The following is a 72,089-nucleotide window of genomic DNA, read 5'->3' as shown; positions in this document are numbered from 1 at the left end:
CGTATAAGTGTTGTGAACAGTAAAATAAAGTGTGTACTCTCTGTCTTGGGGGTTGACGTGACGCCAGGCGTCCACAAACCACCTGTCTCAGCTACAGCAGCAATGGCACGGGCTGCAGCAGAGGGCCTGCACGGAGGGCCTTGTGACCTGTCTATATCAGGCGATAGCATGCAGTTGAAGGAGCCTCCCCATAACTTCGGTGTGTGACTCAATGTGTTTATTTTGCTGTGCAACGCTTGATAAAACTGCAGGTCGTCATAGTTAAGGCTGTACACTCCTATCAGTGGTGGCTCAAAGCTACCCTGCCTGCAGTGGTTGATCACAAATCTGGCCATCTGTGTCTGAGTGTACCATTTTAAGTGTGATATCAGAGTTACGTCCTGCCCACAATATTACTTTGCACGCATGCGGAGTAAACCCTGCTGCCAGACATTCCTCCTTAATTCTATGCTGTGGTATGAGACTGGTGTGAGGGGCCATATGAGTTTCCTGCAGCATTGCCACATCAATATTATGTCTTTAGAGATATGCTACTATTTTGCGTATCTTGCAGTGGTCAGTTAGGCTTCACACGTTCCATGTAAGGAACTTTAGGGTATTTCCACGCTTCTGTGCTGGGCCAGTAGTGCCAGGTCTATCACCCATCTGAGCTGTGTCTGCCTTGCATAATAAAGTACTCATCCCATCTTATGTCTCAATTTTGCAAACAACTACTGAACAGCAACTTAAAAGCCCAGTACCTAACACACCACATCCACCCACACCGTGTCTCTATACATGAGACTTAGCTTACCAACCTCCCCCCGAATCAACCCCCTTAGAATAAGTAAGAGAAAAAAGTAAGTGAAAAAAGAAAGAAAGAAAAGACAAATGTTAAACATTCCAACAAAACTATCAGTGTGGTAACACTCGTGATGAGTACATGCCCCAGCTAGGCCCGCAAAATACAAGGGTTCGCTCTCCTGTAACAAAAGCTAGAAGAAAGTTGGCACGGAAGCTGCAAATACAAAGACAGAGTTTATTAACCCTTAAGGGTGGTCCTACATCCCACACAACACTCTTCAGTATTGCATAGAGTAGCACAAAGAACTTGCCGAAAAATATGCACAAGGGCGCTGCTTGTCGCCGTGCATCTGCACTAAAACTGATAATGCACATCCATCTTTCTCATGTACATATAACGTAAAGGGCTTCGTATAATCAGGGGTCCCTAGCACTGGTGCTGAGCAAAGGGCTTGTCGCAATTGCTGAAAGGCAATTTCACACTCATTTGACCAGGGAAGAGGAATTGGGGTATCTTTTGTCAAAAGTGCTAACAATGGCTTAGCTATGTGTGAAAACCCCAATATCCATTGCCTACAGATAGAAGCAAGACCCAAAAATGCACGCACATCCTTCTGTGTGGAAGGTACTGGCGTGTCGAAAATTGCTTGAATACGATCTGGTGTGAGTGCACGCCCCTCCTTAGACAAAAGGTGACCCAAATAAGTCACCTTTGGTCTACAGAATTGCAATTTCTTCCTTGACACTTTGTGATTGTGAGATGCCAAAAAGGAAAGCAAGGATAACGTACACTTCTCACACAGCTCAGGAGTGTCGGCCGCCAACAAGATGTCGTCGACATATTGTATAAGGGCGACGCCATCAGGCAGAACAAAGGAATCCAATTGTCTTTTCAATGCTTGACTGTAAATACTAGGACTCTCTGTATAACCCTGAGGGACTCTACAAAATCTATAGGACCTATTATTCAAAGTGAAGCCGAAGAGGTACCGGCTATCAGGATGAATAGGAATCAAGAAGAAAGCATTTTTCAAATCGATAACTGAAAATGTGGTCGCCGTTGGCGGGACCAGAGTAAGTAACGTCGTGATATCAGAAACCACTGGATACTGAGGTATCACTATCTTATTCACCTCCCGTAAGTCAATAATAAAACGATAAACCCTAGTATCGGTATCTTTCTTCAAAATGGGTAAAATAGGACTGTTGCAGACGTTGTATGGAACTTCCTCCACTACTCCCACCTTAATCAAATCCTGCACAATCTGTATGAGTGCCTCCTCCCCCTCCTGGGAAATACGATACTGAGGGAGGCGCGGTAACACCGCACCCTCCTGGACACTAATGTGGACAGGCGGAATCACCATCTGTCCCACATCAGTATCCTAAGTGACCCACAAAGTACGAGGGAGAGAAGCTAATACAGTATCCTCTGCAACCACACACACCCATTCTGTCATAGGGGGATTATCGTTCAATATCACACGTACTCCAGTAGGGGAGCAGCGGATCGTAGCTCGGAAGTGCTTAAGCATATCAAGAAACATAATGTTGTCAGGCGTGTTCGGAGCAAGCAAAAACGGACAAGGTGCAGAAAGATGTTCAACACGAAATGCAAGGGGTCGGGATAGAGGGCTTCGAGAGAGTGTACCATCAAACCCTACCGATGTAACCATTAAGCCAGATGGGGGAGCCCTCGGAACCAATTGTTTGGACAGCGCACTGCGAGTAGCTCCTGTATCAACTAGGAACTGATCAGTAGAGCCCAGAACATTTGCTGAAACATAAGGACCCCTCTGATCAACCGGCACTTCAACTGATTCCAACCCCCATCCAACGCAATCCTACGCATGCTGCGAATCATGGTACCCAGGACGGTCATTCCCAGACATTTGATACTGATTTGGCCGATCAAACACATTAGGTCTATCTCGTTGCTGCCCGTTAGGCTCAAAACGAACACGATCATTGGAATTCCCTCTGAAATTCGAAAAGCCCCCTCTACCTCTCGACGATCCCTGACCACGTCCCTGACGGGGTGCATAAAGTACCGGACAATCCCTGGCCCAATGACCCAGCTGTTTACAATACGCACATTGATTTCTATTAACATCTGACCGACCCGAAGGGGGACCATAGAATCCTCCTCTACCTCTTTCGACACCCCGACGAGGCGGACCATACACTTGTGCTAGCATCACCTTAGTTTTCAAATCTTTCGATTTCTTCTCCTCATTCCCCTTCGCTTCTTGTTCCTGACGCTCATAATACTGAGCCATAGTCAGGAGGGATGCCGGAGACGAGGTGGACCAAGAACTTTCACTCGCTTTTAATCGAGCTGCTATTCCCGGTAATAAATTCGCCACATATTTATCAACAAAAAGATGTCGACCCGTATCATCCGTAAGTGACTGACCACTGAAATCATGAAATGTTTCCTCAAAGCGCGTAAAGAAGTCTGAAACTGATTCATCAACCTTCTGTTTACACGAAGCTAACATGTTCCAGTCAATCTTTTTGGGGGGAATAATCGTTTTCAACTTAGTCAAGATAGCAGCAGGAAGATCTAAAATAAGCTGGGGCGGTTTTTGCGCGGGTTTCCTCTCCCTATCCTCATCCTCAATCTCAGACCACCTAGCCTTAAAAGCGGCTGGATCATCCACCTTCCGCACAGGTCGCCACATATCCGGTGGTAAAAATGAGCCCAAAGAACAAATCTATATCTGCTAAAGTCATAGTACAAGAATTCAAGGCCCCTTCGACCTCTTCGTAAAAGGCCGCTGGATTCTTGCGGGGGTCAGGCAATGCATTCTTTAATGCCATAACATCAGTCCTATGCCAGGGAGTATAAACCCAATTATACACAAAATATCCCCTAGCATCGGCAGAAGACATATCTGGACTAGTTCCTGCTCCTTTTGGAGGAACATACAAAGGTGCCGCCTCTCGCATCGGTTTAGCATGCACTAGTTCGCTCTTATCTGAATGGGAGGTAGATGATTGTGTCCCGCCGACATGTGAATCCGGTTGCTCCTTCTCCCCTGTCTTTTGGCGTGCTTTCTCTTTAAGTTCAAACGCCGCATCCCGCAATGCAAACAGCCGTCGGACCGCATTGGGTACCTTAGAGGGAGAAAAGACACCGTTACGTAATGCTTTAGAATCTGATACTACATCATCAGGCTCAAAAACATCAGAATATTTCCGAAAGGCAGTAATCACTTCATGAGAAAAAGTTTCAACAAAATACAATTTTTCTCTATCCTGCCAATTGTCCAAAAATTCTAATAATTCAGTAAGAGATAGCTTGCCTTTAAGCGCACGAAAATAAATTTTCCGAAGCTCACCCATACGAGCAGTTGATAACCTGGACCGCGTGTCTACCTTATCCGAAACCGATCCAGAATCCTGTGACCTCGGGGCAGACGCGCCAACATAAGGGGGCGGAGGGCGATCTAATAAATGAAAATCATCTTCGAGATTAGTAAGGACAGGATAAAGTGGCTGGCGGACAGCATATTGACCCGAGACTTGCAACCTACACTCTTTCTCTTGCCTCTCCGCCAGTTCTCTTTCCTCCCGACGCTTCGCTTCCTGTGCTCTCACATGATCATTTTTCCGTTGATCTTTATCAATCAGCGCTTTCTCACGTTTCTCCCGCTCACGCACTTCCTTCACCCATAACCGTACACATTCAAACATGTCTTGCCGAGCACGCCGTTTACTCATACACTGTTCCACATACTCAATCTTACACATATCAAACGATCCATACAAAGGCCATCGTAACTCAGGATCCTTTTTGGTGTATTTCCTCCACACTGTGCTGTACATTATAGAGGAAAGACCATGCTTCACATTCATATCCCTATTAGGAGTCCCCTCTGGGGGGGCTGGAGCAGATTCCTCAAGATTTAACCGGTTTCCAAAGCAGCAGCACCACTTACGGAGTGCGCTAAAAGCAGGCATGCTTCAAAAATAATGCAAAATATGCAGTATTATCAAAAATGGCACTTAAACTTTGCGCCGTTCAGATTTAAACAACTCCGGAGAAATATCTCCACATTACCTGCCTATATGTGTTGCAACGCATATATTCTCACAGTAATCAATACAAAATATGACCGGTCATCAAAAATCAAACTCAAATAGCCAACCCAGGCTTCAAAACTCGGAGCAAGTACCGTACAACGGTTCTTACCAATCAAGAGTGTCCAGATTCCAACTGCCAAGTTCCAAAATTCGCCCAAACGGCTGTCACACGGCAAACCGACAGAAGAGGTCTCAGTCGAGGACCGGCGCCACCCAGATGGTCAGCTCGGAAGGGAAGGAAGAAACCTCGGGATGCCAGGACTAAAAGACGCCGCTGGCAGTGATCACATCCCCGGCCAAATTCCTCACCTTCGTCACGACCAGTCCTTCGAGCATCCGAGTCGCCGATGAGCCCCACGTGACGGGCGCCAATTGATGAGTACAGGCCCCAGCTAGGCCCGCAAAATACAAGGGTTCGCTCTCCTGTAACAAAAGCTAGAAGAAAGTTGGCACGGAAACTGCAAATACAAAGACAGAGTTTATTAACCCTTAAGGGTGGTCCTACATCCCACACAACACTCTTCAGTATTGCATAGAGTAGCACAAAGAACTTGCGTACGTGGTCCCCTTTTATACACAATAGAGGGGCTCATAAGTGGGTGGATACAACATAGAGCAAAATTCATTACCATTTATGGACATTTTTGATACAGAATCAATATGTGGGCGGAGTTAACAGTTTCCTGAGCCCGCGAAAACATGGTTAAACAAGGACTAACTGATAACACATGTGATCAAGTCTGGGCATGCGCCAGACGGACAAAGGAGCTATTTATAGACTGTTACTAGGCAGACTCTTCTCGTGCAAAGCACGTGGAGACATGACAATACAAAATGGAGTCCGGACATTAGTCAACATAAGACAAGAAACACATTTTAACTAGAGAGAATTCATGTCTTTAGTGAATGCTTAATCATATCGCTGTTTTAGTTTTCAACACTCGGAGCGACTAGCGTCATGCAATTTCTGTTGCTTTAATATGAATATATCTAACACTGTTATTGACAATTTATTGTTTCATAGAATAGTTCTATAGTTACCATCTTTTCAGTGGTCAGAGTCACTTTTCCAGCTTCTGCACAACAGTTCAGTTCATCAATTAGCAGTTCTTTGGAAGTCTATCTAGTTGTGCACAACCTTATGAACCACCGAATCATCAGCAGTCCAGTAGCAAGCAGAATGGGCATACTTCTGTACTTACAGAGAATGACGGTTACCAATTCTTATTATAAGTTGTTGTTGGTCCAAGGTGCTAGTCGAAGACGCAGGCCACTGTTACTCATCTTGTTGTGTTGTTCTAGGCCGCTAGTGGTTTCATTCCGTTTCCTTCTGCCATCTACCTTCCTGATCAGTTGCTGAAGACTTTTTACATCTGTGAATATTCTGGGCCTACCCTCTACCACTATTCACATCCACTCCGGGTACAGCATAGGGCAATCCATATTGAGCTCACAAAGCTTTCTTTTTGCTGGGGTAAATTGGCGTCTCACTTCTTGCACTTGGGGGTTAAAGTCTGGGTGCAGCAGGATTTCTGTGATTTCATAGTTACATTTCTCAAGTTCCCTAGCACAGCACAGGGGGGCATCCCTGTCCTGAAAGTTGACCAATCTCGCTATAAAAGGTTGTAGGGGAGACCCCTGCATTTGGCGTGGGGCAAGCGATCGATGAGCATGCTCTACAATAAACATAGCTGAGAAAGTTTTGCGGCCCAGGAGCTCTGTAAGCAGATTCCGTAGTGTAGTTCCTATTTCCCTTATAGGCTCTGCGCATTGCAATAATATACACTATAGTTGTGGCATAGGACTGAGGTCAGTATGCCTCTATCGAGTACATTAAACTTAATTACTTTGTGTGCCAGCTAAGTCAGAGGCCACTAGAACCTCCTTGAATAAACAATAAGGGAGTAGGTTCTGGCAACCGCATAAACATGACAACTTTGTTTCCCTTAGAATCGGAACATGTCTCAGGATCGTGGAAACAACAGATAACAGTTTCACTCAGTCAATCGTGCATGCTTAGTTTCTTCAGAGTTACACAGAAATAGATAGACGGGTGTTCCAATAAAAGGATTTATTGAACAGTCTTATTTCTCATGTAAGAGATATGAGCTGTTACAATCGCAAGACAGTCTGTGAGATATAATACGTACAGTGTAAGCAGTAAGAAGAAATTTTAGATATGACATAAATTCATATACATATACATAAATAACACAGGCTAAAAAGTGGATACTCGTCTGATGCTTCTACCCCAGTGTACCTAACCTAAGTGTAGTACAAGGTAAGAAGTAGGTGCCGTATTCTATAGTATGGTAAGCTATAGTTTTGCATATGCCAAGAGTCCCTCTAGGTTCTAGTCAGCTCCATACCCTAGAATGAGAGAGGTGGGAACATCTTTCCAGGTCTCAAACTCTAACACCCCGCGAAGGGAGTTAGAACACTGGAACCTGTATTCTGTGCGAGCAGGGATGACAGCGTCTGGTCAGTGCGTTAGGCGGGGACTCAAATTCTTCCAAACTTCACGTGGCGAGACATATTGAGCTGTGCAGCCGAGCCATGGTTTGCCATGTTAAGGGAAGGTATATTTATACCTGTAAGGTGCCTAGGAATGTTAGCATTGACGTAAAGTCGGGCAGAGGAAGACGTCATGAATGAACCCCTAAGGAATAGTAGTTCATGCATAATAGATGAATAGATGAGTTCTTGGAGAAATCAACAATCCTAGCCAGGAAAAGTCCCAATGGCTTAAGGGTCTGGTTTCTAAGAACTCGCTGTGATGTGGGGATGGACGCATGCAGGTGACCATGCCTGTATTTGGATAGCATGACTAATGCCTAAATAAGGACTGGGATTCTATGCCTAAATAAGTGCAATGCGAATTATGCCTATATAAGGACATGATTTAGGAAAACCTATATATGGACATCTAAATCGAAACACAACAATTCTCAATGAAGGTCTCCATGTTGCCGGTAGTTGTATACTCTGCCAGGCCAACTATGAGCAGATTGTTGTTCCTTGAGCGCTCTTCAAGGTCTTTGGTCTTACTCTTCAATGCTGCCAACATCATTTAAGCTTTCCTATGGTTCTCTGTGGTATGCACCTGCCAATCCTTAGCATCCGAAACACGCCTTTTGAATGTATCAAGTCTTTCTGAGTGCTTATCAATTCTTTCAGACATGCGGTCCATACAATAGGATAGAGAATCAATTTTTCCATCAATAGTGGCTAGGCTTTGTTGCATGTTTATATTTAGTTGCTTGGTATCAGTGTCTTGTTCACCCACCTTAGCGCCCTCGTCCCAATCCGGGACAAGGACATCCTCTTCTAGCATCCTCGTCGACCTGCATGGATAAAAGCTCAGTTTAGGCTGACTTTTATCAGTTTTCCCCCATTGTGTCAGGCCCGAGACTGCTACAGCTGCCCTGCGGCCCTACACAGTTGCACGCAATCCTGTCTCCTTTTGCAAATTATTTTTGCATGCTTTCATTAAAGAAAATTGTCCTTAATTATTACATGTTGAGACATAGTTGCTTGCTATACATATTACTTACCCAGGTCTCAACTGGGTTAACAGGTAACCTCCTGTTTTTTGATTTCATCACATTTGCCTTTTAGGCACTAGAAAGTGCTTTTATGTAAAAAAAATTATCACTGGTACCCTACATTGGATTTTTTTGTTTCGCATTTTGGTGTCACTTTATTCATACAAATATTACCTATTTTTTATAAGTTGGTGTTTTTTAATGCTTAACACAACTGAGATATTGACTGGGCCTTATATTGAGATTGTGGCTGTATTACTAGTGGTAGGAATCTAACTACACATACTAATAAACCATATTCCAACAATCGGGACATTTGCCGTAGCAGCATTTCATTTCGACCACTAACTAGCATTTGCCTCCAGGGCTTCATGGGCTACCATGGGAACCTGGGTGTGTCTGTGCATTGCTCCTCCTCCTATCATCCTGAGGAAAATTTGATAGTGGAATGAAAGAACTGTGGATTAAAGCAGAACTTAACAGCTAGAGTATTAGGTTCAGGTCGTAGTTAGGCCCATTACCTTTATGGAGTGCGGAGAGCTTTCAACAATCTGCCTAATAATAATGTGCCTAGATGATATTTGGGTGTCCTGACCCCCATGAGGTCCTCTTTGGAGTCCAGATGTACATTCCGGATCTTGATAACCTAGGCACAGTAGAGACACGGAGAAGGCAGATTCAACATACAACATCCATGAAAGTTTCACTGTCTAATGGAAAGTACAGAAACCTACAACAAGCTATATCATGTGGCCAGTCCTACATAGTAGGCCACACGGGCTCCTGGGTAGTTCCCTGACTCATTTCACTACGCTGCAGGAGATCCTTCTACAAGTAGTATCAAAATCGTTTTTCCATGGCTAAGGATTTCAGATGCTGAAATCACTAGTACCTGTTGCTTTAGCTAAAACAGATTACACATCAGATATGGATCTACAGTTTTCCACAGCGAATCCTAACATTTAGGTTGTTTATTAACAACCACCTTTGGAGGTGTCTACCAGTTTTCCTTTACCACGTGGGGGTCGTGCTTTTTGAAAAACTGCCTGTGATTACTTTGGCAACATTGATGATTTTTCTTCAAATCCATTGCATACTGCACTGCATAGTGTATGCGAATTTCTTTTATAGCTGTAACAGACTTATCTGATTCCTTCATGGTCCCATAATTGGATTTCCATTTCACTGCTTTTCCTATTCATTTGGATTGGATTTGTTAACGTTTTTTTTCCTGCTTCTGATTAGACCACACCTTCAAGAATGCTCTGATCTAGAACTGGTAGTTGAGGTGCTGATGCCTCCTTCTTCTTCACATAATGAAGAAACAGACCTGTTCCTTCTGAACAATTCTGCATTTCCTGTCTTTAGTATAAGGTCACATTTGCTATTTTTGGTCCTACAGAATCGAATCTTTTGTAATTCCTTAAGTGTTTAAGGTCACTATGAATGAAATAATTAATTCAGGTTCAATACCTGATAAATGGAATGTAGAGGCTGTTACAAATATATTTTTTTGAATTAGAGTCTAATACAGTATTCATAAATGAAATTCTGTGTTTAAATTCTGCTGATTATAGTGATTTCTTTATTTTATCATCACTGTGCTCATCACTATTGCCATAGAATTTGTACTCCGCATACAGTCTTAAATTACACATAATGGGAACATTGCCTGACACCACTGGTGGGTAGCTCAATAACATATTTGAACAATGTTGCATATATTTCTGGTCACAACTTTTTAGACCCAGTGACTTATTATTATAAGCTGACTTCATTTTGAGCGAAGAAGAATTTGCTCACCAAAACTAAATTCATTTATTCTGGCTCCTTTATTTCACAATTGAGCACATATGGAAAGAATATTGTAAAGGAAACACTGAATGGAAATTAATTTGGATAACCTGACAGTGGCACGTGCAGTGCATCGAATCATTATTTAGAGCTTGTCTGATTTCTATGCAAATTATCTTTTTGAACAAAACAGTCGTACTCCACATACAGTCTGGAGCAGGCTATCAAAGCCAGACCCAATCTCTTTAAAAAGTGTACCATTTCCACACTATTTGATGCATTAAATATTCGGTGAACAAATTCACCAAATTGATGCAACATGTTTGTGTGCAACCATGATTTTACTTCAGAGGAAGAATTTGCAACTTGAGGACAAAGGTTTCTTGAGCAGATGTTAAAGCTAAGTTCTTTTGAAACAATAAGGCTTTTGATCGCTTAATGTAGCCTGTGGGCTGGTTACGACCTCATTTGTTTTTTTGCTCTTAAGACCACTGTGGATCTATTGTCTGTGAAAGTGGGTTCCTTCCTGGACCCCACTGACTCACTGAATAATGAAACATTTTAGGAGCCTCCAGCATTTTTAACTCAGCAACTCATTTTTAAAACAAATTGACTTTTATTCATTCATTATTTACTTGCTTTTAATTGGCATTTTGATGGATTTCATCTGTTTTTGTAATAATCATTTTTCTTGACATTTTAGACTGGCCTTTCTGCTATTAATTTTGAGGCCAAGGGGAGGGTGTAGTTAGATTTCATGTTTTAGCTTGACATCTTTTTGTAATGCTGACTTTTTTCTGGTTTTTACATTAACACAATAATGTACTGAGAAACTACTGAATGTGCAGCTTATTCTTAGTAAACATTACTGCCTTGTTGTCTGTACACTCTGTCGAAGGCTAAGCACATAGAATGTGATTGTCTTGTGTTATGTTGTCTGTTGGAGACAGCTCTAACGCTCCAGATAAACCATTACATCAGCTCTGCACCTTTGACCCAGTGCAACATGAATGGCGCTTTAATTATATAATCATCCTCATTTGGCAGAGGAGCACTTTTGTTGGGATTATCCTGTAACAGGGTGTACTGTGGTTGACATGCAACCCTGCTAACTCTGACCTCTATCCAGCAAAGGATGATAGCCTGTTCTACATCAGACCGGCTTCCTGGCATATCATACTCATGCATGGGGTGTAAGGCTATTCCAATGAATCTGGCAGAGGATTCTCCTACTATGTTCTTGTTTGTGTAGGTGGTAGTAGTGTAGTGTAGTTCCTATTTCCCTTATTCGCTCTGTACATTTACACTATAGTTTTTGCATAGGACTAAGGTCAGTATGCTCCTATCTAGTACATTAAACTTAATTACTTGTCTGTGCTAGCTAATTCAGAGGTCACTAGAAGCTTCTTGAATAAACAAGAAGGGATTAGTTTCTGACAACCGCATAAACATGACAACTTTGTTTCCCATAGAATCGAAACGCGTCTCAGAATCATGGAAACAATAGATAACAGTTTCACTCAGTCAATCATTCATGCTTAGTTTCTACGGAGTTACACAGAAATAGATAGACGGGCGTTTCAATAAAAGGGTATATTGAACAGTCTTGTTTCTCGTGTAAGAGATATGAGCTGTTACAATCATTTGACAGTAAGCAAGATATAATACGCACAGCGTAAGCAGTGGGAAGAAATAATACTGCAATAGCATTGTCTCTTAGCTATGACATATATTCATATATACAAACATAAATAACACAGGCTTAAAAGTGAATACTTGTCTGATGCTTTTAAATAGTTCTACCCCAGTGTACCTAACCTAAGTGTAGTACGAGGTAAGCGTAGGTGCTGTTTTTCTATGGTATGGTATATACTAAGTTTGTATGCCAAGAGTCTCTCTAGGTTCTAGTCAGCTCCATACCTTTAGAATGAGAGAGGTGGGAATCTCTTTCCGGGTCTCAAACTCTAACACCCCGCGAAGAGAGTCAGAATATTGAAAGCTGTATTCTCTGCAAGCAGGGATGACAGCGTCTGGTCAGTGTGTCAGGCCGGGATATGGTCTCTTCCGAATTTGCCGTGGCGAACCGTGCAGTCAAGTCGTGCTGAGCCATGCCGTGCTGTGGTTTGCCATGGTAAGGGAGGGTATATTTATACCTAGAAGGTGCTTAGGAATGCTAGCATTGACGTAAAGTCGGGCAGAGGAAGACGTCATGAATGAATCCCTAAGGAATAGTAGTTCATGCATTTTAGATGAGTTCTTGGAGAAATCAATAATCCTAGCTTGGGAAAGTCCCGATGGCTTAAGGGTCTGGTTTCTAAGAACTCGTTGTGACGTGGGATCGACAGATGTAGGTGACCATGCCTGTATTTGGATAGCATGGCTAATGCCTAAATAAGGACTGGAATTCTATGCTTAAATAAGGGCAATGGGAATTGTGCCTATATAAGGACATGATTCAGGGAAACCTATGTACGGGCATCTAAATCGAAACACAACAGTAGATATGATTGTAACAACACAATTAACTTACGCATTATTGAATTGCTTACATTTTTCACCATTTTCATAATGCTGGTCAGAATGCTTTGCTTTATTTGCCTAATAATCATGATTCATGCTTTCGATCCAAGAATACAATTCTTTCAATAAATGCTTGAAAAAACTGTTTCATATCTTTCTTCTGTTAATGCATGTAGAGTAACAACAAAAGGGTAGCTCTGTTTCCCTAATTTCTTTGGGAATAAGGTTGGGTATATTTGAGGTTGCTAAAAACAAAACAGCAGCTCAAGCTGTTCTTCACCGGGGTGGCCACATGTAAAGATCAAGGGGGCCACAATTGGTTTAAAATGAATGCACATCATTTAATTTAATTTAATGTAAATATTGTCTAACAATTAAATGTAATTTTATAACATGAATATGTAAATATTCTATAGCTACCAATATATATTGATAGTGCTAACATTTAAAAAAAAAGCTTTGATCATGAAATTAATTATAAATTGTTTTTTAAGGTTTCAGGGTTGGGTTTATTGGGTGTCCAAACCAGTCCGAAAATGTAAAGTGCATGTGTTTATAGTACAGGGAATTCAATATTAAAAGCCTTGCAGCAGTTTGTTGTATGAGAAAAGAAGATGACTGACAGATCAAGAAGTACCAACTTAATAAATATTTAAATAATTAAAATTGCAATTAAAATGCAGAGGCTAAACTAAAGAGAGAGTGATCAAAGGTTGTGACCCCTATGGGATTACCTAAAGGTGCAAGTCCTTTGGAGTGCAATAATACAATATTATATGCATAACAATAAAACGATGTAAACACAGTGACCAATTTTTGGTCAAATAGCTCCACCAGAATGTAAATTATAATTGAAATTTGAAAAGCGGAAAATAAGCTGGAAGGTGAGCCCTCATGAGATGAAACCCCTATAGGATTACACAGAAGTGCAAGTGTGTGAGGTAAAATAATATAATGTTACATGCATAATAATGGTACAATGTAAGCACAGCATTCGATTTTCGGCCACATAGCTCCACCAAAATATAACAGCTAAAACCAAGAAGTAAAAACCATGGTACAAATGGTATGGAACCCCAGAAGTACTACGCAGATGGCCCATTGAAATATTCCCCTTGTAGTAGACACAGTTCAGAACCCTATTGAGACAAGGGACTTAAAATGTCACTCTAAATTGACTAAGATAAACAATAAAAAGTCTGGGGGGGTGCTTTAGCTATTCTTTAGTGTATGCCTCCTAATAAGCCACATTTTCCCCAGGAACTTGGCCACTGCACAAACAACGAATGTACTAGATTCGGACTTTGTGCTTGTTGATGGCAACGGATTCCCATCAGCCTACAAACTGGGGCTAACCACTTGAGTCTCGAGAATTTGTCTAAAGGACAGGCAAAGAAGATATGCTTGATCGTCTTGCAGTTCTGGGGCAACTTGGGCAGATCCCCGCTGCCAGGCTGCTGTGAATGACTCCAGAGGGAGGGACCCAAATCTAAATTGCATATATAACTTTCTGTCGCGCACAATGTTAATGACCTACAAATATTGCTTGTATGCACCAAGCAGCCTGAACTCCATACATTTTAATGTCCGGTGGCTCCCTGGTGTATGGGTAACAGTTGTCTGTGCCACCCAATTCCAATAATGGAGCTTAACAAGTTTTCTGCTTGGCAGCAAGCTGGAGTCCAACTCATCCCACAGGTTCCCAGGCCTATAGCGGAGAGCAGTGTCTGGATTTTGGTAAACCACTCAATTCTTTTGAAACTATCCAGTTTTAGGACTTCATCAAAAGCAGCTGCGTAGTGAGAGAGCTTAGTTGTTGGTTTTAAGCACAGCCAAAGGAGAAGGGGGCAAAGCCTTGCTTTGTCCATCATTGATGTTTACCCATATCTAGCCTTTAGGGATGAAGCGGGGTGCTCTGGGGAGGGAATAGAGCGATCTTAAGAATTTATTTTCTGCACAAAGAAGGTCCTCTAGATGGTCCAAACCCCCAGATTACAGCTCCATACTAAGCAGAACCTACCACCTTCTGATTGTATATCTGGAGCGGTGCTGCAATTGGTTTGAGAGGACCTATGTTCCTTAATCAATACCCCTGAGGTTTTTCTCTGCTGAAGGATTCGCTTTGAAATGTGATGTCTCCTGGTCAATTTCTCAGAGAGGGCCACACCCAGATAATCGAAGGTGGACACTCTCTCCAGAAGAATCCCCCCGGCAGCCATTTGCCTCTATATGATTATGATATTGTGGGGTTCAACAGCATGAGCTTGGTTTTTGAGATATTAACCTACAATCCTCTCATTCCACAGAAGGGCATGAAATGGTCAAGTAGCAGTTGGAGGCCATTGTTATTTTTACACTCCCCATTGTGGGGGCATTAGCGTGGACTTCTGCTAGGTGTTTGACTACTCCATTGATGATGAGCATAAACAGGGTGAGGACCAATACACAACACTGATGTTCCCCTCAAATGACTTTGATTGAGTCTGTCAGTTGCCCTTGTTCCCCCAATATACTCTTGCAGAATTATCCTCGTGCAAGCGGAAAAGAAGCACCAAGATGTCAGGTGGAAGTCCCAGTTCATATAAGACTTGCCATAGTTTGGGCCTAGGGATGAGGTCAAAGGCCGACTTTAGATCGAAAAAGGCAGAATAGAGACTGCCCTGCTTGAGTGTCACTGTCTTCCATACCAGTAGAGTGAATCAAAAAACTTGATTTTCCTCCTGAACCCAGCTTGGTACTGGGACACAATGTTATTCTCCTCAATCCATTCAGCGATCTTGTTAAGAGATGCACAGGAGAAGACCTTCAGGATACCATCAATTAGGCTGAAGGCAGTGAATTATCTCCTTTCTTGAAGACCGGAATCCCCTCAGCTCCCCTCCATGATGGCAGTATTTGGGCCCATGCAGCAATTCCATTCGCTAGTGATGTATTTCGACCAATTGTGAATATCATTGAGAAAGATGTCACCGGGTGTACCATCTGGACTCAAGGCTTTGTTCCTGACTATAGAATTTATGCTTTGCGTTATGTCTGCTGAGGATATAGATCATTATTGAGCTGGGAGCCAGTATAGTTATTGGAGGAACTATCAGTAACTGTCTCCCTTGAAGCAGAAAAAACTGCTGAGAAATGGTCAAAACAGATGGCCGCAGCAATGTTATTAGTTGGTGGCCTAGGTCTTTGAGTTTCTCCCCTGGTCACTAACAACCAGAGTCTTTCTTTTGTCAGGCGTCAAGGATCTGTAGCCAGCGGTTCTCATCCCACTCCTTTTTAGGTCTCGCTGAGCCCAGCGCATGCGCTGGCTCGGAGAGACATTTTGTGTATGAGATTTTTAAGTCCTGCTGGCTGGCCTAGCGCTTGCGTGCACGTGAGCGTGCACGCATGCAGCCGTCATGCACTAGGCCAACCAGCAGCACTCAGGAACGCCTTTAGCGCGTCATCGCGATGACTTTCGCTTTCACAGCGATCGTGATCGCGATGACTTTCGTAGCCAATGCTTTATGCTTCTGGTCCTTTGAGTTTTGTTAGGAACACGCCTTGCAGCGCACACCACCTATATCGCTTGTTTTAGCAGATTTCACTTCAGGCAGATTTTTTTTGTATATATAGGCATGCCACTCTTAGGCGCTTTCACCCCGGGTTGTTGTTTTGTACTATTATCGGGTCTCAGCAGCATTCGCTTAGGCAGGCTTTCTGTATATATACGCATGTCGCTCTTAGGCGCACTCAGCACGATTTCTATTTTGTACTAGTATCGCTTGTCTTAGCAGCCTTAGTTTAGGCAGATAATCTGTTTATATACGCATGCCGCATTTAGGCGCGTCCATACAGGTTTCTTTTTTGTACTACAAACACGCCGGCCCCACTGTGTTTGATTTTATATTTACCATCTGCACCACTGCTGCTACTATGGCCAGGACAAATGTGCCCCTACTATTAACTCTGGGTACGTCAACACAGTGGCATCTCGCTTTTGGGACCTTATACGTATTTAGTTATGCAGCACAATATCCTTTGTGCAACAACATCTGTTTCATTGCTAAACACTTATAAGGTCCCAAAAACGAGACCTATTGGATATGCCAATGCTTGTTTTGTTTGCCACCGGTGCTGTAGCATTTATTACTGTCTGGAGGTGAACATGTGAGATCCGATCCACCACATGGAGCGTTGACTTAGCTAGAGGGGCAATGGGGCACTGTGTGTGTTTATATCAGTAGGCCGCATTTTCAAGCATACATCTTCATACAAAGTGCCATTCTGGAATGTGTGCTTGTGTGAGGGCTGGCTCGCCTTAAGGGAACTGCAGACTTACTTTTAAGCCGCATAATTCACAGCCTTTCTAGGAGCTGCGCCTTTCCTTTCATAGCACGTAGTATGCTTTACTCACTGCATGAATCACTGAGCGAAGTGCACACACTTGTGTGGTAAAGTGTTTCGAGATGACATCCTCTTTACTTTGAATCTTCACATCAAACAGCAGCCACCATGTAGAGACAGTCTATAGACAATCTTAGTATTTCAGGTCCACAAACAGAAACCAACTGGAAGCTGTGGCATTGAGCAACATAGCTTCTGTTTTTAAATATATAAAAGTACACAAATCAATATGAAGATTTTTTTTTTACATAACAATGAAGTTATGTAAATAAACAAATGTGTCAATATTAACCAAGTCCTAGATTTTATGACTTTTTTTATGTGAAGGGAACTAGAGTAGGAAACATAAAGGCATTAGTGTCAAATATTCATACAAAATCTATCCTACTTTGTAGCTATGATAACATGACTCTTTAAGAACAGAACACCCATTTTAATGCTTGTGTGAATAATGTGTAGGTGAAATGCTAAATGAAAAATTAGGAAATCGGTGCATACACACACAGGCGGAGCTGTGCCTGCATGACCCCGTCTTTGGTATTCAGCTGGTTGGTGGGCACAGCTCACCCCTGCAGGCCTGGTATTTACAGAATGACACGGCGATAACAGAAGGCAGAAAATACCACAAAAGGTAGCCGAATTTCCAGGGAAATATTTCATATGATCTAGGTTACCTCCCTTTCACTTCATCTGGAGTTTGAAGTTCACATCGCTTCTCCGGCCTTCCAATAACTGATAAAATAATATCAAATGACCAGGACCTACGTAAAGGATGCAACGTGCAGCGATTGTGAACTTTTAAACCAGTTAAAATCCGGCACATGTTCAGCCATGGCCCTGTTGTATCTGCCATCTGTCAGAGATAGGACTGAGTGTCCGCGTCAGAGCAGCGCGTGCCGGTCACTGTCGCTGTGCAGGAGGGGGGCCAGGGGACAGGTAGGCTGGGGTGGGGGGGCTGAACTCTGCTGGGAGGGCCAGCGGCGGCTGTGGGCTTTAAAACCAATTAAAATCCGTCACATGTCCAGCCATGGCTCTTTTGTATCTGTCAGAGATAGGACTGAGTGTCACGCGTGCCGGTCACTGTCACTGTGCAGGAGGGGGGCCTGGGGACAGGTAGGCTGAAGGGAGGGGGGGGCTGATTTCTACGGGGAGGGCCGTCGGCGGCTGTGGGCTTTAAAACCAATTAGAACATTGGAATGTTGGAAGCTCCATTGAAAACAATGGAGCGCTCCGGGCTTTTAATGGCTGGTATAAGTCCGGAGCACCAACATTCCAATGTTTCTTTGTTCACAGCTCTTGCTGTGAACAAAGACTTCAGGGAGCCCGAGGGGATTTCAATCCCCTCACGCTCCCTGAAGGCTTTGTTTTGTTAGAACATTCTGCCCTCTAGTGGCAGAATGTTCAAATAGCCTTATAGCCCTTCGTAGCAGGGCTATACCGGCTTTTAAAGTCCCTCTGCTTTGTTAAAGTCCCTCGCCTTCGGCTCGGGCCTTTAACGCTGCAGCAGGCCTTTAACTTATCTTATCTTATCTTAAGTGCAATTTATAAAGTGCGCTGACACCAAAGGCTTCCTGGCGCTATAAGACAGAGTGAGTTTGAGGGAGAAAGCGTAGAGAGTAAAGTTTTAGCCAAGGAGAGGGAAGAGGTGAGTTTTTTATAATTTCCTGAAGTTCAGGAGAGAAGGAGTGGATTTGATGGAGGGAGGAAGAAGGTTCCAGAGCCCGGGAGCCAGGTGGGAGAAGCGGCGACCACCGAATTTCTTGGTTTAAGCTTTGGGGGTGACAAGTAGATGGCGGTGAGCTGATCGGAGGTTGCACATTCAGCAATGAGGAATAATTAAGGATTTGAGAAACGCAGGGCCGGGACAGTGGAGAGTTTTAAATGTGAGGCAAGCCACTTTAAAAGCTGCCCTTTGGCCTATTGGTAGCCAGTGTAGTCTGTGAAGTAGAGGTTTGGCCGATTGCCATCTGGGGATTTTGTGAATGAGTCGGGCCGCTTGGTTCTGAACTACCTGAAGACGATGTAACAGAGATTGTGGGAGGCCGTAGTAAAGGGAGTTCGAGAAGTCCAGACGGGAGAGTACAAGTGAGATAACGACTTGGGTGAGTGCGGCAAGTGGAAGTAGGTGATGAACTTTACGTATCTTCCGGAGCTGGCACATACAGGATGAAATAACCGCACCCACTTGGGCTTTGAGGGACAGTTCGGTATCAATAATCACTGCCAGACTCTTCACTGATTTGACCGGGACTGCGGGGGGACCGAGCTCCGAGGGCCAGAACTGCAGGCCCCAGTGAGCGTGGCTAAGTCCAGGGAGGAGGAGTTCGGTTTTACCGGGATTTAACTTCAGTTGATTCTGGTTCATCCAGCATTGGATTTGAATCATAACTTCATGAAATGTTTTGATGGCATGAAAAGAGTTAAGGGGGAGGATAATCTGCAAATCGTCGGCGTAGTTGTAGACAATGACGTCCCATTTCTGGAGGGAGTGAATCAAGGGCCGAAGGTATAGGTTGAACAGGAGCGGTGAGAGGGATGAGCCCTGAGGGACTCCACAGGTCGAGGAGGTTTTAGTTGCAGTGTAGGGGCCTAGGCGGACAGCCTGTGTTCTGCCCGTCAAAAAGGACTCGACCCATTTGAGGGCGGGACCCTGGATGCCTGCTTGCCTGACACGGTGGAGAAGGATGTTGTGGTCCACCGTGTCAAACGCCGCCGACAGATCTAGGAGTACGAGGGCTTGAGGAGACCCCGCGTCCGCGTTACTCCTGAGTGTGTCCAGGACTGCCAAGATGACGGCCTCAGTAGAGCGGGCGGGCCTGAAGCCGGCTTGATTGGGCTCAAGGTGACAAGAGGATTCAATAAAGTTTGACAGGCATCGGGTAACGTGAGCCTCCATCAATTTCGAAAAGTAGGGAAGAAGGGAAATGGGACGATAGTTCGACGGTATCGCGGGGTCGGGGCCAGGTTTCTTGAGGAGGGGCACAAGACTGGCCTCCTTGAAAGAGCTAGGGACGATGCCTCTACTGAGTGAGCCATTCAGCAGAGGTAGAACACAGTCAGGCAGGCTGAGACAGATACTCCGCAAGACAGATGGCGGGCAATGAGATGGGGTTCAGGACGGGAAAGGTGGAGAAAATAGGGGAGTCATCAGAAGGAAAGTTTAATGGAAGTGGCTGGGGTAAGGGAGGTATCGAGTTTTTGATTTTTGCAATCTTTTCCACAAAAAAGAGGTTGAGGGTGTCACATGCCTCTTGAGTAGGTGTCTGGGCTGGGAGGGTTCTATCATCAGTGGTGAGTTCATTCATGACTTTGAACACCTCCTTTGATATGTTAGTTGCTGCCGATATCCTGTTGGAAAAGTGTTCCGATTTAGCTAGAATAATAGCCATTTTGTATTCTCTACGTGCGGTCATATAGGACTGCCTGGCTGAGTTGGAATAATTGCATCTCCAAATACGCTCCAGCTGGCGCGTTTTTAGTTTATGTTGCCTGAGATCATCAGAGAACCACCTGTGAGAATTGTGATGTCTAGTGGGGGGAAATTTGATCAAGGGGGCAAAGCGGTCGCTGGCCAGGAACCAATGTCGTGTTCTATTCCTTCGATGTGATCAGAGGAGTCGAGGACTGGCCGGGTGTCAGCCAGAGTTGTGAGAAAGCCCTGAGAGTCAAAAGTACTCCATTTTCGTGAGGAGCCGCCGGCCATTAGAGGAGCAGAACTCCGGCCGACGATAGTGATGGTAGTGTCTACTAAGTAGTGGTCTGACCAGACACAGGGAGAGATGGCTGGCTGGGATAGGGCCAGGTTACAGGTCCAGATCTGGTCGAGGATGTGGCCCTTAGTGTGGGTGGGTTGAGTGACCTGTTGGTTAAGATTCAGACTACTAAGAGTCTCAAAGAGCTCTAGAGCATGGGGACCGGCGCTAGTGTCGTTGAACCAATAGTTTAGGTCGCCAAAAAGGGCGAAGCTGGAGTGCTGTGTTAGAAGATTGGAGAGTTGTTCGCTCAAGGTGGCGGAGAAGGATGGCATAGAGTGAGGAGGCCGGTATAAAAGGAGGAAAGTAAAGGCACCAGTGCCGGTTTCCACGATGATAAGTAGATTATCCACCTCAGGGAGTGGGAGAGAAAGGGAGGAAATAGAGTTTAGGCGCTTAGATATGATGGCTGCCACCCCACCACCGGGCCGGCCACCGGGGCGGTCAGCATGAAGAATGTAATAGTCAGGGGGGAGGGCCGCCAAGATGTCAGGGAGGGACTCTGACGTTAAGCAAGTTTCCGTGAGCAGGAGTATATCAGGCCTATTGTCGGACATCAAGATGAAGATATCTTCAGAATGCTTCACTAAAGAGCGGGTGTTCAGGTATGATACCCTGATGGGGGTGGCATTTATAGGCAAGTTGACTGGGGGTGTGTGTCCACATGGGGAGTGTGCAGCAGGGCGCGTGAGGCCTGCAATGTGTACACGGCGGTTGGTGTTAGGGGAAAGCAAGGGGGCAAGATGCTGTAACTCTTTGAGGGATTGCGGCGAATATAAAATGGGATGGCCAGCGTGGCGTGCCCTAGTGCCCGGCCTGGCGCGGATGGGCGCAGACGGGCTTACCTTTGGCGCGCCTTTGGCACACAGGCGGCGCACCCGCTGCGCTCGCCGCTGCGCGTCCTAGATATACACATTATTTATAGATGTGGAGGGGCGGCGTCGGGGGCGTCGCCTCGGAAAGGGGCGTGGCCTCCGTCCTCGCCGAGATGGCGGTGTGGAGAAGTTGCAGGTTCTGGGTCCGCGACAGCGCTATGTCCACTGCGCACCAACAAACAGACACCAAGGTTACAAGTGCAACAAACAAGAGTAAGTGATTATAAGGGTAAAAGTTTAAAATTAGCTGCAAACGCTCTCGGCTTCCGCCTCAAGAGCACATATATTTAACAGCCAGTATAGCCCGCTACGGCAGGCTATAAGGCAATTTTAAAATCCGGCACATGTTCACCCATGGCCCTATTGTATCTGTCAGAGATAGGACTGAGTGTCACGCGTGCCGGTCACTGTCGCTGTGCAGGAGGGGGGCGTGGGGACAGGTAGGCTGAAGGGAAGGGGGGCTGAACTCTACGGGGTGGGGCGCCGGCGGCTGTGGGCTTTAAAACCAGTTAAAATCCTGCACATGTTCAGCCATGGCCCTATTGTATCTGCCATCTGTCAAAGATAGGACTGAGTGTCCGCGTCAGAGCAGCGCGTGCCGGTCACTGTCGCTGTGCAGGAGGGGGGTCTGGGGAACAGGTAGGATGGAGGGGGGGCTGAACTCTGCGGGGAGGGCCGTCGGCAGATGTGGGTGTTGTGCGCTCACGAAAGCCACCACGATTATTAGTTCTTTATCCACTCTCTAAAACGCTCTTCCTCCCACTTAAAAAAATGAAATGCAGCATTAAATGTCGTCCCCACATATAACGGAATCCAATTATTTGAGTTTTTAGCACTGACGGCGCTCTACACTTGTACACTTCAATGAGCTCTTTTTTCCAGAGGTTTTGAACGCGGCGCATCACAGAGCCTGTCCCCAGCCGGAAGTGATTGACTTCACTAAAGTGGAAACGGGCATGAAAGGCAGGCTTCCTCGCAAATGGCTGCTAATGGTGGTTGGTATGGGGCCAACCACCACAACATCCAAACCCTCCACTCCGCTGACTCTGCACAAGCTCACCCATTCATGTATCTGTTTCATAATTCGAAGCCTTTTGGAGGCCGTCTCAGCAGACACAATGCATGCTATGCTTGTCGGATTTCAGGATGACTCTTGCACAGTGATTGGTCCAGACCCACATCTGCAGTCCGCACTATTACATCTTAGTGAAAGGTGGTGACCCCAGCCCAACACACCTCAGAAAAGAACATATATCTCTGATGTGTTGTTAGCACCGAGGGAGCTCGAAAACATTCCAAGTTTTAAGGAGGGCTTTCCATGACGGCCGGGGTCATTGGGAGTACCCACTAAAGACCCCTACTATGGCCTTATGCTTTAAATAACACATATTTGTAACTAATCGTGCTGCTGAGTAGCTAACCTGCATTGCCACTCAACTCAATGATACTCATTTTGCCTAACTTGGAAGGATGAAATGCTGAGTGCACCTGCTGGGGTTCGCATCTTTATGTAGAAGGTCGCACAGATCCCACGTTTATGGTCCTGCGTGTGCTGTTGGTACTGGAGGAGCAGTTCCTTTTCTAGGCCAAGTGACTAAGCTGTCAGATGGTACAGGGCAATCTGGTCTGGCTTCCAAGTTCTGGTCTAAGTCCTTGCCTGGAGTGTGACTATCGCCCTCTCTGCAGTTGGTAGACTCTAGCACATAGCAGTGTTTGTCAGGATTCTGGTGTGTGCTTCATTGTAGACTGGGAAGGGCAAATTGGTCCTTAAAACTGCACTCCAGTCTTCGCTATTGTTTCATCCTCTTTTCTCATTTGAGCACAGTACAGCTGGGCACAAGCTTTAAAACAATATGCTCTGTCCATTTCTTTAATATTCAGAGTTTTATGCTATGTCTCCCTGCCAGTCTGCTGGGGGAAGAATTTGTTTGGAATTCTGCTTTTGCTCCCTTGCTTCAGGGTTGCCTGCTGGTACTGCTCGGGGTTGTCTCTCCTTCATCTTTACCGGGTACGGGGGACGTTCTCACCTGTTTTGGTTCTACAGTTCTACTATCTGTATCTAACTGAGGATGCAGGGGCTCAGGGATAGGCATATGGGTTCAGGTTTGATTCAAAGATCTTTAGATTCACACGGAACTGAAGTGAGTTCCCACAAGGAGCTCCATTCCTCGGAGTCCAGGTTTTCCTCTGGACGTAGAGAGTTCCTTCCCACATGTACAGGTCTCCAGCACATGCTCGGGTTGAGGGGGTCTTACTTTTAACATGGCAAAAATGGGAGGAGTCAGCCAGGGAGGCAGATTAAAGGACAGAAGAATATTTTATTTTGGATTTGATTTGATAATTCTGGCCCAGATTTACTAAGGTTTGTGTAACAAAGTGCTGCATAAAAACTTGCAGTTCTGTGTTACATAAACAACATAAAAAATCTGCAGTGCTATCGCTACAGCGTTGCATGCCAATGATGTCATCAGTGTCTCGCATGCAAAAACAAGCATTAAAAATGCAATAGGTCTCGCCATTGATTGAGTTAAAGCTATTTGCTTTGCTAATCGTATTGTATAGCAAAGCAAATGGCTTTAACTTAATAAAAAGCGAGACCTATTGCATTTTTAATGCTTGTTAGCTTTTGCCTGGGCTGTCTTATAGGATCTCCTTACCACTCTTGTATCTGCTGCGTTATTTGCTTTATTCACAGCTGCCAGTTCTGACTGTAGTATCTTGCATTCCTGGTTAAACTAGGAGGATTGGGGGCTGGTAGAAGGTGTCTTGCAGTAAGAAGATCTTGGCAGTCTGAAGTGAGAAGCTAGATGTTCAAAAAGTGTTTCCTTTATTTCTTCGAGCTTGAAATTATCAGCTGCTACTCCTGCTCATTTAAGATGCCTGTTGTCATTTTTGGGGCATATCGCCTTAGTTGAGAGCTTTGTGCCAGGATAGCTACTGTTCTTAATCCAAGATGATGTCATGGTAAGCACGAAAGGGTTATAGCTGCTTTCTGTGGTCGTCCCAACTACCATATCCAATACTTCAGGCCACAATCTCACATCTGCCAGTATATAATCAAGCCAACTCGTGTTCACAGTTCTGTTGAAGGTGTTGGCCCACATCTTGTCGGATTTGGTACGTCCAGTGGCTGACCCAAGCCCATACTTGAGGGATATGTCTTGGAGCTGTAAGGTTACTGGCGTCCATATTTTGATTGGTGGTAGGTCAAGAGACGGGACAAGCCACAGCTCATCTACCTGGTTGCTGTTATTTAGATCTTCGGAGTCCAATGGTTCAAAGGTGACATTGAAATCTCCTGCTAGTATTAATGGAGATTGGGACTCTCTTTCATTAAGGCATTCTTCCAGCACTTGAAGCGTGGGGGAGCTGGAGCCGACCTTGATTCCACAAGCATAAACATTAAATATGTTCACCGCCCTGCCGTTCCTACCCTTGAGATTGATCGCAAGAATTTCGGGGCTATTAGTCTTGATCTCTCTGATAATAATCTGAAGGTCGATCTTGATGAAGGTCATCATGCCTTCTGTCAGACGGCCTGGTCTAGTATTGGCTGCAGGGCAGCTAAATGTGACATATACAGGGTGAAATACAGGTACAGTAGCCTAGGTTTCCTATAGAATACAGATGTTGAATTGTTCTATGTGTTAGACCCAATGAGGAAGTGCCACCTTAGACCTTACCCCTGGCACATTCCAAGACAGTATGCGAAGATTGGATGTCGATTCTTCTGAGCCAGGGCAGGCGCAATGGTACCCCTCAGTTACTCAGCTCGTCACAGGGGCTGCGGGCAATACACGTGGTTCTGGAGGTACCGTTGATGTTACACCAGTAGTGGACTGAGTTTGATCAAATCACTCAAAGCTTATTGGGTGTCGAATTTATTAATGGGTTGAAAATGTTTTTCTAGTACATGGATGGATAGTGATTGGGACAGTATGAGGATTTTACTAAATGTCAACACACAGAACTCACTGGGGCTGGATATATGTTCCTGCTTAGCACTGTGCTACAGGATGTGTTTTGAATTCATTTTCTATCACCTGATGTTTTCCAGATGAAGGTCCATCTCATGACACTCAGCACAGAGCATACAAAAACAATTCTAAATATGCAAACAGGTGTAAGCTCTGGCGATGTGGTATTCCGCTCTACAGGAGCCTTAGAAGTAAATGTGATATGCTAAATGGGTATAACCCAATTTAACCTTGTTTAAGGTGAATGGGCACAAGCACTTTAGTGCTGGATGAAAGTGGTAAAGTTCACAGAGTCCTAAGGCCAAAAGAAATGAGTTCAGCAAAAAATGAAGTAGAATCAAAAGGGTTTGGGGTGACATTTCAGGGGAGGCCAGGTCCAACAGTAGTTTATTCCATTTATGGAATAATGTCAATTATGCCAATTATTAATTAAATAGTGCAATATAGTTAAGTTCAAGAAACTTTTTTTATAACCTGAGTTTTCTCGATATTTAACTTTCCTAAGCTCAGTTAAGGTTACTGGTGGATTTGAAACTTAACTTTGACAAGTTGTTAAGTAATAAAGACATATTTCCACGGAGGTATCTCTCAATCAACTCTTCTGCAGGGAACACCCTTTTGTGATATAGCGTTGAATAAAATTCATGAAAAGCAGACAGGATACCCAAAGTGCCTGTTATCTGACCAGATACATTTTGGATACTAGAGAATTAAGTCTTAAAGCGCCTGTCTCTGTGCAGGAATGATAATGAAAACCCAATTTCTTTACTAATAACAAAACAACATACATGTCACGCCAAACTACACCACCTTCAAGACCACACCCAAACAGGATTCAGAAGTAATCATAGCAATGAAACTGCACTCATGGGAGTCACAGACAATATAAAAAATCAGACTGGACCATAGAGAGACCACATTCCTCATCCTGCTCGACCTTCCTGTAGCTGTCAACACAGTTTCTCACCACGCACTCATCAGAAGACTCCATGATATCAGCATCAAATGACCATCCCTGAACTGTTTTGGCTCTTTCTTCAATGGAATAACCCAGAGAGTCAGACTACTACCCTAAACATCTGAATCCAGGTACCTGATCTTCAGGGGTTCTCAGAGTGTATCTCTCAATCCCACCCTGTTCAACATCTACGCAAGTCTGCTCACTATCATCAGATCTAAAGGCATAACCATCATATCGTAGACCAATGACACTCACCTTATCATATTCCTGTCCAAAAATGTATAATTTTGTGAGAAGCATAATCTAGCATATAGTGCTATTTTCCTAGTACAAAATGAACCTTTGCTTCCAGAATACACCCTAGGGCACATTTTGTGTTAAGAAAATAGCACAAAATGGTACAGGAACCAAAGGCCCCACCACCGCCAAACTCAACTTCAAAAAGGAATGCAAGGTGTCGCAGTCTGGACGACCAACAACTGCCTGAAGCTCAACGCCGAGAAGACAGAAGTCCTCATTCTTGGAACAACCGCTTCAGTATGGGACAACACCTGGTGGCCAACCGCCCTCGGAAGTCCACCACCCCCCTCAGACAATGCCAAAACCCTTGGCTCCGTACTCGACACATCACTCACCATAAACCAACAGGTCAACGCCGTCACCTCCAGCTGCTTCAACACCCTCTGCATCCTCCGCAAGTCCTTCAAGTGGATCCCCCTGAGTCAAGGAAGACAGTCATCCATGCACTCATCACCAGCAGGCTGGACTATGGAAAAGTACTCCATGCCGGCATAAACAAGTCCCTGCTCCGCAAACTACAGACAATACAGAACACAGCCGCCAGACTCGTCCTCGGCATCCCCAGGCATGCACACTTCAGCCAACACCTACTAAGACTCTACTGGCTCCCCGTTGAGAAAAAAATCACCTTCAAAATCCTCACCCATGCCCACAAATGCCTACAGAACAACGGACCCAAATACCTCAATGATAGAATTAACTTTCACATACCCAAAAGAAACCTTCAATCCTCCAACCTCTCAATGGCTGAAACCCTGTGCATCCACAGAGCAAGAGCAGGCGGAAGATCCTTCCCTCACATTGCAGATAAGACCTGGAACAAGCTACCGGTAGACATCAGAGACGCCCCTTCCCTGAACATATTCAGGAAGACCCACAAGACCTGGCTCTTCGGCTAAACAGACCTGCGGAACCCCCCTCCCCTCAATGCCTTGAGACCCTCACGGGTGAGTAGCTTGCTTACAATTCCCTTATTGATTGATTGATTGACAGGACACAGAAAGCAGTAGCCAGCAGCAACTTGCTCTCTCTTACTTCATTGGTCATCTGTTCCTGTGGTAGGATTTTTTCCCCAATTACTCTTAATCATATCAGTTGGCTTACTTACAAAATGTTGATAACTATCCCATAAGAGAAATGCAAAATTACTGAAATGACTCCAGTTACTCTGGAGTAATTCAAGTTTAGGGCATGCCTAGTGATAAACACCACAAGAGTCAACTTCACCAACTGCATGATGAATGTAGCAGAATGGATGAGAACAGGCTGCACACAAAGAATTTGACACCAATCTTTTTTCATCTCAACCTTTTTAGAGCCTTCAAAGTGGAAGGGAGAAACTTTCCAGAACCAGATGTGTGGGTGGGACAGGGTTCTTTCCCACATATAAAGGCTGGCACCAGGTTTAAATGTCAGACCTCCAGACTTGTCAGTACACTCCTGGACCTATGGACTGTCTTGAACCCCTAGAGGACTGCCTTGCTTTAACCAGAGGACTTCCCTGCTCTCTGAGAAGAAAGATTGAACCTGCATCTTTCCTCTAGGGCTAATTTGAGTGACTCCACCGGCTAGCTGGCTGACCTCCTATCTGAGTTACAGGGACAAAACAACCTCCAAAGGCCTCCCTGCAGCTGCCCAGCTGACCTGCTGCTCTGAACCTGCTTCGTCCTGTAACTGGACCCTTTGGCCTCTACTGGAATGAGTTCCTGATCTCCAAGAGGTCCCATCTCACACTTTGGACCCTTGACTGGAATTATTTGAGCTCTTTGTGATAGAGAACAGAGACTTTGCAGTAAGACTCTGCTGCCTGCAATGACCATCAATGCAAAACTTTGGTGAACTCAGCTCTTTGTGCTACAGTAATCCTTAACTGCAATTGGCAATGAGATATCTGCAGTTTGTAATGACAGACTGTGGTGACCTCCAATGTGAAGCTCCAACAAAGACCATCCATGGCTCCCAGCAAGCTCTTCTTGATACAATTTGGACAGACCATGAGGCCCAGTTTGCTCTTCGCAGTCTCCTCCACCGTGAATCAAACTGTTCATGTTGGACTTTAAGAAGGTAAATCTTTCAGCTGGATAAATCTGGCCCCTGTATCTGGCCCTCCATCATGGTTGGCCTGAAATTGAAACTTTTCCCTGCTCTAGCATCACCAGATAACCACAAGTGGCACGTTGTGCTATTCCTTTCTATAATAACCCCAAAATTTAAAATTGCTTAATCTGATTCTAGGTATATTATTTTTGCCATTCATATTATGGAATGGTATCATTATATTTAGTATACTGTACTCCATTGTTCTAAATTGTGTAGGTATTTTTCCTGCGTTGTTATTTCACTCTCTTATTGTTTGTTCTGATGCATAAATATTGTGTACATTTGAGCAGCTTAAGGCTGTGTTGTTGTCTGAGTGGAGCTCCCATCTCCCGCAACCAATAATCCAATGTCTTACATTGATTGTGTGCAAAGCTAAAATTACCTATAAATAATCAGACTTCAGATTCAACCTCTTTTTAAATTCAACTAAATTGGCTTCTTTTTCCTTTTTCCAAATGTAATTTCCGCCTCACATTTTGTGCAGCAGTGATGGAGTTAGATCTCGACAACCTTGAAATCCTCAGTATGCAAAGCTAACAAAGATATGCGGGGAATGGGTGTGGATGTTGGTAAAGGGCTCTCTAAAGCTTGACTACAAGACAGCCCACTGAGAATTAGAGGTGGTCTGCTAGATGCAAGCTGCAACACAAGGGCAGGGTAATGATGATGCTTAGGAGGAGGGTGAATTGGAGTAGGAGGAGTAGATTTTACAGCAGCAGTTTTAGAACAAGATTGTTGTCACCTGCTGGGTCCAATATGGGAATATGGGAAGCAGCGCATCTTCTCACAATGTGTCTCAAAGTCCAGCAGGGATGAGTTCAGCAACGGAAGTGTCCAGTAGAGACAGGAGGGTCTATATACCCAAGTTTCTGGTACCTATATTTGGGATGGGAGATGCCATATATATGTTTTAGGCCTATGAGGTAGTGTTATACATTCACAGGTTCCTGAGGAAGACTGTTGTGCCATTATTTGGAGGTACACACCCAATGAGGGGATGATTTATCCGCTGATAAAAGGCAACCCCTATCAGAAAATTTGGCCTAAACCCCTGAAAATGGAGCTTGCCAAGGAAACAGCCCTCTGGCTCTGCAGCAGGGTCTAAAAGAAGGTGCTGTTACAGTGGTTGCACTTTTCCCGGCAAAGTGAGGGCATGGTCCACAATGACTCAGACATGACCAAGAATAGTGTGGGGGGAAGGGTCCCATGCTCTGAAGAATGGGCTCTTGTGGGTGGTGGGCCAAAGCACCCCGTTTCCAAACTCAGTGTTTTGATTTCTTCCATTTGGGGTACAAGCAGGGGGACCTGGTCTGTTTCGAATGACAATCCACTGGTGGGAGCACCACAGAAATGGCATGTGTGGCCTCAGGGTAATGTAGTTGCCAGGAACAGAGGACAGAACATGCCCTGTTGTTCCTTATCTGACAGGTGGATTCTAAGGGAAAATGTGTTATCCTGAGGATGAGTTACTATTTCCATAATTTCACTGTTAAAGTGATACCAGCCACTGTCATAAGAGATACCTGTGCCAGTCAGACCATGATGGTGTAAATACTGTTTTCCCAAGAGCTGTGCATACAACAGGTGTGTGGACCAATGGACAAGACATTTCCCAACCTATGGCTCTGGTGTTCCTAGAATGGGGTGGAGAAGTAGCCCAGACGAATGTCATTGGTAGTCCCCTGATGGCCATTGCCTATATTCTGTTAGAGTTGCTGCAAGGGGTGGCTGCCCAGGGTGCCATGCAATTTCAGGTTTCTATGCACACTTCTACTCCCAAAGGGAGAGTATGGAGGTCCAGATAGAGGAGCAGGCGATGGAGAAAGTCCACAGTGGAAAGACCAGTAGATATGGGGTTTCCGGGTCTAAGAACAGGTACCCGAAGACAGAACCTAGTAAGAACACTTCTTTTTTTTTTTTTAAGTTTGAGTTTATTGAAGAAATAAGAAGGGAAGGAGAAGGGAGGGGAGAGGGGGTATAATCATCATGGTAAGCATATACAAAGAGTAAGCATTTCAATAAAAATGCTCAACAAAAGCAAAAATAACAAGCATGAAAATTATATGAACAGCACCTACGTATAGGAATGAAAAATACTGTATAATGCAGTAGAACGCAACATCATAATAAAAAGTCATTAAAGAAACAAGAAAAATCATGGCGGCTTACGTACCTCCATTATGTCAGGGTCTGGAGAGGCGTGTGCCGGAGCAAAGGAGGAGAGATAGGATACCAAAGGGAGCCAGATCAGATCGCGTTTAATTGCTAGGGAAACGGGAAATACGTAATTGGTGTCTAGGCGGTGATGGAAGCAGACTGCATTCCACCAAGATTAATAGGAAACATTTGCAGCCTGCTTCCAATTAGAAGTAATAGTATGGAGAGCCACAGCCACTAGGAGGTCAAGTAGTAAATAATGGGAAGGAGATTGCGGAAGAGACGGTGATAGGGAACCTAGAAAAACTTGTAAAGGGGAGAAGGGAATTTGAAGTTGGAATATTTTTTGTATTTGCATCCAAACTAGGTGCCAGAACTTGGAGATAGGAGGGCATTCAAACAACATGTGTTTGAGATCTGCAACGGGACAGGAACAGGACCAGCAAACAGGGGTTGTGTCAGGCGAAAAACGGGATAGAGCATGTGGAGAACATAAAGCTCTGTTATAAATAAAATATAAGGTTTGGGTCGTATTAGCAGCTCTAGAGGTTTTATGAAGCTTAGTCCATATTTTGTCCCAGAAAGGTATTGGCCAATCCTGAGAAAGATCCAATTCCCATGCACTCTTGATTTTAGACTTTAGTCTGTCAGTGGCGTATCGGAAAGAGTTATAAATAGCAGAGGCTGAGGGAGACGTATTCAATAATAGAGAAGTAGCTTTGCGGGCCAAAGGAATATCGGTAGAAGGCTTCAAGGAGCGAAGATATAGAGTCAGGACTGGGAGAAGGGCATTGTATTGCAATCGAGCAGAAGAGGGCAGGGAGAAAGAGGATTGAAGTTCCTGAAATGAGAGAGGAATATCTTGGGAAATTAATTGAGAGATCCAACTCAATCCTCGAGAATGCCATGTCTTCCAGAATATGGTGCGATTACGAATTCTGAAAAGAGAATTATGCCATATCGGTTGTTCGTGAATGGAAAGGAGGGAAGGATAAGATGATATTATGTAAGGGAGAAGGAGAGTACGGGAATGTATAATTTTGCCCTAGTAACCTACCCAGGGATCGCGCTGGTGACTCTCCTTCTTGCTCGTTGTGTTGTCCCTGGCTCCCTGCTCGTCCAGTCTCCCGCCGCCGCCTTGACATCCATAGCGGCCACGGAGCGGAGACCGGACCACATCCCCCAGACATCCTAGCGGCCGGAATCCGCCACCAACGCCGTTCAGCGCGCCAGGAGGCGCATAAGAACTTGGGCAGACTTCGGCGGAGCGGTGCCCTAGTAACCTACCCAGGGATCGCGCTGGTGACTCTCCTTCTTGCTCGTTGTGTTGTCCCTGGCTCCCTGCTCGTCCGGTCTCCCGCCGCCGCCTTGACATCCATAGCGGCCACGGAGCGGAGACCGGACCACATCCCCCAGACATCCTAGCGGCCGGAAGCCGCCGCCGATGCCGTTCAGCGCGCCAGGAGGCGCATAAGAACTTGGGCAGACTCCCGCGTTGCGGGACGCACGCGGGCGGCGCCGGGAGAAGCCCGGGACAAGGGCTGGACCATCTGTGGCCGTCTGGGGCGGCCAGGCCGGGCCGGGTAAACCCCTTTTTACACCGAGCACACGTAGTAAGTCGCAGCAGGCGACGCTATATGACTATTGACTTTTGTGTTACCCTGTCATATTTCACATATTGTGTCCCCACTTCCACTGTGTCAAATGGCTGGGAAGGGGAAGCGTATCACGGCCCCTTCATCAGTGTCCGGGACCATGGACCAATTTATTACTCGAGCTGTCTCGGTACTCGAACATGAAATCGCTATCACCGAGAGACGCCTCTCCATAGATCCCTTGTTTGTCAGACGCTCCTCATTGGGCCCGTTAGCTCTTGTTAATTCTCCAAACAAACGCAGCGAGCACGCACGGGGGGATGCACCTTCGCTTATAGAGTCTGAAATACTACATTCTTTGTCATCACCCTCTGGGATGTTATCAGAATCCCCAGTGATGACGGACATCGTACCAGAGGTGGATGCTGTGGTCACACCAAAGTCTAATGCCACTCGCCTCCAGACCAGGGCTGGGGCCAGATCCTCTAGATTAGCGAACCAGAAAAGGAAAAGGGGTGGGGCCATGGATGGCGCTAGGTTGGCAAAAATATTTAAGTCATCTAAAAATATGGCACTTCCCGATATTTCAAGCCCTATAGCTTGTCCTACTACGATCGATGTTAGCACACACACCCCCTCCCCGCCAGACAACAATGACATGGTCTCTCAGTTAGAACACACGGTTCGTTCCTTAATCTTACCACTATTGGAAAGGATTAAACTGGTTGTAGAAAAAGTTGACAAGTTGGAACAAACTATTTTAGACAATTTTTGTTCGCTAAAGAATGTCGTCAAGCTGTCTACTAGGGATATTGCTAAAACTAATTGCCCTTATGGCGCAAATCCTACGCTTGTTACACCGTCCCCAACTGTTATACCCCCTGCTTCAACCAATATAGGTATTGGCCCTGGTACAGATTTATCTATACCAGTGCCAAATATGCTCCAGCCACTAGGGCGGGAGGAAGTACTAAATACTAACCAGTCTCTGGGGCGGGAGGGTCGGCCAAGTGATGCACCCTTGGGCATTAACACCAAGAAATCAGTGGGTACGAGAATGGCTACTGATAAAGACCCCTCAGGCGAAGCACCTAGGTCACCCTCAATCCAAATACACTTACCACCTGAATCCCTCCCCTATGTTGTGGTAGTAACCGGTGTTCCCGTACTTCCCATTAATAAAACTGAATCCTTCCAGCAACTAAAAAATAAAGCGACCCACTGGCTTAACATGCATAGACCAATCCCTAATTACTTGAATGGGCGGATTCTATTTGTCAGAAGAGTACAATGGGTAGGCTCTCAACCCAAAAACATCCAGGGAGATTGAATTATTGTCAATTTTGAAGATCCACGCCTCCCAATGTTCATCACTGATTATCCACCTTATGGGCGCAGAACAGGGATAGAGGCCCATAACTTAAACTTTTTCTACACCCCAGGCTTCTGCTATTGACAATCCTACAGTATGATAACTGCCTCACCTCCCAAGTCAGCGAGGGCAAATGACAGTATACTCATGGCTGGTCATGTTGTCACCCCCCCGGATTCGCCAGGGTTGCATATAATACCCAGGGCCTTACCGTCGCCCCCGCCTAGGTTGGGAGAGAGGGCAAATGTACCTAGCCAGATTATTGCACATCATATTACTTTGCCTAGTAACCATCCAGGCACTTTTTTGTCCTGGAATTTAGCTGGCATTAAGACAAAAATTGATTCACCGGAATGGGTTAGTTTTGTAAATAACTATGACGTTTGCCTTCTGCAGGAAACATGGTCCTGTGAGGCTTGGTTCATGCCGGGATACTTGAATTTTCACGTCCCAGCAACCCAAGGTCCGAAAGGTCGTCCAACGGGCGGACTAATCATGTGGGCTCGTCAGGACTTATTCTCGAGCGTTGTCATGATTGACACGGGGTCTTTGGATATGCAATTAGTGAGATTAACTCTCGATCACAGGGGCTCATTGGATATTTACAACATATATCTCCGTGGCACAAAAGGGAAAAAGTCAAGGGAACTGGACATTCTGTCCAGCCTTATAGAAACTAAATCGTGCAGTAGGGACCTCATCGTTGCCGGTGACTTTAATGTCACATTTGAACCCCTCCTAGACCCGGACTTAGAATGGGGCCTTGACCCCGAAGAGGATCGACATTGGGGCATACCAGCCCTTTCACTCTCCCCTGTCAAAAGGTGGTCCACGGTAGCAGTACAGGTAAATGCACTTTGCTTTGATAGAGGCTTAAGGGCCTTGAATGGTAGAACCCAAGGTGATTAGCTGGGAGCACCCACCTTTGACAACGGCCGCTCAGCAAGCAGGATCGACTATGTCCTTTGCTGCTTGGGGCTGTGGCGCCAACCTCTTGATATGGTGGTTGAGCCAAGAATAGAGAGCGACCACAACCCTATCTGTGTCTCCCACAGCTGGTGGGGGAAACCCCGCTCGGCGAGCGAGGAACCAACACTGGCTCCCACAGGCTGTGTCCCAACCAACGACATGCGGAGGTTAAAGTGGCCCCAAGCAAAGACTAATGCCTCAGCAATGGCTAGCATTGACACCGAACTCTCCGTAATCAATGTGAGACTGGAGGAAGTTCTGAGGGACAAAGATAATAACGATCAAGCGACCAGGTTACACGAGACCTTCTTTGAGGGTCTACGTGGTTTTTTTATCAAGCAATCAAGAAAGGGTAGCAAGCCATTGTGCAAGCGATTGAGGTGGTACGACAAAGAATGTAAACGTGCTAGAGTAATTTTGGCACAAGCCCTCTCTAGCAGGAACAAGATATATATCCAACTAGCCAGATCCTCTTACAAGAAGTGCCTTGCCCAAGCAAAAAAAAGATGGGATGAATCGTACTGGCTTGACTTGAAGGAGGCTTGCCATGCCCAAGACACTAGACTGTTCTGGAATGTGTTAAAGTGGAACAGAGGTGGCTCGCCTGAAAATCCTTCCAACCATGTTACCCAAGAAGATTGGCTGGGATACTTCAAACCCCAATATGCATGCGACCCTCTTTACAGAAACTCGGGGCTAACCACATATGTTTTTTACTCGTCTGGTCCCTTTAGCCCCAAGGATGTTTTAGCTGCCTTGGCCTGTGTTGCCGCTGGGCGGGCCCCAGGCTTAGATGGTGTTCCATCCGACCTTTTTCTTAATAACAAGACATCCTGGAGCAAGTATATCGTCCAAATAGCGAACGCTGTGGCTGTAGGAGCCCCAGTGCCCAAATCCTGGGGGGGTGCTATTATAATCCCAATATATAAAAAGGGTGATAAAACCCTCCCAGGTAATTACAGGCCCATCAGCCTAATCGACACAATCCAAAAAGTCATTGGGAGGATGGTACTGAATGAGGTACTCACTTGGATAGAAGACAATCGGATCCTTTCCAGCTTCCAAGCTGGTTTCCGCAAATTTACCAGCACTGTCGACCAAGTGTTTCGTTTCCAACAATTGCTCTGGAAGGTTGTTACGTTAGGCAAAGCCAGTCTCTACGTTACCTTTGTGGATTTAAGAGCTGCCTTTGACTTCGTCCCCCGTGAGCAACTCTGCAGGGTCCTTGAAAAGCTTGGGCTCCCCTTGGAACTATTGACCTTAATCAGGAGGCTCCACGAGCCTAACTTTGCAAAAATACAATGGGGAGGCCCGGGGGATACAACCCCCGAGTTTCCTGTTGAGCGAGGCGTGCGCCAAGGTTGCGCCATGGCACCCACACTTTTTTCCCTGTACATCAATGGAGTAGTTGATTACATGCTTCAAGTCAACACTGATGCTCCCAAGTTGGCCGGAGCTTCTACTCCAATATTGATGTTCGCCGACGATACTCTCATAGTATCCAAAACTCCGGGTGGCATGCAAAGGGCTCTGTCAATTTTCGAAGTTTTTTGTAAAGACCATGGCTTGGAGGTCAATGTGTCCAAGACTAAACTTATGACATTCAACCCGCACCCAAGTTACAGAATAGGCAAGCTTATAATGAATGGCCAAATCCTTGAGGAGGTAAAAAACGTTGCCTATTTGGGCATACACGTGTCTCAAAATAATAAGTGGAACAGACATCTGGAACTGGCCACGTTGAAACTTCCCCAGATTACGGGAACACTGGTTAACGAGCATAAAAAATCCCTCACTAAGCCGGTTAAACCCGTCCTTCAAATATATGAGGCAAAGGCCCTAAGCTCAGTCCTGTATCGGGCAGAGCTTTGGGGTTTCGACGCACTATCATCCTTGACAGCTGTCGAAAACAAATTTTTCCGTGGCATAATTGGCCTCCCACAAAGCACGCCTCTGGTCCCATTGCTTTATGACCTAGGTAGAAAGGCCATTAAGGACTTGGCCAAACTCCGTCCGGTCTTATACTGGAGGAGATTATGGATTACACCGGAGTTACGGCCTTACGCAATGGGTATCATGGACATAATGCAGGCCGACAAGTTCCATAAGATTGGGTGGCTCAGGAACCTCCGAGAATCCTTGAAAGATCTGGGAATGGAGGGTCTATGGAACGACCCAGTTGCTGCTGTGTTTCCTGCAAAAAAGCTCCTGAAAACGCTCTACTGGGAACGGGTAAACCATAGGGTGGGGAGTGACTCTACTTCTCCCATGATGACCAGCCGATTTTTAGAGGTAAAGGCTACCCCTTTCTTCGAACCTTACTGGGATTTGATCACCATACCAAGAGACAGGAAACTCTATTTTCAACTCAGAGCAGGCTCCCTCCCACTCAGGGCTCTAACTAGTGGGTGGTTTGGTGTAAGCGCAGGTACCTGCCTTGTCTGTGGTGCTAAAGAAGAAACCATTGCCCACTTCTTGTTTGTTTGCCCAGTATACGCTAACCCCAGACGATCCTGGCTTTCACCTTTATGTAAATTACTGGGCACAAGGAGCTCTGCTGTAGCTATTAGAGTCTTATGCACAAGCACTTTACCTGTCCACTCAATTGCTCTAGCCAAATACTTGGGCTGGGCATGGTCTCTAAGATGTAACGCCATTCGGGGCACTGAGGAGGCACACTTGTAGGGCCCCAACTACTGATGTTGTTTGCTAAAATTTCTTGCTCTACTTATTGTTTTTATCATGTAGCTGTATTGTATTTCATCCTAAGTCTGCTTTAATGTTTAATTCTTTTCTTAAATTGCAAATTTTAATTATTTATTGAAAGATTTTATATATTTCCAGTGAATGGGATTTTTATAATTCTGTTTTATGTACGTTTGTGACTTGCATGAATTATTTTTTTAATTCGAATAAAGACTATGATGATGATGATGAGTACGGGAGTGAGAAATAATAGGCGTGCGAAAACGAACTAAAGGAGACGTGAAGGATAAGAATTCACGAAAAGTAAAGGGGGACAGGAAGGAAGATTCCATATTTAGCCAGACAGGTGGGTAGAGCGGAAGATCTGAAGAGAACCAACGGGTCGATTGTTTCAAAGAGAAAGCTCGGTGGTATTCTCTAAAATCCAGAAAGCGTACACCAGACTGGGCCCTATCTTTGCGCAACGAAGCCAAAGCTATCCGAGAACGCTTGCCATTCCATAAGAATTTCAACAACAAGGAATCAATCATTTTAAAGAAGGAAACTGGAATGTGCACTGGAAGCATGGAAATGGTGTAGAGAAGAAGAGGGGATAACATCATTTTTATAGAATTGAGCCGACCCCACCAGGACAGAAAGAGCGGGTGCCAGCGTTGAATAGCCGTGTCAATTTTCTTGAAGACATAATCAAAATTAAATTTGAGCATATCGGATAGGAGAGGAGCAAACCAAACACCCAAATATTTGATCTTAGACGGTTGCCATGAGAAACCCGTTTGGGAGAAAAGATGCTTTTGACAAATAGGATTCAAAGGTAGAATCTCGCATTTATCAGCATTTAGGCGATAACCAGAAACCGCAGAGAAGGAACACACCTGTTGGAGAAAAGAGGGAATAGAGGAAATAGGATCAGAGCAGTAAAAAAGAATATCATCAGCATAGACGGAGAGTTTAACCTGACTCGAACCAAATTTAAAACCAGAAATACTGTTGTCCAGACAAATTTTGGTAAGAAAGGGTTCCAAGGCTAAAACAAAAAGTAGGGGGGATAAGGGACAGCCCTGTCGCACTCCTCTGTGCAGCGAGAAATAATCCGAAGTCAACCCATTGACAAAAATGGAAGCCTGGGGATTAGAATAGAGTAAAAAAATAATAGAGATGAATTTGGAAGAAAAGCCGATCCAACGTAAGGCCTGAATCATAAAATCCCATCCGCGAAGGGAAGTGACAGAGAGGGGGTTTTGCTAAGTATATTAAGAAAGACACGGGAATTATCAGAAGAGAGACGTCCCTTAACAAAGCCTGATTGTTCAGGGCAAATGAGGTCGGGTAAGAGGGGATCCATGCGCAATGCCAGAATTTTAGCCAGAATTTTATAATCCGTATTGACCAGGGAAATTGGTCTGTAATTTTTGCACAACGAATGATCCTTATCTTCTTTGGGGATTAAACAGATTAGAGCCTGTTGGAAGGAGCCGCTGGAAGAACCCGCTGCAAGAAAGGATTGGAATAATAGTAACAGTTTAGGGAGAAGTAGAGAGGCAAAGTGGTTGTAGAATTCAATAGTAGACCCATCAGGGCCTGGAGACTTACCGTGACATAATTTAGAAACAGCATGGGAAATTTCAGAGAGCGAAATGTCCTGTTCTAGGGCAGCAAAGTCAACGGAAGAGGCCGGGGGGGAGGGAAGCAAATGAAAATATGTAAGAAGATCCGTAGACTGCGGGATGTGCTCGGGGGTATAAAGATTATCATAAACTTTAACAAACTCAGAAAGAATGTCTTTATCTTTAAAGTAAGTGTTCCCAGTGGAAGTCTTAATGGACTCAATCTTTGTACGCTCCTTTCTTATCTTTAAGTAATTGGCCAAAAGTTTCCCCATTTTGTTTTTACCCCCATAATACCTGGAATTACATTTTAGCAAAAGGTTAGAAGCGGCATCAGTTGTAAACCTCTTGAAGGAAATTTTCGCGTCAATAAGCTTTTTAAGAGAAATCTCAGATTTAGAGGCGTGATAATCAAGCTCTAAATTCTTAATATTAGCCTAAATGCGTTCGGACTTGGCTTCTCGAAGTTTCTTTTGTCGAGCTACAAAATTAATAATAAAACCCCTAGAGCCTGCTTTAAAAGAATCCCAAACAATAACAAAAGAGGAATCAGGGGTATGATTGAGAAGGAAAAATTCAGTGGCAAAGGCAGTAAATGCAGAACAGAAAGTAGGTTCCAAAATCAAAGCATTGTTGAAACGCCATCTGCCAGAGTGAGGGGAAAAGGGAAGTAGTTCAAGGTCCACATGAATCGGAGCATGGTCCGAGATTAGGATGGAATCAATATCAGAGCGTATGGCGTGCTGGGATAGGGATTTACTAAGGAAGATAAGATCAATGCGGGATTGTGATTGATGTGGAGGGGAGTAAAAACTGTATTCCCGAAGATCAGGATTACACAATCTCCAGATATCCACCAAGGCATTATTTTGAAAGGTGTTAACAAATTGAGAGTGCATCCTAGAGGGGATAAACTTAACCTTGGAATGACGGTCGAGAAGGGGATCAACAACTTGGTTACAATCTCCCCCGCGAAGTATGTAATCTCCAGAAAGGGAGGACAGCTTAGTTGAAATAGAGGGCCAAAATAACCTGTCAATCCCAGTTGGGGCATACACATTAAAAAGAGTGATAGGAATATTATCTATGAGCAGTGTAACAATAACCCAACGACCATCGACATCACATTCATGAGAAATTGAGGAAACCTTTAACTTTTTATGTATTAAAGTCACAACACCATTTTTCTTAGAAACTGTGGGGGAGCAAAAAACATGACCCACCCAATAACGCTTGAGTTTCAGAGCCTCTGCTTCAGAGAGATGAGTCTCCTGAAGGAGGGCAACATCAGTCTTAAGTTTCGCTAAATGTGATAAAACCCTTTGCCTTTTAATGGGGTTGTTTAAACCCTTAACGTTCCACGATGTAACACGGAATGCAATAGCAAAGAAAAACAGCTAACAGCAACATGCTTATTATTACAGAGAAAATAACTTGAGAAAACTGAGAGAATTGTAACTGATTGATGAAGGAAAGAGGGCAGAAGGAAAGAAAGCAAAGAGGGAGAAAAGGAAAGGAAAGAAGGAAGGAACCATTATGAATATAATACGGAATCCAAGGTAAGGAAGGAGCAAAAAAGGGAAAATGGGAGGTGAAAGAAAATAAAAAGAGAGAGGAACGAGTAAATGGTAAGAGATCAAATATAGGAGAGAGGACAGAAACAAAAACCAAGAAAAAGACAGTACATATTCGAAACGAACGACTGAAAAACATACTTACGGAACGAAAAACTCTAGAACGAGGATGGGGTGATGGCGCCGGGAGACAGCAACGACAACATCCAGAACAAACATCGAACCTCAAATACCACGAGTCCAAGAACGCAGCATATAGAAAACAGCATGGCACATCGGAGTAGAAGGGAGGAAGGAGATGACTGCAAAAACAAGAGAAATATACAAGTGAAAGGGAAGACGCGTCACAGGGAAACAAGAAAAAATAAACTACAATTGATCTACAAAGGAGACACATGAGAGTGAAACGGCTGCTGGAAGAAGAGATAATAGGGGGGAATCACAACATCAGCAATAATGAAAAGACAACAGAGTCATAACACAACAAGTTCCAAGAAAAAGTAGTAGGACTTGTCAACCAGGTCTGGATGTATCCATAACGTCTGGGCGTTGCCGTTGGAGAAACGCCTGCAAGGGTCCTCATATGTCATTGTTCTGTCCTTATAGGTGACCTTGAAGAGACAAGGATGTAGTAATCCATATCTAGCATTCAGGGCCCGTAGTTGAGGTTGCATGTCCAAGAACTTCTTCCTTCGATCTGCAGTGGTCTTGGAGACATCTTGCGAAAGATAGAGGCGGTGACCTTCCCACACAATTTGCTTCTTGAGCTTGGCAGCTGAAAGGACCTGCAGTAGGTCAGTGAATTGCTGGAATAACATAATGACACCTCTAGGCTTACTGGCGACCTTTGGACAAAGGCGATGAGCCCTTTGGATGGTGACGGAAGTTAAGGCCGGAGCATCTAAAATCTTGGCAAGAAAGGATTGGAAGAAGACGGTGGGGTTTGACCCCTCTGTAAGTTCTGGAAGACCATAAAGGCGTAGGTTGTTCCTACGATTCCTATTTTCCAAATCCTCCGTCTGGCGTTTAAGTAGAAGAATCTCCGCCTCCATTGACAGTATGTGGGAACAAGAGGATTGCAAAGAGTCTGTAGAGGATTCCAAGGTTTTAACACGTGACTCCAGAGTCGACCATTTTTCCTGCATAGCCTGCATGTTCTTTGTGGTTGCTTCCATAAAGGGTTTGAAAGCACGAAGTTCTTCCAAAATGAGATCCATGGAAGCGGATGAGGAATTACTCCCCGGGCATGGTGGATCTTTCTTCAGGCGCTTAGAGGAAGCTAGAGAGGACGGCAGCTTCCCTTTGTTGCGCGCTTTTGGGATGGCGCCTCGTATTAAATCTGATTTTGATGTCGCGGCGTCCACCATGTCCCGAGGAGGAGAGTCCGAGTACGAGTCCACAGGCAACTGAGAAGAAGCAGCTAGCTCTAAATTCCAGAGTTTTCCCATGAGGGTCTAAGAGTCAATAAAACGAAAGCAATAGGTCAATGTTGAAAAAACAGGAGGCCTGAATCCAAGGAAAGCAGGTGAACGTGAACGACAGGCTGAAGTCACCACAATATGAATCAGAGCTGAGTTGAGGCAAAAACAAGCATGGTCATGCAGAAGAAGAAAGAGATAACAAATGTATGAGAGGTAACACAGTTGTGTCCCTATAGGACATTTCCCCTCATTAGGTGTCTTTCCAACCAAACATTATACAAAAAGAGATGCTTGAAGTCATAAAAAATCAAAGTCAAGATCCATAAGTTCATCCATGGGTGCAAATATGAATGAGAAACCACTCCACATAAAGGTGTTCACACCATACAAAATCGACGGTTCGCTGTCTTGAGAAGCGGCAAGTGAAGTTTCTTGAAGATGCGCGATGTTTCAGCGGAACATTCCTCTAGCTAGCTACATATCATGCAGCCCGTGAGCGCAAACTCGTCGCATTGGTTCGAGGGGCTTCACTCCACCGCCGCCATACTCATTGGGCGCTTGGCCATATCCCCTCAATAACTGGAAGAATTAACAATGCAAAAAGCTAGCCTTTGAAAAAGAAACACAGTCTCAATTCAAAAGAAGAATTAAACACTGACGCACTGAGGCACTTGGGCAGTAGATGGCAGCAAAGCCCTTGTGAGCAGGAAAAAGAAAGTCAATTATGAGCTTCCTGAATACTGTAGAAACATTCTTAGCATCGAGCAGGCTGCAAAAGGAAGTGAATTACGCTTATAACAGGTAAAGCGCAATTAATATGCAAGAAGAAACCAGGCAGAGGGAAGTTGTGGACTTCAATATGTCAATATTAAGCATTTGTCAGTCAGCTGGTGTGCAAGGCATAGGCATAATATGTAGAAGACTCCTCATAAGCGGTGCGAAGTAAAATTCCTCACAGAATGTGGGTTAAAATGGCGGCCGCTACTATGACAGAATAGCTCCGACGTGTTGAACAAGAAAAAACGCCCCTTACATGCTGCTGCCGCTCTCTTGCATGTGTCTTGCATGAATTATTTCTTTAATTCGAATAAAGACTATGATGATGATGATGAGTACGGGAGTGAGAAATAATAGGCGTGCGAAAACGAACTAAAGGAGACGTGAAGGATAAGAATTCACGAAAAGTAAAGGGGGACAGGAAGGAAGATTCCATACTTAGCCAGACAGGTGGGTAGAGCGGAAGATCTGAAGAGAACCAACGGGTCGATTGTTTCAAAGAGAAAGCTCGGTGGTATTCTCTAAAATCCGGAAAGCGTACACCAGACTGGGCCCTATCTTTGCGCAACGAAGCCAAAGCTATCCGAGAACGCTTGCCATTCCATAAGAGTTTCAACAACAAGGAATCAATCATTTTAAAGAAGGAAACTGGAATGTGCACTGGAAGCATGGAAATGGTGTAGAGAAGAAGAGGGGATAACATCATTTTTATAGAATTGAGCCGACCCCACCAGGACAGAAAGAGCGGGTGCCAGCGTTGAATAGCCGTGTCAATTTTCTTGAAGACATAATCAAAATTAAATTTGAGCGTTTCGGATAGGAGAGGAGCAAACCAAACACCCAAATATTTGATCTTAGACGGTTGCCATGAGAAACCCGTTTGGGAGAAAAGATGCTTTTGACAAATAGGATTCAAAGGTAGAATCTCGCATTTATCAGCATTTAGGCGATAACCAGAAACCGCAGAGAAGGAACACACCTGTTGGAGAAAAGAGGGAATAGAGGAAATAGGATCAGAGCAGTAAAAAAGAATATCATCAGCATAGACGGAGAGTTTAACCTGACTCGAACCAAATTTAAAACCAGAAATACTGTTGTCCAGACACATTTTGGTAAGAAAGGGTTCCAAGGCTAAAACAAAAAGTAGGGGGGATAAGGGACAGCCCTGTCGCACTCCTCTGTGCAGCGAGAAATAATCCGAAGTCAACCCATTGACAAAAATGGAAGCCTGGGGATTAGAATAGAGTAAATAAATAATAGAGATGAATTTGGAAGAAAAGCCGATCCAACGTAAGGCCTGAATCATAAAATCCCATCCAATCCTGTCAAAGGCTTTCTCCGCGAAGGGAAGTGACAGAGAGGGGGTTTTGCTAAGTATATTAAGAAAGACACGGGAATTATCAGAAGAGAGACGGCCCTTAACAAAGCCAGATTGTTCAGGGCCAATGAGGTCCGGTAAGAGGGGATCCATGCGCAATGCCAGAATTTTAGCCAGAATTTTATAATCCGTATTGACCAGGGAAATTGGTCTGTAATTTTTGCACAACGAATGATCCTTATCTTCTTTGGGGATTAAACAGATTAGAGCCTGTTGGAAGGAGCCGCTGGAAGAACCCGCTGCAAGAAAGGATTGGAATAATAGTAACAGTTTAGGGAGAAGTAGAGAGGCAAAGTGGGTGTAGAATTCAATAGTAGACCCATCAGGGCCTGGAGACTTACCGTGACGTAATTTAGAAACAGCATGGGAAATTTCAGAGAGCGAAATGTCCTGTTCTAGGGCAGCAAAGTCAACGGAAGAGGCCAGGGGGGAGGGAAGCAAATGAAAATATGTAAGAAGATCCGTAGACTGCGGGATGTGCTCGGGGGTATAAAGATTATCATAAACTTTAACAAACTCAGAAAGAATGTCTTTATCTTTAAAGTAAGTGTTCCCAGTGGAAGTCTTAATGGACTCAATCTTTATACGCTCCTTTCTTATCTTTAAGTAATTGGCCAAAAGTTTCCCCATTTTGTTTTTACCCCCATAATACCTGGAATTACATTTTAGCAAAAGGTTAGAAGCGGCATCAGTTGTAAACCTCTTGAAGGAAATTTTCGCGTCAATAAGCTTTTTAAGAGAAATCTCAGATTTAGAGGCGTGATAATCAAGCTCTAAATTCTTAATATTAGCCTAAATGCGTTCGGACTTGGCTTCTCGAAGTTTCTTTTGTCGAGCTACAAAATTAATAATAAAACCCCTAGAGCCTGCTTTAAAAGAATCCCAAACAATAACAAAAGAGGAATCAGGGGTATGATTGAGAAGGAAAAATTCAGTGGCAAAGGCAGTAAATGCAGAACAGAAAGTAGGTTCCAAAAGCAAAGCATTGTTGAAACGCCATCTGCCAGAGTGAGGGGAAAAGGGAAGTAGGTCAAGGTCCACATGAATCGGAGCATGGTCCGAGATTAGGATGGAACCAATATCAGAGCGTATGGCGTGCTGGGATAGGGATTTACTAAGGAAGATAAGATCAATGCGGGATTGTGATTGATGTGGAGGGGAGTAAAAACTGTATTCCCGAAGATCAGGATTACACAATCTCCAGATATCCACCAAGGCATTATTTTGAAAGGTGTTAACAAATTGAGAGTGCATCCTAGAGGGGATAAACTTAACCTTGGAATGACGGTCGAGAAGGGGATCAACAACTTGGTTACAATCTCCCCCGAGAAGTATGTAATCTCCAGAAAGGGAGGACAGCTTAGTTGAAATAGAGGGCCAAAATAACCTGTCAATCCCAGTTGGGGCATACACATTAAAAAGAGTGATAGGAATATTATCTATGAGCAGTGTAACAATAACCCAACGACCATCGACATCACATTCATGAGAAATTGAGGAAACCTTTAACTTTTTATGTAATAAAATCACAACACCATTTTTCTTAGAAACTGTGGGGGAGCAAAACACATGACCCACCCAATAACGCTTGAGTTTCAGAGCCTCTGCTTCAGAGAGATGAGTCTCCTGAAGGAGGGCAACATCAGACTTAAGTTTCGCTAAATGTGATAAAACCCTTTGCCTTTTAATGGGGTTGTTTAAACCCTTAACGTTCCACGATGTAACACGGAATGGAATAGCAAAGAAAAACAGCTAACAGCAACATGCTTATTATTACAGAGAAAACAACTTGAGAAAACTGAGAGAATTGTAACTGATTGAAAAAGGAAAGAGGGCAGAAGGAAAGAAAGCACAGAGGGAGAAAAGGAAAGGAAAGAAGGAAGGAACCATTATGAATATAATACTGAATCCAAGGTAAGGAAGGAGCAAAAAAGGGAAAATGGGAGGTGAAAGAAAATAAAAAGAGAGAGGAAAGAGCAAATGGTAAGAGATCAAATATAGGAGAGAGGACAGAAACAAAAACCAAGAAAAAGACAGTACATGTTCGAAACGAACGACTGAAAAACATACTTACCGAACGAAAAACTCAAGAACGAGGATGGGGTGACGGCGCCGGGAGACAGCAACGACAACATCGAGAACAAACATCGAACCTCAAATACCATGAGTCCAAGAACGCAGCATATAGAAAACAGCATGGCACATCGGGGTAGAAGGGAGGAAGGAGATGACTGCAAAAACAAGAGAAATATACAAGTGAAAGGGAAGACGCGTCACAGGGAAACAAGAAAAAATAAACTACATTTGAACTACAAAGGAGACACATGAGAGTGAAACGGCTGCTGGAAGAAGAGATAATAGGGGGAATCACAACATCAGCAATAATGAAAAGACAACAGAGTCATAACACAACAAGTTCCAAGAAAAAGTAGTAGGACTTGTCAACCAGGTCTGGATGTATCCATAACGTCTGGGCGTTGCCGTTGGAGAAACGCCTGCAAGGCTGCGGGGTCCTCATATGTCATTGTTCTGTCCTTATAGGTGACCTTGAAGAGACAAGGATGTAGTAATCCATATCTAGCATTCAGGGCCCGTAGTTGAGGTCGCATGTCCAAGAACTTCTTCCTTCGATCTGCAGTGGTCTCGGAGACATCTTGCGAAAGATAGAGGCGGTGACCTTCCCTCACAATTTGCTTCTTGAGCTTGGCAGCTGAAAGGACCTGCAGTAGGTCAGTGAATTGCAGGAATAACATAATGACACCTCTAGGCTTACTGGCGACCTTTGGACCAAGGCGATGAGCCCTTTGGATGTTGACGGAAGTTAAGGCCGGAGCATCTAAAATCTTGGCAAGAAAGGATTGGAAGAAGACGGTGGGGTTTGACCCCTCTGTAAGTTCTGGAAGACCATAAAGGCGTAGGTTGTTCCTACGATTCCTATTTTCCAAATCCTCCGTCTGGCGTTTAAGTAGAAGAATCTCCGCCTCCATTGACGGTATGTGGGAACAAGAGGATTGCAAAGAGTCTGTAGAGGATTCCAAGGTTTTAACATGTGACTCCAGAGTCGACCATTTTTCCTGCATAGCCTGCATGTTCTTTGTGGTTGCTTCCATAAAGGGTTTGAAAGCACGAAGTTCTTCCAAAATGAGATCCATGGAAGCGGATGAGGAATTACTCCCCGTGGATGGTGGATCTTTCTTCAGGCGCTTAGAGGAAGCTAGAGAGGACGGCAGCTTCCCTTTGTTTCGCGCTTTTGGGATGGCGCCTCGTATTAAATCTGATTTTGATGTCGCGGCGTCCACCATGTCCCGAGGAGGAGAGTCCGAGTACGAGTCCACAGGCAACTGAGAAGAAGCAGCTAGCTCTAAATTCCAGAGTTTTCCCATGAGGGTCTAAGAGTCAATAAAACGAAAGCAATAGGTCAATGTTGAAAAAACAGGAGGCCTGAATCCAAGGAAAGCAGGTGAACGTGAACAACAGGCTGAAGTCACCACAATATGAAGCAGAGCTGAGTTGAGGCAAAAACAAGCATGGTCATGCAGAAGAAGAAAGAGATAGCAAATGTATGAGAGGTAACACAGTTGTGTCCCTATAGGACATTTCCCCTCATTAGGTGTCTTTCCAACCAAACATTATACAAAAAGAGATGCTTGAAGTCATAAAAAATCAAAGTCAAGATCCATAAGTTCATCCATGGGTGCAAATATGAATGAGAAACCACTCCACATAAAGGTGTTCACACCATACAAAATCAACGGTTCGCTGTCTTCAGAAGCGGCAAGTGAAGTTTCTTGAAGATGTGCGATGTTTCAGCGGAACATTCCTCTAGCTAGCTACATATCATGCAGCCCGTGAGCGCAAACTCGTCGCATTGGTTCGAGGGGCTTCACTCCACCGCCGCAATACTCATTGGGCGCTTGGCCATATCCCCCCAATAACTGGAAGAATTAACAATGCAAAAAGCTAGCCTTTGAAAAAGAAACACAGTCTCAATTTAAAAGAAGAATTAAACACTGACGCACTGAGGCACTTGGGCAGTAGATGGCAGCAAAGCCCTTGTGAGCAGGAAAAAGAAAGTCAATTATGAGCTTCCTGAATACTGTAGAAACATTCTTAGCATCGAGCAGGCTGCAAAAGGAAGTGAATTACGCTTATAACAGGTAAAGCGCAATTAATATGCAAGAAGAAACCAGGCAGAGGGAAGTTGTGGACTTCAATATGTCAATATTAAGCATTTGTCAGTCAGCTGGTGTGCAAGGCATAGGCATAATATGTAGAAGACTCCTCATAAGCGGTGCGAAGTAAAATTCCTCACAGAATGTGGGTTAAAATGGCGGCCGCTACTATGACAGAATAGCTCCGACGTGTTGAACAAGAAAAAATGCCCCTTACATGCTGCTGCCGCTCTCTTCAGTCATGGCAAGGTGTGCAGCTTCATTTCCGCCGGGAAAGCATGACTTTTGAGGTCCGAGCGCCGGCTCGGAAATGCGCTATGTCGGCCGTTCGCTCCCGCGTCTCGGGAGAATTAGAGACAGACCGCCATCTTCTAGCGGCGCAGGCCACGCCCCCCAGTAAGAACACTTCTGATCTCAAGTTGCTCTATGTACTGTCAAATAGGATTAGGGCTGGAGACCTCTACCAGGGCAGACCCCTGGATGATACGATGTGTGTCACCCTTTGGAACTGGTGTTTCACCCTGGAAAATTTCAAAATAGTGTTTTTTCACCTAGTTTGTTGGTGATCCAGTCCTGATTTTGCTTTAGAGCTGCTTTGGGACACTCGGAGAGAGGAGGAAGGAGGAGGGAGTCACGCCGCTCCTCGTTGCTGCGCCAAAGCCTTCTGTCTAATTTCCTGTCTACTTTTGTGACGGGCAAGCCAAGCCCTCGGAGCCCGTAAGCGGTAGAGTGGTAGAGCTCCGGTAGGCTACTGGTCCCACCCCCCCTGCGACCGCCGAAGCCACAACCCTCGAACCTAGCAGGCTAGCAGGTTAGCAGGCTCACAGGTTTGCGGGACCCTGGGTAAATGGCTAAATGGAGCAACGGGTCCTGGAGGAGGGAGGAAGCCCGTGTCAAGCCTCCTGTTGCCTTCTGCTGCCAGGGCATTGCTGAGCTCTCTACTGCCTGCCGAACCGAGCCCTGGGCAAATGAAGGCAATGGGTCCTGTCAGTGTGCCCCAAGCTAGGGAATCAGGGAGTCAGGGTGGCTTGGAGGGCTGCTTGGAAGCATGGAGGTAGCATAGAGGTAGCTTGGAGAATAAGACGTGCTGGTAGTCTGTAGGAATAGACAACTGGAGACAACTGGAAACAACTGGAGGAGTTAAGGAAGAGCCATGTTTTGTTTAATTTTGCTTGCCTGTCTGCCTGCCTCGCCCTACTGCCACCCTGCCAGAAAACTGAGCTGAGAGCTGGGTGGTGAGCTGAAAGGGGAGCTGAAAGGTGAAGGGAGGTCAAACCATTTTCAAGTCTCCTGCCCCACCACCTCCGCCTCCACTGCCACTACCTGCAGCTTCTAAGCGAGGAGCTGGTGGGAGAACATAGGCTGGCTGGTTGTCTGTCTGTCTGTCAGGACATCAGGACGTGAGGTTAGCAGTCATAATGGAAACTACAGCTACAGCTACAGCTGTGGATTGTAAAATTTGTCTCTCCCTCAAGTATAAGCGAGGGACAAGCGAGGTACAGTTACCGGTGAGTCTAAAGCAACCACTCTCCGATTTCATCTAATTTGAACTTTTTTTGGGTCCTTTATCAAAGGGGAGGAGGAAACTTCCACAGACTTGTTGGTTGAGACGGGTCGAGTCAGGTTGGGTTGGGTAGAGCCGGGAGAGTAGCTCCCCTGTTCCCCTGCTCCCCTACCGCCCATGTTTTCATCCTTTTCAACTGCGCTGGAAATATCACAACCCTACCAATCCTACCATTGATACAGATACAACTGGATTCCAGATACTATCGGCTGGAATACAACATAGCTGGAAAATCGCCGAAAGGTTTCTATTCTCTTCTTTTCCAATTGAACTGATACATATATTGATACATATATTTAGGCTTTGTAAAGTGCAGTATGAGGTCAGGCCATGTGCAAGGAGGTCTAATTTTTAAAGGAACCACAAAAAAGCGTAAGCAAACCACCAAGACGCTAGAGGGCACCAGGGAGGGACCACCATCTAAAACCAGGACAGCAATACAGAGTGATTGCTCCTTAACCCCTTCAGTGCCACGCCCTTTCCCCCTCCTGTGCCGGGCGTTGCACTAGTGGGTGGGGTTCATGACGAGATAGTCTCGTCATGGGCACAGCGCAACCGTGCTCCATGACGAGACTATCTCGTCATGGGCACTGAAGAGGTTAATTGAAATAACAGATATAAATATTTCAAGCAAACTAAAGAGTGAGTATCCATCAAAACTGGAAAAAATCAATAAATAAAAAACTGCCAAACCTCGTTTCAACCAAAAAGTTTCACAAAATGTTGCTTTTTAAGAAATGCGGGGGACACTCTACTTTCAAATACTAGAGAAATGCCGGGCCTTCAATCACCTCTTCAGCCATTACAATTTACTGTCTCGCAAGGAAGCACTTATAAAAAGGAAAGTCCTTGTATGTTAGTTAGCAGTCCGCTGCAAGTAACATTAACCCCACAATGTCAACGGCACAAGACAAGGATGGCACAGGATATTATATCCACCTGCAGGAAAGTGACAATTGACATTGAACTTATCCAAGTACATAGGAACAATGAAGCACAAGAAATTTCTGTGGATGGTCTAGGAGAAAGACAAATAGATATACACAAAACAACTGGGCTATGGGATCACTTCAAAGCAAAAATGTAACATGCAATTGTATCACAACTGATGTACCAACCATCTGCGAACAGAGAAGCCCAGAGGAAGCAAAGCAGCCTTGGAATACAAAATATAAACATATGATGGTAAGGGAGGAATGGAGTGAAAAATAACCTTTTCTGGCATCTCCAGCTCCATCACCGAATGATCATGTAACGGATCGCAAAACACCGTTGGGATCGGCAGCAAAAAAAGAATAAGATGAACGGCCAGCAATTCACTCCTCAGAAGACATAGAGCTTTCTTCATACCTGGGGAAGGAAGAGTGGGAAGATCTTATGGCCGCATATTCCGAAGACAAGTGTAGGAAGGGTTTCCCACATACACTTCGAATATGACAACTGGAGGCAAACAGGAACAACAGGCAGTGGAGGAGATTGGAGAGAAAAATGCTACATTAAAGTTGGGAGGTCAAGAGGGATCTCCAAAACAGACAATTTATGGAAGTGCCTGGCCAAGTCTGTTAAAAACAGTGCAACTCCTGGTAGAGGCCTTCCACTACCAATCCGACAAGATGGATACTCAACTAATATTACTAGACACTTTCGCTGTCTTTGTGGTTGCGGACGGAAAGTTGGGTACATGAAACATGATTTTACAAAACAAGTATGACCAACCACAAGGTGTCAACTTGAGTTGCGGATGCGGTCCAATAATTGATAAACTGGCCTCCCTCACAGGAATGCTGATTGATTTGTGTACATAACTCAAAAGCACCCCGCAGTGCCCAAATAATCAACCTTCTGAGAACCACCAGGAAAAAGAAACATATTATCCTACAAACACAGACTCAATTAAAATTCATAAAAAGGAGTACTCCATGACAAAGGAAACTCAGGCTCAATCAATTAATGAAACTAAAACTAAAAGATTAGTTGGCCAAACGTCTGAAGCCTTATCGGAACATAACGTAGACAAACAAATGAACGCAAAGCAAAGGTGAGCAAAAAAACGGAAAGGCTGAAATAAAAAAACATATTTGAATTGTGAAGGATTCACGCATCTCTTCGGGACGACATCATCAGCAGCATAAAGGGAATATACGCCTGGAAATGACATCAGTTCAGCAGGTACCCCTAAACGGAACACAGAAGATGCAAAAGTAACAAACCAAACCGTGAACAGTGTGAAGCAAGTAATTGAGAAAACGCAAATCCCTGGGAACACTATAAATGAAGATCTAAAAGTCCCCCATCAAAAAAGGTCTAGCATGATCCCCCAATCGACCACAAAGGAAAATGCATCTCTTGAGCTTGATCAGAAGCTATTATAAGAGAGCAATACCAGGACTCATTTCAATGTCAATCTAACAACAAACGGTGAACACAATCTGGTAATAAAGCTTGAGAAAGATAACGACCAATGCGCACAGATTAAGAAGCCAGGAGAAACAACAAGGTGCGACTTTAAAGAGTCAAGTGGCCTCCATCACTCAAGCAACCCTATCTACACATATAAGGGCCCAACAGAGACAAGAAACGCATGTAAAAGAATTGGGAACCACGCTAGATCTCCCTCGGCAAGGAGATGGAGGCCAATTGTTTAAATCAAGACAACAAACAAACCTTCATGAATAGGGATATGAAGTAGAATCTTCCAATGGTCGGGTATCACCATTAGAAACACGATGTAAGGAGCCTACATTACAGAGCCACAACAGCAAAGGGATCAGGAGCTCTGAGGAATTAAGGAATGCAACAAGTGCGATATGGTTCAGGCCGGATTACATCTCGAAAGGTAGGCATGATATCCTGAATAGAGGTAATATTCTACGGTTGTTATCTCATATTCCCTCCTTGAAAGAAGTGACAACCTTGTATCTGGTTTCAATCTAATTCATTATAGACAAAGTTGGAATGGACGGTGAAAAAACAAAAGCAACATGGTCAATGTCATCAATTGCACAAAAAATACTAGTAGAGGATCATACATTTAAAAATTGGGGATAACAATAACTCCTCATAGAACGCCAAGATATCCGGAATTACTAATTCCAGTAACATCGGTGGGAGCGCAGGCTTCTGGAAACATACCTGGAATATCGGTGCTGAGAGGAGCGGTAGGGAAATGTGGAACAAGTGATATGCAGCACTCCAGTAACTTCAGAAGCATCCAAGATGGTGCGACGTCACCAGCTGGGTTAACAGACCTAAGATGGATCTCTAGAACAATAAACAATCAAACAAATTGACAAAAAAATTGCTCACATTTAAGATCGAGTAAGCATAATCATCTACGAATAGGCTCATGGAACATTAATGGTCTAGCCAACAAATTGACTGACTTAGATTTTGTTACCTATATAAGGTCATGGCACTTCAAGAAACATGGCAAATAGACCCCCCGCACCTTCCAGGATTTTTGTGTTTTTTTAGTTGTGCACTAAGGAAGGCAAAATATGGTCACCTCCAAGGTGGTCTAGTAACCTACGTCTCACTGACAAGTGCACATATATTCAAAGAAGTTGGGCAAACTCCTTCAGAGACATTGGCAATAAACCTTCTCACTTCGCAACAAAAATCGGATAAAGGGGGCATCGATTTTATCTCGATCAATGCCTATGTCCATCCTAAAATGAAATCAAAGGCAGCAAAAGAACTATGCAAATTTCTGGAGGAGTGTGTAAGGGAAAAATCTACTACAGATCTTATGCTCACCGGGGATTTTAACCTTAATCTTATGGGAGCTTGATCAGATGATGAGAGTCTATTTCAAAATTCAGCTTGGGATATACCATTAGAAGGGAAGCCGCAATTATACACAAAAACCAAAATAGGGAACCAGTTATAAGAGGATCTTGAATATTTTAACGTCAGAGCAATAAATGGAAGATTTGCTGAAGATAACCCCCCAGCTACAGCATTTCACTCAAAAAGACCTAATACTATACTGGATTACACTTTTATTTTGTTGCCGTTATTCCAACACATGACTTAATTTCAGATAGGTGAAAAAGCTGACAGCGATCACTGTCCCCAAGAAATTGCGCTCAAAGTTAGCAAGCCTAAATTTGAGGTATTCTCGGCGCAGAAAGAGTCAATTTATACTATTAATTACAAAAGGATTAAGTACTCCACAGCGAGCGATGTAATCATGTTGGAAAAAGCTAAACAGCACTTTGATGCTAGAACCGGATCTAGCGAGGTCGTGAAATGGGAACAATTTATAACATCTATGGCAGTTTATGCTACAAGACCAAAGCCACAAGCTCAACTGGGCCATAGCAGCATGAAACATATCACACGTGAGGACAAAGAGAAGATCAGGTACATAAAAAAATCAATTTACCATAGGATGAGACAACTTCAGCATAACCCTATAGATGCAGCAAAACTTGATCTTTTATGGAAATTAAAGGCAATGCTGAAAAAAATAAATTGGGAAGATAACAGATCTGTGGAGGACACGCTGACCCCAAACGGAATAATACTGCAAGATTTTTGAAACTATAAACCAATTCATAAGACCTATGCATGAAGGAGTTTCCTCTAATATTACAGAAGTATGGGCAAGCCATCTCAGTAATCATTTCAATCAGGATATGGATTCTAATATGGAGACAATACCTGAAAATGTGATAAAAAGTACTAGATACTCCACTGGAGCACCGGCAAACCTGAAGGTTACGCATTAACTACAAATGATGGTCTGACAAGTACACGAAACACCATTAAGTGCCAAATTAAAAAAGGAAGGAGAGAGGTGGCTCCAGGCCCGAACGGAATTCCGACCATCCTTTACAAACAAGACGTGAACAAATGGGCAACAGCACTTGAACCGCTGTTTTTGGAAATAAGACATTTTAACAGACTGCCTGGCTCCTAGAAGGGCTCAATTATCTCTCCAATATTTAAGTCAGGGGACAAATCACTCCCTCAAAATTATACAATAATGATCCTAATGGATAACGAGGCAAAGTACTTTGCAGGTACACTCTTGGAGGAGTTGCAGGCCTGGGCCACAGAGAATTCTTTAATTCTGGTTCATCAGACTGGCTTCGCAAAATCAGTTGGGACAACCACTAATATCCTAACCATGAGTATGTTAATAGATAAGGCAGAATCAACTAAAATGCCCATTCACTTCTGCTTTATAGACTATAAGGCTGCTTTTGACCATATAAATCGGAACATACTATGGTCTAAATTGAACAGCTGGGGGATACCAAGGTCTCTGTTAGACTTACTGATCAGCCTTCATACGGACACATGGGCCCAGCTAAAGCTGGGTGATGGGTCACGCCTGTCAAGATGCATACCAACTAACAAAGGCCTCAAACAGGGTTGCGTTCAGCACCCACACTATTTAATTTGTTTTTAGCGGACCTTATTTCGATTCAAAATATTTGTAACTCTCACGCTCGGGCGGGATACTATTACCATGTCTTCTCTATGCGGACGACATAGTCCTAATTGGCCATACAAAAGTAGGGCTACAACATCTTGTGAACGCTATACAGGGCTATTCTGAAGAAAATGGATTGACCATAAACTTGGAGAAAACACAGACAATGACGATCAGCAAAAGTAGGGAAAAAAAATCTACCTGGTTTTGGAACAACGCTTGTATTGAGGACACGGCTGTATATAAATATCTAGGAGTAAAAGTCGATGGAGGAGGCCAGTTCACGGTCCAGAAAACCAGCATTAAAGGTAAATACCTCGCCTTAGCAATCTCTTTAAAAGCATTAAACAGTAAACTCACTGGTCCATCTCTCTTACCTCTGGTACAAGTAATACTCCTGCCGACAATCACTTATGGGAGTGAAGTACAGAGAGGCAGAGATGCAAAATCTCTTTATAACACATTCATAGCTGTATACAGGATTATTTTTAGCTTGCCCAAACATACCTCACCGGCCCAAATTAGGCTATTGTTGGGTGTCCAGAAACAGTTCCTGGCAAGACAAGGGGTGTACATAACTATCTGGGACAAAGTGTGAAAATCCAAACAAGGGACTCTAAATGATTGTTTCTGGAAGGAGTTAGAGCAACACTCAGCCTCACCAGCTGTCATGTATCTGAAAAGCAGCTTGGCGAATACTGGCTTAAATAAGCTTTGGGATGCTCCTACAAATCACTTAACGCTTAAAAAACTGGTCAGGAAAACAATTAAACATCTTTCGTGGGTGGAAGACAAGGCATCCCTCACAAAAAGGTCATATGGCTGGATGACCCTGAACTCATATTTGAAACCAGCAATACAGAACTACTTTGAATTGGGTTATTCCAAAACTACTAAAATGACGTTTTAAAACTACAGGCTGGGCCTGCTACCCTGTATTCTGCATTTTACGCACTGGCTCAAGGATAAGGTGGGCTCCTCTTGTCATCTATGTGGAGCGGCACTAGAGGATATGCTGCATTTGTTATGTTCTTGTGACAAACTCTTGGACGAACATAAGACTCTGTTAAAACGCCATTTTAATTAGTGAGGGATACGCTCATGAAGACACGCAGTTCTTGCCTGCTTTGCACCCCAGGACTGACAGCTGAACTGTAGCCTTGTGAAGTTTATGAAGGTGGTGGAAAGGAAAATGCCAAGATTAGAATCATAATTAACTATAAGAAAGTATTATAACATAAAACTGCATTTCCACTTATGCCTAAAAGTATATAATGTTATGATTTTACCAAAATGAAAATTGGGAATTATGAAATACTATTTTTAATAATGTAACTAGATCAGCGTTTAAGTCTTGATGTCTTGTATTGCAATAGTTTCAATTAACCATGCAAATAAAAATCACTTACTTACTTACTTACCATGGAAATCCAGGCTTTCCAGGCACCTCAGAGTACAGATCTCCGGCTGAGTGGGCAGTCTCAGGATACTACCCCTAGACTGGTGTGAAGGAGAGTGAAAGTTAGAATGCCTAATAACTGGGACCGGTGTCCTCCACTTTTGTGGAATTGGAAAGATCAGGTGCAGTGCAGTAAGGGAAATCCTTTGTCGGTTCAAAGATTTGAATTGATGCCTGCCCAAGACCTCCATTTGTTAGTGGATGGCCTGGGGCTTGGTTCTTAACATTGAAAACTACCAGTGGCCACTTCTGGTTGCTGTCCAATTGGCTAGATCAATTTGCTGGCCATGGTGATACTGTCTGCCAGATGGGATGAATCTGTGTGCAAAGTAAGGTTAGCAGTTTCATAGATGGGGTCCACAGGTTATGTTATGTGTATTTTTAAAGTTCCCTACCACCTGGGAGGGTTCCTGCTGGTGAGTCAGTGTGTATAGTAGGTTGTTTAATTGAAAATCATTGACTTCAGTCTCTTGAAGTATTCAAGGTGAGGTGTGATGTAGGAGAAGACTCAACTGACTGATCTGGTGTTCCAAATGTTTGGGATGCATAGGAGTGCGGATGAGTGGCGATGTCTGGATGTTATGTGAGACCATTTGCAATTGCTGAGGTTAGCTTGGGCCTGTGTTATATAGTGACTCAAATGTGTGCTCATTGTAAATGAGAGGTCTTCAGGTCTTGTTTGGATATTAATATGGCATTGGAGATTGACAGTGATTCTTGCCGCTGAGTTCTGACTGGTCTGCAGCTTTCTTGCGAGTTTTTTTGCTGATCCTATCATTGCAGTTGTTCCTGTAGTCCTGCTTGCTTGTAAACAAGGCGTGCATGACAGTTTTCTGCGTGCTTATTGGGACCCATTTGAAAATCTTCCTCAGCATCGTCAGATACAGTGACAGCATTGACTTGGGTGGTCATGTCGAGTTTGCTTGTAATGACTTGAGAGGTGGTGCATGTCCAGCACTACACCTGGCTGACCCCATATAAAATTATATTAAATAGAATTAAATAATTCAAATTAAAAACAAAAAATACATTTTCAATGTAATATTTAAAAACATATCTAAAATTAAAACACATCAAAATAATCTTTTTTAATTCAGAAATGAATGCAACATTATTGTTCATCTAAAATATAATCAATGTTTTTTTAATTAATTATTTTAGTTAAGTATAATAATATTTTCTGATAAATATTATGAACATGGTGAATAAATGAAAACTAGTAAAGCTACTCAAAATGTAGGAGGAAACCTGCCCATGTAGATTTACTTATGTGAACATGTACGTTTGTCAATAGTCCTTTAGTGAAATTGGAACTTACTCAAAAGACACTTGTGGACATTTAGTAAATAACAACGACTGAGAATAGTATATGGCAGTTTGAACCCTCACAGATTTAAGGCAATGTCTGCCAGTCTGATGTAAGAGCAGGTTTATGACTAAGGTCCTAGTTTAGAATTTGATGGATGGCATATTCCATCACAATGTGAAGGAGTATCCCATGCAAAGTAGTATAAGTACATGATGTCCTCGGGCACTTGTAATTCGGTGGACAAGATATTTGTTGTGTTGGTGATGGGTAGTTCATAAGTCAAATATGAAATCAGACTATATGTCAAGACACCCATGGATTTTTACGCTTTCCCAGAATTAAAAAAACATTAAACCTTGAGATGTGGCAAAACCATCCACTTCCCTGGAGAGGTGCAACAAGGAAAAATACATTTAATTTTGTATTTATTACCTACATTCTTGAAGTATTTTTGAATGAATTTTGGCCCAAAGAGCATGCAGCCCTCAACTATTGCAGAGGATAAGGAAGTGCTACTAAGCACTAGCACCTTCTCTTTCCTGGGGTTACTTTCAACTCATCCGGGACATGGTCTACTCATATCACACAAAGTAGGATCAAGAAGACTTGTTGCGCTGCCATGTGAATGAGGCCCTATGGGACATATTTACTACAAAATGGGAAGCGCAGAGCTGCAAGCAATTTCACTCTGCCATGCTGCATCCTTAATAAAATGCAGAGATGTGCTGCATTCAGAAGAATATTGTGCACCCTTACGCTTTCCCTTGTACCTGTGTTTGAAAAGCTGCTTCACGCCAGCACAGGCTCTATTGCACCATGGCGCAAGGGTGCCTGCTTTGTAAAGATGATTGTGTTTGTGCATGAGTGGACACCTTCCTGCAGAAAAACAATTATTAATGGTCTTTAGCTTCTTCTATGTCTGCTGCCAAATGCAGCTCACAAAGGAAGAGCAAAAACAAGGAGAAATGGAAGTATTTATGCTTGTTTTGCCACTCTTAAACCTCCTTTTGAGATCACTGTAAATCTGGGGCAGAGTCAAAAATCAATGGGTGTTGCATTGGAATGCCCACAGTGACTCACCATTGTATGCCCCATTACTGCAGAAAACTGCTGCAATGAAAGCCATATTTACAAGGTGGTTTTCAGCAATGCAAAGTTCTTTAGTGTCACCTTTTAAATATGAAGCAGGACATTGCACCGTACAGGCATCTGAAAAAGTGATGCTCCAGTGGAACAATGCCCTTGTTAATGCCTCTATATGTCAAACTATATGATGAGCAGTAGAGTAAGAAAATCTGATGTCTTTTTAACAAAGCTGAATACAAACAGTGAAAGACACTAAGGACTAGAATGCCAGATGTGTTGGGATTGCAATTGCAAAAAAACCCTTACAATTTTAGACACTTGTGTTTCTTCTAAATGAACAATATGTTGGACAAGTGAATGTAAGTAGAACCTTGGTTTCTTCATTTGTTTCATAATGGAGATAGACGTTTCTTAGTCTCCTTAAAGGTGTAAGTCCAAATCAATAAAGCAGACAATCCAAAATTCTTTTAAGGTAAGAACTTGTTCATAATTTTTTTTTTTTTTCGAAAAACATATAGGAAACTCACTCTATGGTAGGTTGGTTAATTTTCAAATACATGTGACAGTCAAAGGACCAAAAACAACTTCAGAATATAATTGTGATTTTTAATTTTATTGTACAAGTCTACAAAGTTATACAAATATTTATAAGTTATCTATCTTTCTCATGAGGATACATGTCCTTTGATTCGATTCTTTATACATTCAATTGTACATTCATTTGTACATCTATAATCAAATACATACAATTTGCATGCGTGTTCCAATTGATAATGAACACAAGAAAGAGCGATAGGGAAATAAACAACAAATACTAAATCTAATTCTCTAGCATGGCTAGATATAATCTACGCGAGTTTCAGCGTTGTGCCTTCATCAGGTAGCCATGTTTTCATAATCCCTAAAAGATAATGAAAAAACAAGAATGACCTACAATATACATAAACAATAAAAAAGTCAACTGACTGAGTTTCACATGTATATATTCCTACTCAATAACAAATATCTACAAATATACAAATATACATATTCCGTTTATACATAAGTTGTGATGTCACAGAATGCTAAGGTAGAATAAATCTCGGCGATCTTACTTCCACAAGATAAAAAGTTGGGGGAAAAAAAGTTATAAAGAGTCCGTGTTGAGGTCAAAAAATGATTGTCGCGGGTCTCAAACATAAATGACCCCCTGTATTGCCAGCCTATTAACGCTACAAGAGATGGATTGATGCATGTATCCGAACTGTAGCGCATGCTGCTTTATCGAAAATTGTACCAATCTAAAAATACATTTTGTAACAGCTAGTAACAAAACAATTGACAATGAGCCATTTACCTTATCCTGGAAAGCTATCCATTTGGCTGTTTCAGTGGGTGAATGTTCCAGAGGTGCTCATGAAATGAGGGCAATAACTAGCAGGTAAGATCTAAATATAAAGCAAACCCCAAAAAGATTTTAATTAGATAAAGTGGCCTTGCTTCGGGACCTTGTGTGGGGTACAGGCAATACAAAAAGGATAAGAAAATTAAGATGAGGATATTGGGACACTTACCCTGTATTTGGAACAGTCACTAGGAATAGGGGTGCGTGCTTGCTTGACGGCGCAGAGAATTCTGAAATGATATAATACGTATAGCTATATGTCACTAATGATGGTGGGATCAATATTTCAGTAAAAACACTTGCATCCCGCAGTTGTGGCAATTTCAAACTTCTGGTTATGTTGGTAGGCTTAGTGTGGCCCAAGATTAAATTATAATGGTGGATAATAGGGCCAACATGTAGATAAGACTATATCCGTGATAATGATCGGTAAACTTATCCAACGACAGCGATTCACTGCATATACTGCAGTCTATTTCTAAGCCTACACTCATAAACCCCCTCGTCATGATTTCTGCTCAGGGCTAAACACAGAACGATGCGGAAGTAAACGTACCTGATACCGTGCGGATCCTATGTTTAAAAAGTTAAGCCCGTAGCCTTCCGTTCACTGATACGATAATAGTTTCCTCAGAATGTCTTTCCGTACTAGGAGGAGCACTGCAGTATTGCTGCATCGTCTTGTCGCCGAGCACCATGATCGTACAAAATCCTGTCGCCATTATTTGAAAAGTTTGGAGGGTAGGTTTGATTGGCTGTATATATATGCACGTCCCAACCCACTTTGTGTGACGTGCTGTGAAGAGAGATGAATGTACGTAAAACGTATTGGAAACTGGCGCAAATTCGGGCGCCATCTTAACCGAGTGCCTTCTCTTCGATAAAATGCCAAATATGAGATCCGGACATCATTCATAGCGTGCGAATATCTCTTATCACCAGATAATGAGACCAACTTAATTCAAACCTTCCATCTTGATACGCTTGAAAATTACCCAAGCCTGCATTTAGAAAGATATGCTATTATATAAAAATTGAAAATAAGTTTACATTAGTGTATATATATACATCAGTCACAACCAAGATTGTGTGACACATACCAACCAGAAGTCGACGGGCGTCAAATACAACGCGCCATCTTAGCCGGGTGATTGACCTCGGTCGAATACCGAGTATACATCATCAAAGTGTAGTATACTATAATCATTCAAGCCATACAGATATCAACTGCTCTAAAAGGTAAACTAAGATGGATAAGGCCTACTTAATATAAACAAATAGGCATGATATGTTGGAATTTGCCGTAACTAACCCAGACTATGATGTTTAATACTTGGCGCCTTCTTCCCAAAATATAGAAGAAAAAAATCTCGATCGAACCCGATCCCATTAATTCAGTTATAGACTTGACAAACTTGTCTAGGGGGGGGAAAAATCTCATTTACATATCTTACCATTGAAAAATAGCTAGTCTATTCCAGTTAACTACAATGCTTTCAAACATACAGAATATCTATATCTGATATTACTGGCATGGTACAGTCATACAGCTGGTAGACAAGAGTGTAATGTTCATAGCAAACAGTAAAGCCCTAAACATTAGATGACTCCTTGTTCATAAGCAATCTTTTTACTTCCAATTTGAAAGCAACCTTGGAGGAGATTCTACATATTTTCAGTGGGAGAGAGTTCCAGATTTTTGGAGCGGAGCCAGAGAACGCACGGTGACACGTTCTCTTTTTGCAAAAGATCTGTGGTTTCAGGAGGAGAGAGTTTACACGCCTGGAAGGTCTACTCCCTCCGGATAATTCTAGATTTTGCACTAGATAACTGGGCGTTTTGAAGTGAAGGGAATTGTGTGACAGGCAGGATATCTTTAGCTTTATTCTTGCTTTGTAGGGTAACAATTTTGGTGCCCAAGGATTTTAAGACTGGGGAAATGTGCACATTTCTTTTGGTACCCGCAACCAATCTGGCAGCCGCATTCAATGCCCTTAGTGGGGCCAAGGTATATTTGGGGAGGCCACAGAGCGTAGCATTGCAATAATCTAGCCTCGGCAAAACAAGTGCTTGGACCAATTGCTTGAAGTCAGCTTGAGGGAGAAAGGGTTTGAGATTCCTGACTATCCTCATCAGATGGGTAACTCTTTTGCACACATTGCTGATATGATTCATCATGTTCAGATGCATGTCCAGGGTGATTCCGAGAGATTTTGCTGAGTCATTATTGAAGGGGGAGCAGTTGAAGGCAGTGAGGTGGTTCATCCAAGGGTCTAACTTGGGGATGTGATTCGGAGGAGAAATGAGAAGGAATTCTGTTTTAGAGGTGTTGAGCAGGACGTGGGTCTCAGTTAACCAGTTTTGAGTATTCTTTAGGGTAGTGTTGAGTGATATGATGTCATCCAGGAAGGGGATTTTTAGATAAAGTTGCGTGTCATAAGCATACATATGGAAGAGAATGTCCGTGGAGTTTAGTGCATTAGTTAATGGTCCCAGGAACAAGTTGAAGAGTATGGAAGATAGGGTGGACCCTTGGGGGACCTCCATGGATACTGGTGATGGCTGGGGGAGAGAGTGGTTCACCATAACTCTTTGGGATCTGTGGTGGAGAAAGGACCAGAACCATTGTAAAGCCAGACCCGAAAGGCCCATCCTGTGCTCCAAAATCAATATGAGGTTGTCCTGATTAACAGTGTCAAACGTAGAGGAAAGGTCAAGGAGGATAAGGAGACATGATTCATTTTGGTCAAGCATTTTTAAAATGTCATCCATAACGTGACTGGGAGCCAATTCGGTACTGTACCCACTCCCAAAGCCAGATTGATGTTGGTCCAGGAGATGGAAATTTTCGATGTGAGCAAAGAGTTGAGATTGGATGCATTTTTCTAGGAGTTTGGCTAGAGTGGGGATGTTAGAGATAGGGCGGTTAAGGTCAGCACTATCTACAGTAGGCTTTTTTTTATAGGTGTTACCTGTGCTGCTTTTAGGCACTCCCGGATCGTGCCCTGTGACAGAGACGCGTTGACAATCTTTGTCCAGATGGGAGTGACGACATCCTTGATTTATTTGAAGATGGAAGGTGTCAACGGGTCACTGAAGTGATTAGATGGGTTGATTCTCTGAAGAACCTTATGTATGTCTCTTTCACTGAGGGAAGTAAAGTTGCCCCAAGAATCTTTGGTGCTCAGGCAACTCAGATCGATCTTGTCTAATAAGGCAGAGGGGGACGCCGACCCATTGGATGGCAGTAGAGCCTTCCTGGAGTCAAGATCAATATTGATGAGTCTTGATTTCTCAGTAAAGAAAGCAGCCAGATCATCGCATGCAGGTAGGCTGGCTCCAGCATCAGAAGGGTTTGGTGCTTCCACCGATTGTTGTTTAACCAGCTCAAAAGGTTTCTTGGGGCGATTAGCAGCTTGATTGAGTTGGGATCTGAAGTAGTCAGCCTTAGCGCTCTTGATTTGTTTGTTATAGGAGCTCCATACCTATCTAAGGATTTTCAGCTGGTCCAAGGATGGTTTGGATCTCCAGGATTGTTTGAGTGCCCTAATGTTGCAGCGTTCTGAGTTTAAGTTGCCGTTGAACCATGGTTTGGAAATTTTTGTTGAGGCATTTTGTTGTTGGAGTGGAGCAATGGAATCCATGATACTAGAGATAGTAGAGTTGTAAAAGTTAGTGAGTACATAAACCTCGGACATGTTAACTTGGGAAGAGAGGGCAGATTTACAGTGGGTTGCTGGATCAGCAATATTGATATATCTGAGGGCCCTTTTCCAAATCTTCGATTTCGTTGGTTGAGCCTTCCTCAGAGACATCTCCATGTAAATGAGGATGCTGTGATGGTCAGACCATCGCAAAGGGTAATGGTATCCATTGTGATGGTGTGACCTTTGGAGATGATGAGGTCCAGAATTTCTCCTTTATTATGAGTTGGTCGGTCACAATGTTGAATCAACTCGTGGTCACTTAAGAAGGATTTGAGGCATGTAACAGCTTGGTCATTGGGGTTGGACCAGTGAAGGTTGAAGTCACTGAGGAAGATATGGGACATAACGGAATCGACATTTTTAGAGATGTTTCCATAAATTTTTCGATGAAGGGGAGGTTGTCCCAAGGGGGGTGATACAATGGTGCTGATTCCGATCCGTTAAAAAATACATACGAATTGCGTCGGGAAAATGGTCCGAGAGGGAGCCGTAAATTTTCACGTCCGAATAGCGTCGGGAAAAGTGTCCGACAGGGAGCCGGACATTTTTACGTGCAAATCGTAAAACAGAAGTCCGAGCGCGCAAGTACGATCCGTACCGCCTGTCCGAATACACAACCGCATGTAAAAGGCCCCGTACGGAGCGAACGCTGTAGCCTACATGTACACGGGTAAACTTGTGCCCGAATATGAGTTGTACAGCCCCCCTCACCCCTCACATGTCAGCACCGTACCCCTGTATGTCAGCACCGTACACCCCCTCCGCACCGTACCCCAACACCGTAGCACAGCCCCGCACCTGTACAGGCCGCACCCCAGGCCCGTCTCCCAGCCCCGCACCTGTACGCCCCGTACCCCATGACTGTACCCCAGCCCCCCACCTGTACGCGCCGCACCCCAGGGCTGTCTCCCAGCCCCGTACCCGTATGCACCGTACCCCAACACCGTAGCCCAGCCTCGTACCTGTACGCACCGTACCCCAACACCGTAGCACAGCCCGCACCTGTATGCTCCTCACCCCAGGCCCATCTCCCAGCCCCGCACCTGTACGCCCCGTACCCCAGGACCGTACCCCAGCCACTCACCTGTATGCGCTGCACCCCAGGCCCGTCTCCCAGCCCCGCACCTGTACGCACCATACCCTAACACCGTACCCCAGCCCAGTACCTGTACGCACCATACCCCAACATCGTAGCCCCGCCCCGTACCTGTACGCACCATACCCCAACACCGTAGCCCAGCCCTGTACCTGTACGCACCGTACCCCAACACCGTAGCACAGCCCGCACCTGTACGCGCCGCACCCCAACACCGTAGCACAGCCCGCACCTGTACGCGCCGCACCCCAACACCGTAGCACAGCCCCGCACCTGTATGCACCGTACCCCAACACCGTAGCACAGCCCGCACCTGTACGCACCGCACCAGAACACCGTAGCACAGCCCGCACCTGTACGCGCCGCACCCCAACACCGTAGCACAGCAGCGCACATGTACGTACCGTACCCCAACACCGTACCCCAGCACCCTCACCCAGCATCGCGTATGTACGGACCGTACCTATGCGAAAAAGACTCGTACAGAACCAGGACTCTGTAAAACAGCACAAGGAGGGTCAACTCGACTTGCACAACACCACAAAACACGTCAACATGACAAAATACATCTCTATGACTGACCTGGCACATCCAAACAGGCATACAGAGGACCAAAACACACCCACCATAAATTCAAACACAGCCACACCCACAAATGGACCAATAAAAAGGGCCCACACACACAACCCATGAGCCATTGCAACAGACCCACTGCTCACAGACACCACAGACAAACAACTGCACCTTACTCACACCTTAACTACACCTTAACTTACACACCTTCACACAACCTCCTTCACAAACACCCCCTCTTCACCTTCACACACACACCATCACATTCACACCCACACACCCACAACCATCCACACCCACACCCCACACCATGCTAACTGACAAGAATCCAAAGTTCACAATGGCGGAGCTGGAGCTCCTTGTCAACGAAGTCATCAGAGTTGAGCCACAGCTGTTTGGAACATTGGTCAGACAGACCAGCATAGCCCAAAAAAACAGCCTGTGGCAGAGGATCGTCGATAAGGTGAATGCTGTTGCGCCCATCCGAAGGACCAGTCATGAATGCCAAGCCAGGTGGTACGATCTGCGCAGGGCCGTCAAGAGGAAAATGAATGAGGAATACACCCAGAGTAACATCACTGGAGGTGGGTTGCCCCACAGACCCGTACATTACCATCCCTGGGCGGAGAAGGTGATGGCCACGCTTCCGCCGGTGGGAGTACACGGAGTCGAAGGAGTCGCAGAGCCTGGTGAGTACACAAACAACTCACGTAACATGGGGGAATGGCATCCACACCACAAATACACCAAATGCACGCAACTACCCCCAAGCCCTCACCGCACACAACCACACCCAAAAACCACGCTCATGCCACTAACGTCTCCATGCCCCATTCACAAACAAAGGCAATGCCATGTCCCAGGCCACACCAACCACAAACCCAAGACTGGATGTCCGGGATGCTGGGACGGTGGGGCTCACACAACACATTGTGCAACTCAGAACCAGACACCAATGCCCACAGCCCATATGGCCTAGGTACATACCCATGCACCATGCCCAATGCACAGGGACTGGCAAAGTAATGACAAGGTAGCTGACACTTGGCCCTGCTGTAGGCAGCACAAGGCCCTCCTGTGACCACTGTACACTCAAACAACAACTCCACTAGCTCACATACCCAGCATAGGAACTCACACACACTGTCATGCCAGCATGCACCATGAGGGGACAGACACATCACCTGGGAGACCCAATGACAAATCACACTACACACAACAGCAGGCCTGGTCACACACCCCCCTCACACAAGCACACACCCCTGGGGCAGGCAACGTATTTACCAACTCTCACAATGGACATGTGACACAACAAGACCAATCCATAGCCAAATAAGCATCCCAGCCAAAAATCTACTGCCAAACACTCAGGAACACATACCAATCTGTCCCCCGCAACATACCCATCCCCAAGTGTACATTGAGAGGAATGCTAGGCACATCCAACCACCTGGAGGAACTGTGACTACTTGAATATGTATGAAACATGGAAGTGGCATGAAACAGCATTAACATTGTCTCTCTCTCACACATAGGGCAACGTCATCAACCTCCCCCCAACAATGGGGGGGAACAATCACAGTCCCAGGCTCAGCATGAAGATAATCCCACCGGCAGCGACAACTCTCACCACTCCGTGGATGACCCCGACCAACCTGGCCCCTCTGGTGCCCAAGCCCCTGCAGCACCTGCGTCAGGTACATCTGTGCCAACGCACACCCCCATTCCTGCCACATCCCAGGAGACACCCAAGAGCCCTGCTCGCACTGAACAACACGGCCAGTCTGACCAGGAGGGACAAGGTTCTCCGGGCACCCAGGAGGAGGCAGACGACCACGCTAATGCCATCCCTCAGGGGTCCCGTAGACCTGATGTGCCCACAACGGCAGGGCAGGCTCGTGTGGGCAGGGGTGGTGGGAGTGGAGCTAGGCGGAGGCGAGAACCTGACCAGCCAGCTGAGGGAACCGGTATGGCACACATGCGCCACATCCTGGACACATACCGGAGTGACACCAGGGGCATCAGCCAGATTGTGTCGAGCCTCACAGACATCAAGGGGACCCTCGACGAGATGAAGAACCTGCAGGCCGAGCAACATGCCAGTCAACAACAACACCAAGGACGGATGGAGGCAAGACTGGCTGAGCTCCTGGCGGTGCAAACGGACATGAGCCGTTCACTCCGTCGGATCGCCGACAACATGGGCAACCCTCCCTGTGCCACCAGGCGAAGACCACCACCAGCCACAGGGAGGGAGGAGGAGAAGGATTCATCCGACGGAGCATCACAAGCATCGTCAAGGCCTGCATCTGAGGGTCCCCCCAGGAAGGTGGGTCGTCCACGGAAAAGACCGTGAGAGTCAGCAGACCATCCTCATCTCCCAGGTCACCTGGCCTGGCCCCTGGCCCTCTGGCGCAACAGCACCACCTCACCCAATGACATTCTCTGCCACATGGACTTGCTGGTCACAGTCTGACCAATTATGACCAACACTGTGGTCTGGACTCTGATGACTCCAAATGACAAGGATGCCATCTCCCCCTGTGACCTTTGGATTCAATGCACCCGGTAGAGCACCTTACTTCATCCACCAAAAGACTTACCCCACCAAAAATAAATACTTTATTTTGTCATGAGATGTTGCTGTCATTTGGCATTATTCACCAACATATGTGTGTGTAAATGTCAAACTATGCCTGAGTGTTGAACTAACTCCACACATCCATACCCGGGGATCGGAGTCTGGTACAGGATACACATGGGTCACAATGTATCATTCATTGCAGACATGGAGCACAATACTCACCTGTGATGGCCTCAAGCTGCTGAGGGGGTGCTAGGGAAACTGTGAGGACACACCTATTTGGAAGAGTAACATTAAGGCGTGGAGGTCATGCTTCATTTGGAGGTTCCCGGGTAGGGAGTCCCAGGTATGTGTTCCCAGGTGGGAGAACTATGTCCTGGATGCAGGAGTACGGTGGATCAGAAGAATGGTGGCCAGGTCAAGGTTGGATGCATGGATATGGCACTACGGGGTCTCGGATGACAGTGGTACAAGGTTGGTTTTGGGTCAGGGTTGTGGCCTGCCTCCTGAGTGTGGGTGAGGAGTCTGAAGGTCATCCTGCAGCACACAGTGATCCATTGCAGCTATCTCTGCTGGACGGTGATGTGGCTGGGGCGCGGGATGTTGACGCTGAGGTGTGCAGATGCAGCCTGGATGTGGTAAGTGTCCCTGGATTTTGGATGTGGCTGGTCCGTAGAGGGCAGGGCAGTATTTGACACAGATGTTGTCGTGGACCTGGGGGATGGTCCATCTTACCTTGGAGTGGATCTATCTGGGGATCATGTGCATAATGCTGAGGGTGTTGCAGTGTGAGGTACAGATGCTGGTGATTACCATGGCAAATTAGAGCAAGCAATCCATGATGCACAACATCTTGTGTGCGTGGACACTGGGTGCCTGTGCGGGGCTTCTGTGGGTGGGACAGAAGCAGTTGAGCCAGCTGTAAGGGGACAATCCTCAGATGTTGACCTCAGTCCTGTACAAGTCCAGCCTCAGGTGGCTGCTGTTCTGCCATTCATCTATGGATCCCATGCAATCTTGAATATTGGAACTGGAAATGTCTGCGTCCTTGGTGAGGGTGAGGAGCGCCTGGCTGTCAATGGCATACGAGTTGATGATGAGGTCGTGTGCGCATGTGATGGTGGATAGGGGGGTGCTGAACACATTGTAGATTGACACGCTGAAAGATGATACCTGTGCCATGTGCCTCACGATGAAAGCATACTACGTGCCGAAGCCTTGAGTCCCACTCCCAGATCCGGTGGGGAGTAGGAGGGACATGACCTGGTGGGTGTGACAGGTCCTGGAAGGTGTGGCAGCGCTGTGTAGGCAGTCGGAGTTGCACACTCATCATGCAAAGGTGTTGTGTGTGCGCTCAGTGCATGCCTGAGAGCAGGCGGGAGATGTGTGGATGGACCTTGCTTGGAGGGTGGCTGCAACATCACACTGTAGTGTGATGTGGGTCATGCAAGGAACAGAGGGTCGTGCAATGTGCACGTTGCATGTGCAGACGGTCCAGCCTTTGGTACCGCGTGGCCGCAACTGTGGCACAGACAAGCCGAAGACAGCCAAATGAATGTGTTGAGGGAGGAAGGGAGGAGCACCTTTGATGTGTGTGTGTTGCCAAATCTGGAAACTACGTGTGCCCTTGCTGCAGTGGCTGCAACAGCAGGTGGCATGTCCTGGGAATTATGCCACAATATCCACACAAAGACTAGGATGCCAGAAAGGACTACTGCAACAGGTGTATGTCAAGGAAGGAGTTACCGGTTTGCAATGGCACACACAGAGACAAAGGATGCACAATCACCAAAGATGACTGACACCGGATCATGAAACTGAAGGCCGAGCTGCGCACAGGAAACACACCCCAGAAGGTGTTGACGGCCCGTGGGGGGGACTAACATGCCAAAACACATACACAGCCATGGACATCATGCACAATAGAGAATCAAATACATGAAGAACAGCATGCAGGTTGCTAATCTACACATAGACTCATATGCACAATCCTTGACAACCATGTCAGAGATGCCGCATGCACAGTGGCAAGAGACCTGCATTGACAGAGATGAGGCACCTTGGAGGCTGAGGAACACCTTTATTACTCAGGCTCACGCCTATGGAAATGCATCAATATTAACAGACTCACAGGTCTATTGGATTAACATGTGGGACCTACACCGGACACCCCCTTTGCACCACAGATGCTGTAAATCCATTGTACTGGCACACAAGTGAAGGGGTTGAGCCAAACTTCCCCTGCTGCACACGGAGAGGCTGCAATTCCCCATTGAGCATCATATGGGGATGTCCCGCAATATGTCCACCCGTAGCCTCCCATATGTTTCCAAGGGAAGTTGTACACACATTGATGCCTTCATCACAAACCACAATCCCAAAACAGATGACTGTCACGAAGTGTGACTATCAATTCATGTGAGTCATGCCACATGTCATGTGCCCCATGGTGAGTCGACATGTATGCATAGTAACATAACCTGCACAGGAGCAGTGCCCACACATTACAAACAACTACCACACCCAAAAAGCCTATCCTTACCCAAAGGAGAATTTTCACCATGTCCGTGCATGAAACGCTGATTCAACACACGTTGCATTACTCATGAGGAATAGCAGGAGCACAACGATGCCACGAGCAGACAGCATGCGCATCTACCTGGGGATGAGAGACACACAAGAAGTCAGGAAAAACATAGTCATCCGCATGCATGGTCATATACTCTACATGAATAAGGTTGACACCATGCCAGTTGTCAATTGAGCGTGTCACCTAAAATGTGTGGAATGACATCAGCACTCGAGTGACACATCAGCACACACCTCAAAGTCACTTAGCATACAGTCAGCTGGACACACACATTGCAACACATGCCACACAAGGCTCCAAACGTGCACACTCAGACCCAGTGACTCACCATCATAAGAAGAAGTTACGTATGAGCTGACTCCGGATGTCCTCCTCCTCCTCCTCCTCCTCCTCCTCCTCCTCCTCCTCACTTGCCTTGTGACCAAGGCCGTCATCCTCCACGGGTGGATGTTCCTGCTCATCGGGATCCAGGATGAGTGGCACAGCT

Source organism: Triturus cristatus, chromosome 5_2 (assembly GCF_964204655.1).
Source record: "Triturus cristatus chromosome 5_2, aTriCri1.1, whole genome shotgun sequence".
NCBI classification, from domain to species: Eukaryota; Metazoa; Chordata; class Amphibia; order Caudata; family Salamandridae; genus Triturus; species Triturus cristatus.
Note: the sequence above shows the minus strand (reverse complement) of the source record.